Source organism: Pongo abelii, chromosome 15, assembly GCF_028885655.2.
Source record: "Pongo abelii isolate AG06213 chromosome 15, NHGRI_mPonAbe1-v2.0_pri, whole genome shotgun sequence".
Classification (NCBI taxonomy): Eukaryota; Metazoa; Chordata; class Mammalia; order Primates; family Hominidae; genus Pongo; species Pongo abelii.
Window position 1 is genome coordinate 30,694,295 of NC_072000.2, and position 72,089 is coordinate 30,766,383.

Below are 72,089 nucleotides of genomic sequence, written 5' to 3' on the forward strand. Positions count from 1 at the left end.
TGGTACCAGTTGTGTAGAGCTAGCTATTTCTATTTCTCTTTTCTATGACATGAGCTTTTATTTGTCAATAATTTAACCGAGATTTCTACTGTAAACTTCAACCTAAAATAAACTAGTTCACCGTCTGACAAAGTTGGTTAGAGCCACTTAAAATATAGTTCATTGACTTTATGCACAGAAGTTTTTATTGCTAAAGCAGAAATTACATAAGTAGAAAGCAAAATTATGAGACCCCATTACCTGTTACTATTCTAGATGTACCCAGTAATAACACTATCTTTGACCTATGAGAAATTATTGGTTTTCATTTCAAACCTAAATGCCCTTCATGTTCCCCTCTTTAACAGGTACAGCAATCATAATAGATACCAAATGGTTAAGCCTCAGCCCCACTCGTTCCTTTTTATGGGTGGTGATGTCTCCTTATCTTTATTCTTTATCTATAAGTGACCTTAAGTCTAGCTAATATTCGCTAGTTTCATTTATTAAAATAACCGTGGGCTGGGCACCATGGCTCACATCTGTAATCTGAGCACTTTGGGAGGCCGAGGCTGGTGGATCACTTGAGGTCAAGAATTTGAGACCAGCCTGGCCAATATGGTGAAAACCCATCTCTACTAAAAATACAGAAATTGGCTGGGCATGATGGTGGGTGCCTGTAATCCCAGCTGCTTGGGAGGCTGAGGCACAAGAATCACTTGAACCCAGGAGGTGGAGGTTGCAGTGAGCCAAGATGGTGTCACTGTACTCTGGCCTGGGTGACAGAGCAGGACTCCATCTCAAAAATAAATAAATACATAAATAATAAAATAAAATAAACATTATTGGACAATTACCTGTAACCCTTTACTGTTCATTTTACTCATTTAAAAAATTTCTTAACTATGTCTTTTAAAAAAGGACTTTATTTTTTGTCAAAACTATAAAAACTGCACCTTTCTTTGCTTTTTTTCTTTATCCTGGGAATATTTTTCAGCCTTTTGTGCAGAATTTCTTCTATCCCATTAGGATCTCTGCATACTTTATAATAAATCAGAAGATAGAATGTTGTCTTTTAAACATGTTTACCTCCCATATCAGAGCGACCAGCTTGTATTTATGGCAGACATCATTGATACCCGCCTCAGGCAGGAAAGACTTATGCAATAGATATCTTGAAGGTCAATGGAATAATAATCTCACCATTTCCCTGTGGGTGACATCACACTACAGTCCTCTGTGGCTTCCCCTGGAGGTCCCAGGAAACATTTTCCCCTAAATCTTGTCATAGCAACAACTTAATCACTTCAGCTGCTTACTGGAGGCTTTTTGGCATGCTGCTTTTACTCTACCCTGATCATTTTTCTTTCCCTTTCTACTAACTCTGCTATCCCTTTATGTTTTAGAAGTTTGCAGCCATTTGCCATTGCAGACTAATTATTAATCAGGGTTCTTCAACAGATACCAAAAACAAAAAGCATACAGTCACGTGCTGCATAATTAGTTTTGGTTAATAATGGACTATATATGTGATAGTGCTCTATAAGATTATAACCACTGTATTTTTCTGTACTTTTTCAATGTTTAGATGTCTAGAAACACAAATACTTGCCATTGTGTTACAATTGTCTACAACATTCAGTACAGTAACATACTGCACAAGTTTGTACCCTAGGAGCAATAGGATATACCAAATAGTCTAAATGTGTAGTAGGCTATGCCATTTAGGTTTATGTAAGTATGCTCTATGATGTTCACACGATGAAATCATTTAATAACACATTTCTCAGAACATACCCTTGTCATGAATAGCACATGACTGTATAGACTAAATTATAATTCTCTTTCTTTGTACAAAAATTTCTGGATTAAGGTCTTGTGTATGTTACTCTAGTCATGCCATTTACTATTTTTTTAGTCATGCCATTTCAACTTTTATTTTAGATTCAGGGGTAAATGTGCAGGCTTGCTACCTGGGTATACTGCGTAATGCTGAGGTTTGGAGTATAATTGATCCTGTCACCCAGGTACTAAGCATAGTACCTAATACTTAATTTTTCTAACCTTTCCCACCCCGCTGTCCCACGTTCTACCTCTAGTAGTCTCCTGTTTCTATTGTTGCCATCTTTATATCCATGAATACCCAATGTTTATCTTCAACCTATAATTGAGAACATATGGTACTTGTTTTTCTCTTTGTATGTTAATTCACTTAGGATAATGACCTCCAGCTGCATCCATGTTGCTGCAAAGGATATGATTTCATTCCTTTTTTATGGCTACATAGAATTTCATGGTGTATATGTACTACATTTTCTTCATTCAATTCACTGTTGATGGACACCTAGGTTGATTCCATGTCTTGCTAATGTGAGTAGTGCTGTGATGAGCATAGAAGTGCATGTGTCTTTTTGGCAGAACGATATATTTTCTTTTGGATATACCCAGTAATGGGATCGCTAGGTCAAATGGTGTAATTGTTCTCTTTCACTTTCTTTGATAAATCTCCAAATGGCTTTCCACAGTGGCTGAACTAATTTACGTTCACATCAACAGTAATCACATCAATCACAAAAGCATTCCCTTCTCTCTACAACCTAGCCAGCCTCTATTGTTTTTTGACTTTTTAATAATAACCATTATGACTAGTTTGAGATATCTCATTGTGGTTTTGATTTGCGTTTCTCTGATAATTAGTGATGTTGAATATTTTTTCATATGTGTTTTGGCTGCTTTTACATCTTCTTTTGAGAAGTATTGGTTTATGTTTTGCCCACATTTTAATGGGGTTATTTGTTTTTGCTTGTTCAATTGTTTGAGTGCCTTATAGATTCTGGGTATCAGACCTTTGTCAGAAACATAGTTTGTGAAAATTTTCTCCCATTCTGTAGGCTGGCTATTTACTCTAAGAGTTTCTTTTGTTGTGCAGAACCTCTTTAGTTGAATTAGGTCCCGTTGGTCAATTTTTGTTTTTGTTGCAGTTGCTTTTGGGAACTTACTTATAAATTCTTTTCCAAGGTTACCTAGCTTTTCTTCTAAATTTATATATTTTTAGCTCTTACATTTAAATCTTTAATCCATCTAGAATTAATTTTTGTATGTAGTGAAAAGTAGGGGTCCAATTGTATTCTTCTGTATATAGCTAGCCAGCTATTTCAACACCATTTATTGAATAGAGAGTCCTTTCCCTGTTGCTTATTTTTGTTGACTCTTTTGAAGATCACATGATCATAGGTATGTGGCTTTATTTCTGGGTTCTCTATTCTGTTCCATTGGTCTTTGTGTCTGTTTTTGTACCAGTACCATGCTATTTTGTTTACTGTAGCCTTATAGTATGTATAATTTGAACTCAAGTAATGTGATGCCTCTGGCTTTGTTCTTTTTTCTTAGGTTTGCTTTGACTATTCAGGCTCTTTTTTGGTTCCATGTTAATTTGAATAGATTTCTCTAGTTCTTTGAAAAACAACATTGGTAGTTTGATAGAAATAGCACTGAATCTGTATATATCTCTGGATGGTATGATCATTTTTATGATATTGATTCTTCTGATCCATGAGTATGGGATGTTTTTCCATTTGTTTGTGTCATCCATGTGTACTTTTAGCTGCATTTTGTAGCTCTTGCTGTAAAAATCTTTCACCTCCTTGGTTAGATGTATTTCTTATGGGGAAAAGAAAGAGAGATCAGACTGTTACTGTGTCTGTGTAGAAAGAAGTAGACATAAGAGACTCCATTTTGTTCTGTACTAAGAAAAATTCTTCTGCCTTGAGATGCTGTTAATCTGTAACCCTACCCCCAACCCTGTGCTCCCTGAAACACGTGCTGTGTCAACTCAGGGTTAAATGGATTAAAGGCTGTGCAGGATGTGCTTTGTTAAACAATTGCTTGAAGGCAGCATGCTTATTAAGAATCATCACCACTCCCTAATCTCAAGTACCCAGAGACACAATACACTGCGGAAGGCCGCAGGGACCTCTGCCTAGGAAAGCCAGGTATTGTCCAATGTTTCTCCCCATGTGATAGTATGAAGTATGGCCTCGTGGGAAGGGAAAGACCTGACCACCCCCCAGCCGGACACCCATAAAGGGTCTGTGCTGAGGAGGATTAGTAAAAGAGGAAGGAAGGCCTCTTTGCAGTTGAGATAAGAGGAAGGCATCTGTCTCCTGCTAGTCCCTGGGCAATGGAATGTCTCAGTGTAAAGCCCGATTGTATATTCCATCAACTGAGATGGAGTAAAACTGCTTTAGGGCTGGAGGTGGGAGATGCTGGCAGCAATACTGCTCTTTAAGGCTTTGAGATGTTTATGTATATGCACATCAAAAGCACAGCACTTTTTTCTTTACCTTGTTTATGATGCTGAGACATTTGTTCACACGTTTTCCTGCTGACCTTCTTTCCACTATTACTCTATTGTCCTGCCACATCCCCCTCTCTGAGAAACCCCCGATAATGATCAATAAATACTAAGGGAACTCAGAAGCCGCTGCCAGCACGGTTCCTCTGTATGCTGAACATCGGTCCCCCGAGCCCATTTTTCTTTATACTTTGTCTCTGTGTCTCTTTCTTTTCCAAGTCTCTCGTTCCACATGACGAGCAACACTCACAGGTGTGGAGAGGCAACCCACCCCTTCAATTTCTAGATATTTTATTTTGTGTGTGTGGCTATTGTTAATGGAATTGTGCTTTTGATATAGATCTCAGTTTGAATGTTATTGGTTTATAGAGATGCTACTAATTTTTGTACATTGATTTTGTCTCCTGAAACTACTGAAGTCATTCGTCAGTTCCAGGAGCCTTTTAGCAGAGTCTTTAGGGTTTTCAAGTATAGAATCAAATCATCCACAGGCAGAGATAGTTTGACTTCTTGTTTTCCTTTCTGGATGATTTTTATTTCTCTCTCTTGCCTGATTTCTCTAGCTTACACTCATAGTATTTTGTTGAATAAGGGTGGTTATGGTGGCATCCTTATCTTGTTTTAATTCTCAAGAGAAATGGTTCTAGTTTCTGTCCAGCCAGTATGATATTGGCTGTGGTTTTGTCACAGGTGGTGTGTTTAGAGTTTTTATCATAAAGGGATGTTGGGTTTTACTCAAAGATTTTTCTGCATCTATTGAGATGATCATATGGTTTTTGTTTTTAATTACATTTATGTTGTGAATCACATTTACTGATTTTAGTATGTGAACCAACCTTGCATCCAGGGAATAAAACCTACTTAATAATGGTGAGTTAACTTTTGGATGTGCTGCTGGATTTGACTTGCTAGTATTTGTTGGGGATAATTGCATCTATGTTAAAAAGAAATATTGGCCTGTAGTCTTCTTTTTTTCATTGTGTATCTGCCAGGTTTTAATATCAAGGTGATGCTGGCTTCATAGAATGATTAAGGGAAGAGTCCCTCCTCCTTAATTTTCTTGAATAGTTTCAATAGAACTAGTACAATGTCTTTTTGTGTATCTGTTAGAATTTGGCTATGAATGCATCTGGTCCAGATGCATTCTTTTTTGGTTGGTAGGACTTTTAACACTGGTTCAATTTCAGAACTCAATATTGGTCTGTTGGGGTTTCAGTTTCCTTCTGTTTCAGTCATGAGAGGTTTTGTGTTTCCAGGAATTTATTCATTTCCTCTAGATTTTCTAGTTTGTGTGCATAGAGGGGTTCATAATATTCTTCAAGGATCTTTTGTATTTCTGTGGGATTGGTTGTACTGTCACCTTTAACATTTCTGATTGTGCTTTTTTGGATCTTCTCTCTTTTTTATCTTTGTAAATCTAAATAGTTGTTTCAGGATCTCGTTTATCTTTTAAAATGACCAATTTTTTGCTTCTTTGACACTGTATAGATTTTTGGGTCTCAGTGTTGTTCAGTTCTTCTTTGATACTAGTTATTTCTTTTCTTCTACTAGTTTTGGAGTTAATTTGTTCTTTAATTTTTAGTCCCTGTAGGAGTAATGATGGATCATTAAGGTGAGATCTTTCTAACTTTTTGAAGGAAGCATTTAGTGCTATAATCTATACTCTTAACACTGCTTTTACTGCATCCTGGAGATTTTGGTATAGTGTGTCTCTGTTTTCATTTATTACAAATTTTTTTTTATTTCTGCCTTTATTTTGTTGTTTTCCCAAAAGTCATTCAGGAGTAAGTTGTTTAATTTTCATACAATTATGTGGCTTTGAAAGATCTTCTTTATGTTCATTTCTATTTTTATTCCACTGTGATCTGAGAGTAAGGTTGGGAAGATTTCAATTTTTTTGAATTTATTAAGGCTTGATTTATGGCCAAGCATGTGGTCAACCTTGGAGTATGTTCTATGTGTGAGTGAGAACAATGTGGATTCTGTGGTTGATGGGGTGAGTGTTCCGTAGATGGCTAATAAGTCAAATTGTTCAAGTGTCATATTTAGGTCCAGAATTTCTTCATGAGTTTTCCGACTGGATGATCTGTTTAATGCTGTCAGTGGGGTGTTGAAGTCTATTACTGTGTGTCTGTCTAAGTCTTTTCATAGGTCTGGAAGTACTTGTTTTATAAATCTGGGTTCACCAGTGTTTGGTGCATATATATTTAGGATAGTTCAGTCTTCTTGTTGAATTGAAACCTTTATCATTATATAATGGCCTTTTTTGTCCTTTTTACTGTTGTTGATTTAAAGTCTGTTTTATCTGATATAAGAATACCAACCCCTGCTCTTTTTTTTCCATTTTCATGGTAGAGCTTTCTCCAACCCTTTACTTTGAGCCTATAGGTGTTATTCCATGTGAGACGAGTGTCTTGAAGACAGCAGATGGATGAGTCTTATTTTTTTTTATCCAACTTGCCACTCTGTGTCTTTTAAGTGGGGCATTTAGACAATTTACATTCAAGATTAATATTGATATGTGAGGTTATGATACTAACAGGAAGTTGACAGCTGGTTGCTTTCCAGTTTCTGTTTGTGATTGCTTTATGGTGTCTTTGGACTATGTACTTAAGTATGTTTTTGTGGTATAAGGTATCATTGTTTCATTTTCATGTTTAGAACTCTCTTAAAGATCTCTTGTAAGACTGGTCTAGTGGTAATGAATTTCCTTAGTACTTGCTTGCTTGGAAAATATTTTATTTATTTTTTGTTTATGAAGCTTAGTTTGGTGTGCTATGAAATTGCTGGTTGGAATTTCTTTTTTTTTTTTCATTTTTCAGTTTTTGTGGGTACCTAGTCGGTATGTATGTATGGGGCATATGAGATGTTTTGATACAGGAATGCAATGCATAATAATCACATCATGGAGAATAGGTTATCTGTCCCCTCAAGCATTTATCCTTTGTGTTACAAATAATCCAACTGTACAATTTAAGTTATTTTAAAATGTAAAATTAGATTATTATTGACTATAGTCATCCTGTTGTGCTATCAAATAGTAGGTCTTATTTATTATTTCTAACTATTTTTTGTACCCATTAGCCAGCTCCACCTTCCCTTGATCTGCCACTACCCTTCCCAGTCTCTAGTAATCATCCTTTTACTCTCTTATCTCCATGGGTTTAATTGTTTTGATTTTTAGATCCTACAAATAAGTGAGAACATGCAATGGATGTCTTTCTATTCCTGGCTTATTTCACTTAATGTAGTGATCTCCAGTTCCATCCATGTTGTTGCAAATAACTAAATGTCACTCTTTTTACGGTTGAATAGTACTTGTTTGTGTTCATGTATCATATTTTCTTTATTTGATCATCTGATGATGGACGTTTAGGTTGTTTCAAAATCTTGGCTATTGTGAACAGTGCTTCAACAAACATGAGAGTGCAAATATCTCTTCAATACACAAATTCTCTTTATTTGGGGTATATATCCAGCAGTGGAATTGCTGGATCACATGGTAGCTCTATTTTTAGTTTTTGGAGAAACCTCCAAACTGTTCTCCATAGTGGTTGTAATAATTGACATTCCCACCAAAAGTGTAGGAGGGTTCTCCTTTCTCCACATCCTCACCAGCATTCGTTCTTACCTGCCTTTGGGCTATAAGCCATTTTAACTGGGATGAGATGATATCTCATTGTAGTTTAGATTTGCATTTCTCTGATAATCAATGATGTTGATGGCCTTTTCATATGCTTGTTTGCCATTTGTACAGCTTATTTTGAGAAATACCTATTCAAATATTTGCCTATTTTTGATTGGATTATTATATTTTTTTCCTATAGAGTTGTTTGAGATCCTTATGTATCCTAATTATTAATCCTTTGACAGATGGATAGCTTCGAAATATTTTCTGCCATTCTGTGGGTTGTCTCTCCACTTTGTTCATTGTTTCCTTTGCTATGCAGAAAGTTTTTAACTTAATGTGATTCCATTTGCACATTTTTGCTTTGGCTTTCTTGTTTGTGAGGTAGTATTTAAAAATATTTTGCCCAGAGCAATATCTTAGAGAGTTTCCTCGATGTCTTCGTACAGTAAGTACCTTCATAGTTTGAGGTCTTAGTTTTAAGCCTTTAATCCATTTTGATTTGATTTTGATTTGATTTTTGTATATGGCAAGAGATAGGAGTCTAGTTTCATTCTTCTGCATACAGATATCCAGTTTTCCCAGCACCATTTAGTGAAGAGTATGTTCTTGGCAACTTTGTTGAAAATGAGTTCACTGTAGGTGTGTGAATTTGTTTCTGAGTTCTCCATTCTGTTCCACTGGGCTTTGTGTTGTGTTTATATGCCAGTGCCGTACTGTTTGGGTTACTATAGCTGTGTAATTAATTTGAAGTCAGGTAATGTGATTCCTCTGATTTTGATATTTTTCCTTAGGATAGCTTTGGCCATTTTGGGTCTTTTGTGGTTCCATATACATTTTAGGTTTTTTTTCTATTTTTGTGAAAAATGTCTTCGGAATTTTTTTAGGGGTTGCATTGAAACTGTGGATTGCTTTGAAACTGTGGATTGCTTTGGGTAATATGGACATTTTGACAATATTGATTCATCCAATCCATTAACATGAAATATCTTTACAATTTTTGGTGTTCTCTTTAATTTCTTTCATCAGTATTTTATGGTTGGAATTTATTGTATCTAAGAATTCTGAAAACAGGCCGTTAATCTCTGGCTTGTAAGGTTTCCACTAAGAAGTCTGCTGTTAGCTTGATTACGTTCCCTTTGTGCATCATCTGACCTTTCTCTCTAGCTACCTAGAATATTTTTTCTTTAGCACTGACCTTGGATAATCTGGTGACTAAATGCTTTGGTGATGTTGTATAATATCTGGCAGAAACTGTCTGCATACGTCAGTCATTTTTTAAAATTCTTCTTGCTTTATTTTTGTCTAACTGAGTTAGCTTGAAAGACTGGACTTCAAGCTCGAAAATTCTTTCTTCTGCTTGGTCTAGTCTATTGACAAAGCATTCAATTGTACTTTTATTTTTTTTTATTTTTATTTTTTTGCCATCAAACATTTATTCTCATTCACTCTCTTTACATAAGAGTTAAAAAAAGGAAGGCCAGAACAAGAGACGGCTTCATGGGACTGGGAGAACTTGATCAATTTATGAATGACAAAGCAAGAATGGAGAAATGTCTCCCACCTTCAAGGTAGCTATGAAGGAGTACTTTCACAGGCTGTCAGATTTCCTCCCGAGACGGAACCCTGGGCTTACTGGAATATGGATCAGTCCCAAGGAGGGAAATCTTTCATCCTTACATTCCCTGGGCTCAATGAGGGAGAGAAACTTGATAGAAGACGGTGGTAACCTAGGTCTACAGACTCTGTGGTTCTCTCCGTAGAACTGGTGATAGATTCTCGTGATAAGGAGGTGTTTAGAATTGGAGGTGGACCTTTTTAGAGAACCCCAAGAGAAAGACACGTCTGACTTAGAAGATAGCCCAGTAATCTATTATACCAGAACTTCTCTAAATTTTTAAAGGCTGTATTATCTTTGCTTTCTTTTCTTTCATTTTTTAAATTGACAAATAATAATTACACATATTCATGGGGTGCACAGTGATGTTTCCATACAAATAATGTGTAGTGATCAGATCAGGGCAATTTGCATATCCATCATCTCAAATATTCATCTTTTTTTCTGTTGGGGATGTTCAATGTCTTTCTAGCTATTTTAAACTATATACTGTTAATTATAGTCACCCTATAGTGATATAGAGCCCTAGAACTTATCCTCCTATCTAGCTGTAATTTTGTATCCTTTAACAAATCTCTCCCTATCCCTCCTTCCCCTACCTTTCACAGCCACTAGTATCCTCTGTTCTAACTTTTTATTTCCATGAGATCATCTTTTTTCAGCTTTCACATATGACTGAGAACATGCAATCAGAACTTCTCAACTTTAATGTGCTTAAGAATCACCTGGGAGCTTGTTACAATGCGAATTCTGATCCAGCTGGGCTGGGGTGCCACCCCAGCCCAGCTGGATCAATTGTACTTTTAAATTCTTTAAATGAGTTTTTCAATTCCAGAAGCTCTGAGTTCTTTTTAAGATGTTTATCTCTTCCTTCACTTTCTGATGCTTTAGAAGTTTCTCTGCGTTGACTCCTTTCAACCTTGTCTTGGACCTTGTTGAGCTTCCTTTCAATTCATGCTTTGAATTCTTTACCTATCATTTCTGCATTTCCATTTTGGTTAGGGACCATTGCTGGAGAACGAAGGTGATCTTTTGGTGATATCACTACATTCAGATTTTTCATGGTGCCAAAATTCTTGCTCTGTTTCCTTGTCATCTGGAGACACCAGCACTTCTAATTTTTGTAAGTATTTTTGTGCAGACAGGTAGGAATTTTCCCCTTCCTTTTCTTGTATTTTTACTTTGGTATTTTTTTTTTGGTAAATTTGGTAAATTCGGTAATTTTATTTTGGTACTTTTACTTTCTCTTTCCCTTATACTCCCTTGCTAGGGGCTGAGATCATAAAGAATGGTAGGGCCTTTTGGCTTTGCTTCTATAGCTCTATGCACTCTGTCAGCAGGTTGTATTTTGGGCTATGCAGTTTGACCTACAAACCAGTAAATGGTGCTTATGGGTAAAAGCCAGCTGAGGCCAATGTGACTGGGTATATGCTAGATCCTTGATTACTGGAAGAAGCTCTCCATTGCCTCAGGCAATGAGCTGATTCCTGGAGTGCACAGTGGCCTGAGATCCCTCCTCCTCCCTTGGAGTAGGGGCCAAGATGGGTGGGGCCAGACTGCAAAGGACCACCTACAGATCCTTCAGTGGCAAGCACAAGCACCAGTACCAAGGGAGAATCCAGTGGGCAGCCACCAAGTGCCCACAGGTATGCCTAGGCATAGAGCTGGGAAACCTCGTCGGTTCCAAGTTATCTGCATGGAAATGAGAGTAGCTAACCTCGTAATCCAGGAGAGTATGTGCTCCAGATGCCCGAAGATCTCCCTGGATGTTGAGTGGAAACATCCCTGCACCCAGGTCTCTGCATATTAAGTGAGTGGGGAGCTCAGGCTGCTTTCCAGGTGAGCAGATGCTCTGAATGCCTGGATATCTAGCTAGGTGGGGAGCAAAGAGGGGACCCCCTGCATCAAAATCCCTATACAGGAAGGGTGAGGCAACTCAGGCTGCTGAACCAGGCAAGTAGGTACCCTGAATGCTTGGAGAGCTGCCTGGGTGCAGAGTGGAGAGAGCCTTGCTGTATCACAGTCTATGCCCAGATGGGTGGGTTGGCTCAGGCTGTTGATCCAGTTAGAGAAGGAGTGCTATGAACACCTGAATTTCTGCCTGGAGGTTGGGGAGATAGGACCCCAATTCACCACAGTCTCAGGGGAGCAGGATTGGACACCCAGAAATGGCACACAGAGACAAGTTTCAGGTCACTAAGCTGGCCCTGGTTGCTAGTCTTGGTGCACAGGAGAAACTGCAGCTGTAGCACCTCTTCTCTCATCCCAGGCCTGTGACAGGGGAGAACACAAATCCAGCACCTATTGTTGAGGTGCTTTCCACAATCACGCACTCCAATCTCTAGCCCAAGACTGAAGTGCCTACACAGCCACACGACTGGGTGGCCAAAGAATGGCTGAGTTGTATGTACCCGGATTAAAAATACTGACCTGCTCTTGGTCCTGGGTCTGGAAAAATGTCTGCAGGTTTTCCTAGTGTCTTTCCTTTACAGCATCTCAAGTCCCTCCCCAGATTAGCTCCATGGTTTGGGTGAAACAAAATACTCTACCTTGGCTAGAGTTGCTCGGCTCCTCAGTGGAAAGATGAATCACAGAAGGAGGCTCTCCACCTCCCTCACATACGGGGGCTTCACCCATTTTTATCAGTTAAATGCCATCGTGAGGGATGTTTTCCCACATTCTCCTCCCTGGTATCTGGAGTTTCCTTCATGATTCTGATAGATTATCTTCTTCTTTTTGAAGTGAAGCTCACAGACTTGATCTTTATGTAGCGTCTTGCTATTTCCAAGTGGCTGAGGCATGTTAAAAGTCTCTAATCTTCCATCTTGGGGAAAAAACCCAAACATTTACTGTTTCTAATTTTCTGTTTCTTTTCTGATAAAAAGTGTTAGTGAAACTATACAATTTCTAGGTATGTAGCATAAAGGAAGTGCAAATTTTTGGATCTATAAATATGTCTATCTGTATATAAAGCTTGATGCAATTTATAAATTTTTCAGTCATAAGAAACTTAATTGGCTTTTTTTCCATTTTAGGGATAGTAATACTTATGTCATAAGTAATTTAAAAATTAAGCTGGGTAATATTTTTAAAGTGTGTAGGACTGGCTCTAAGCATAAATTTAGAAAATATTAAATAGTATAATTCTCTTAATATCCCCTACGGCTCTGTATATTCCCAGATATTCACTCATTTGCTCATGTATTTGATATGCAACGATCTGCCAACCGCTGTGCCAAGTGTCATCACACAAATGCTTCCCATAAGAGGTCTATGTATATTTAAATAAGGTAATTGAATATATTGTGGTAAGTGCTGTAGCAGAGATATATAATGATCCATATGGAAGGATATACATTTTCTACTTAACAACACAGATTGACCATATTATTAGCTTCTAAATAAATATCGCTTGTTAATTCTGATTTGAGGGTAAACATCTTATGCTGAATCTCCACAGCCAAGTAATACTCTTTGCTTCTAACCATTTAGGATACCTTCAGACTTTCTTTTCTATGCAGTATATTTTGCTTAGTAATTATGAGCTAATATATCTAGTTTACTGATAGGAAGTATATATATTTTAGTTTATATTGTGCAAATAATCATATTTGCCTGAGTAATCTTGCTATAATCATCTATTCTTCAGTTAATGCCATAAATTTGATTAATACAATTGTTGCTTCAGCATTAATTTTTAGGCCTGACGTAAGTTGTTTGCTATCCAGTTAGACCTCACCACCTTTAGCCTAGTTAATGCTTCCTCTCCTTGTGTGGTTGTGATATAGCCCATCTATTCTTCATCCCATAGACCTAAATCCCAATACATCCCACAGCTTCCAACCATGATAAAACCTAAGGGTCAATACCAAAATCAAGTAAACACATTCCCCCTTTTCTGATGTTTTCTTTAAACTAGCCAATCCACAACCCCCAGGGGAAAACCTAAGAGGTAACGCCCATGGGCCTTAATGAAGAAACAGTTCCACAGACTCCCTGTCTCCCAGCTCAACCTGCCCAGAGATACCTCTGGCCTCCTGTTGGCACCCTTAACAGCACTGGGATCTGTAAGTAATACATTTCTTCTATTTTATACACATTCATTTCACCTCCTTATGTGTCTCACCTAATTCACACACTTGAATCTAACACTCCCCTGGTCAGAGCTCTCCTAGAAAGTGGCTCTCTTGGTTTATGGCCACTCTTCTCTTGACAGAGAGACCCTAGCACCAAATTAGAAAGAAACAACTAAAACAAAAACACAACAGTTAGTGATTAGTTTTCTTTAGATACTGTTTAGAGCTCATCCGAAATGAATAACCTTACCTGAATTACAATCCATGATTTTTTTTTTGCTTTTGTTTTCTCTCTATTTTGTAGTACAATTCATATTTTTAGTAGTAATCTGGAATTTTAAAAAATGTTCTACCTATGATTTTAGGACATGCCTCTATTTTAACATTTACGTTGAAATTTTTGTCACCTCTAACTGAATGTACCCAAAGCTAACCCTTTATATAATTATCTTACAAAAATTTCAATTTTTTCTGTGCCATCACTGTTAAAATAATGTATCATTAGAGTATTCTGCTTTACTTTATAAGAATATATGTACTTCATACTTTGTAGCAGTTTTTACTCACGAGAATGTTACAGAGATTTCTCATATATCCTTTTCTCCCACTGACACTTTACCACTATAAATATCCCACATTGAAAGCACACATTAAAAAAATCTGAGCTACATAGACTCACCATATTCACAAATGTCCATAGTTTACATTAGGCTTCACTCTTGGTGTACATTCTGTGAGTTTTCACAATTGTATAATGACATGTATCTTCCATTATAGTATTATACAGAGTAGTTTATCTGCCCTAAACATCCTGTGTGTTTTGTCTATTCATGCCTCCCACCTTACCTCTGGCAACTGCTAATCTTTTTACTAGTCCCATAGTTTTGCCTTTTCCAGAGCATCATGTTGGAATCATACAGTTATGCAGACTTTTCAGTGTGGCTTCTTGGCTTCTTTCACTAGTAATATGCATTTAAGTTTCCTTCTTGTCTGTTCTTGGCTTGATAGGTTTTTTAAGTGTTGAATATTATTTCACTGCCTAAACGTACCACAATCTATCTATTCATTTACCTAGTGAAGAACATCTTAGTTGTTCCCAAGTTTTGGCATTTATGATTAAAGCTTCTATAAACATTGGTGTGCAGATTTTTGTGGGAACATACATTTTCAGCTTATTTGGTTAAATATCAAGGAGTATGATTACTGGATTGTATAAGAAGAGTATATTTAGTTTTATAAGAAATTGTCAAACTGTCTTCCAAAGTGGCTGCACCATCGTGCATTCCCACCCCCAATGTATGAGTTTCTATTGGTCCACACCCTGGCCAGTGTTGTGTTGTCAGTGGTTTGGAATTTTGATATTCTAATAGATGTATGGTGGTATCTCATTGCTGATTTGATTTGCAATTCCTTAATGACATATGATTTAAACAACATTTTACGTATTCTTTTGCCACCTATATATCATCTTTTGTGAGGTGTCTGTTCAGATATTTTGCCATTTTGTAATTGTGTTTTTCATTTTCTTATTATTGAGTTTGAAGGATTCTTTATGTAGTTCTGATGGCAGTCCTTTCTCGAATATATCTTTTGAATATATTTTCCCCCAGTCAATGGCTTGTCTTCTCATTCTCTTTTCAGTGCCTTTCTCAGAGCAGAAGTTTTAAATTTTAGCAAAGTCCAACTTATTAGTAATTCCTTTTATGCATCATTCCTGTGATGTTGTATCTGAAAAGTAATTCCCAAACACAAGGCCATCTACATTTTCTCCTATGATATTTTCTAAACGTTTTATATAGCTTACATTAGGTGCCTAATATTTTTAGTTAACTTTTGTGAAGGGTGTAAGGTCTATGTGTACGCTCTCCTTTACAATATTATTTTTGCCCTTGATGTTCATTTTTTCTGCATCATTTGTTGAAAAGACTCTTTTCCTCATTGGTTTGCCTTTACTCTGTTGTCAAAGATCAGTGTCTTACTTTAATCTGTTTCTTTTTATTTATTCTCTATATCCCAAACACCACTATGTACTGTATATATATTTTATAATTTTAACTTAACAAACTTGCCACTGTAGTAGCAGTAACTATCCAAATAGCCAACAGTCTTGCTCTTTGTATTTATTTTATTCCAAATTCATTTAGTTTCATTAGGTTCAAAACAGCAGCCAACTAGTGAAAGAAGTGAATGGAAAAACCAGCCATGCCTAAAAGGAGAGAAGCCTTATTTTTAAATGAAGAGTCAAATATTGGTTACTATCTTGTAATCACTCTTAGTATTTCTGAATTAAAACTGTGTGCTATAATCTAGAATGAATGTAGTGTGTTAGAGAGTGAGGAGTAAACTGGAAACTGGAGGTTGCTGAATTTTCATACAATGGCATGGGAAGCCCCTTCCACTAGATGCATTTTAAAGTGGCAGTGAGAAACCAAACAAATTTTCATTTGATATCATCCAAAAGAAAATCATTTTTCAGTGTTACAAAAGGAAACTAAATGTGGTAATTTTGTCACAATTAACTTAAAGCCAGATAAGGTATCAGGAACAGATAATGTAACTGAGATGGAATGCATGTCCAAGATTGTTAAAAATAAGACATGTAAGTAGTGAAAGTAGTGAAATGTGATGTGGAAAAGGAGTGGTCTGGGAGTCAGTAAACCTAAGATCTAGAACCAATTATCTGTCACTTAGAGTCATCTCTCATTTATGTTATGTTTCCTCAACCATTAAATAGAGGATAAATAAGTAATAATTTTTTTAGTCTTCTTCAATTCTAAAGCTCAAAGCTACTAGAACAAGCAAAGTCAAACACAGTTTTGAGTTAATCTGGTTCAACTAGGTGTCTTAAGTGAATAAATTAAACACGTTTACTTATAATTAAATACATTCTAATAAAATTATGTATAAGAAATGTAAATCTGAAGTGGACGATAGAAGCAGACTTTTCCCACTGATTAATTTTTTTTAAGTCAGTGGTAAACACACATGCAAGAGATTGCAAAGATTTGAATGTTTTCTTCTTATACAAATTCATTATTTTATATTCTGCCTTTATTTTTGAACTGTAACTCAATAACTTAAAATTATAGGATTTTAAAGTTAATAGAGGCTTTTTAAGTTCCATGTCATCCCAACCTCAATTTAGGAAAGAGTAAACTAAGGTCCAGAAAAAAAAAATGATTTGTACAGGATCACATAGTTAATTTACGGCAGGGCTAGAAGAACAAGCTGGATTTCCTGAACTTCGGCCCAGTGACTCTTCCACAATAAGTTTTAAGTTCTCAGTAATTCATATATTTGAGTAAACCATTGATAAAATATTTTGTTTTATTTTGTAGAAATAAGTTTTGACACCTATTAATTCATTTTATCCTATTAACATTTTTGCAAAGTTATTAATATTATTATCTTTATTACACACACACACTAGAACAGATTAAGTAATATGCCCAAAATCATATAATTAAAAAAGAGTGAAGTGTGAATTTAGCTTCACTTTTGCCTGACTCCAGATTCTAACTTATTTCAAGACATTATGTTAACTTCTTGAAGTTTCCATTGAACATTAGAATGATAACATTCTGAAGGACACCTTACTTACATCTTTGATATAGTCTTTATCAAGATGTGGTATAAAGACCATCAAAATTTATTGTTCTTTTTTGTACAGCTTCATCATGAGGCTTATGCTAGGATATATACCACACTAAATGTTTGAGATGCATATAAATGATTGACTAAGCTTTGTATGGTTGATTACTTCAGAAGTTATTCACTCAATTTTTCATACTCTGAAATTTTTTTTATTTTTTATTTTTTGTATTTGTGTGTGTGCACACGTATCAGAATTGTACTGATTTCCTTTTTACCCTATCAACAATGTCTTAAATGCCAATCCAAGGCCCAATGTATAACTTTTACCGGACTCTTACCATCAACTTTCAGAATCAAAATTGTCACTAGAAGTTTCTCAATGCCTGTCTACCGCATTTCTAAATTAACAACAAATGCAGATTTGTCTGTGATGGCTCTTTTACTGCTGCATGCAGCTGGAGAAAAACCAACTGCCAAGGGAACTCAATTTTCTTTATCATCAACTTGACATTTGTTAACAGATGGCTTCTGGATACCACGGTAGTCTTCTTAATTTGTCTCTTTATATAGTGCTGCAAACACCCTTGGTTAATTGCCTGATTATTACATTTAATTCTTTGTCAACAATATACATCCTTGTTTTGGAACATATCCTAGGAGATAAGTTATGAAAGGCAGGGATTTGAGGGTAGAACTGCTACCAGCCTTTTGAAACATAAAGTGGCACACCTGAGGGTAAGCAAATATGCTAAAATATCCCCTGACTTAAAATCCAGTAGGCTTTCTCTGAAGTACATCGTTTATCCAGAATACAGTGGATTAGCCTGAGCTAATGTTATACAAAAGAATAGTAGAAAAAATGTCAGCAAATAGGTGAATAAATAAATAAAGAAATGGTTAAAACACTCTAAGGTAAAACATCTTTCCAATTGAACATAAACCTAAAGCTAACAGCAACTGAAGTCTCTTTTTTTTTTCTTTTTAAATATCTAAGTAAGCAGGATTTAAATATGACACTTGGGAGAGTGAAAATTTCTCCAGTGTTTCCAAGGGGATGCAAAAATAGGCTTATAATTGATTGACTCTGTCAGCATTCTTTTAAGTGCAAATATACACCTTCCTTTTCTTTGCTTTGGAAATCCAAAGAAATGAGCAAACTTAAAATCTGTATAGATCGAGAGCTCTGATTCAATTAGAAAACAAAATACATAATATTATATATAGGACTGTGCACATATACATGCTTTTATATACACAAGATGTAAAATTCAATGTACAATAAGTGAGTGCATTTATCAATATAAAATCACCTAATCTTGTCAATCCTAAGAGTAGCATATTGACCACACAAACATATCAATTAAAACCACTATTAATTTTGATTTTTAATCTTAATTCTTTTTTTTTTTGTATGTTATATTTATTATATACTATATCTTTATAATAAAGTAAGCTAGAGAGAAGAAAACGTTAAGAAAATCATAAAGATGAGAAAACATATTTACTATTCATTAAGTGGAAGAGGATTATCATAAAGGTCTTCATCCTCATCGTCTTCACTTTGAGTAGGCTGAGGAGGAGGAATAGGAGGAGGAGGAGGAAGGAAAAGCATGGGTCTTGCTGTCAGAGGGGTGGCAGAGGTGGAAGAAAATCTGCTTATAAGTGGACCCATGCAGTTCAAACCCATGTTGTTCAAGGGTTGCCTGTAGTCTACACCTGCAGTTCTCCACTTGCCCAGCATTTACTCAAACCTCAGTCCACAGCAAACTGGTCAACTGGAGTTGCTCATAACTGCTCTGAATGTAATGACCCTGATTGACAAATCCAATGAGTATTTCTCAATGCTTAGCTGCTGGTTCTCACTTTTAATTTTAAAAAGTATTGAATGCTTCTCTTCTGGAACGCTCGTCTCTGTGGCCTGTGACAGCAGGCTCTTTAGGCTCACCTGAGGTCTCTTGCTGTCTTCCCTGTCTCCTTCAAGGGCTCTGTGGTAGCCAGTTTCCAAGATGGTCCCCAAAGACGCCCACCTCCTGGAGTTCACCTTGCATAGCCACCTCCCCCATTGTACCAGTTGGACAATGTGACCAATAGAATCTGACTGAAGTAATGGTATGTCATGTCCAAGATTAGCTTATAAAAGACAGTGTGGTTTGCACTTGGTCTTTCTCTCATTCTGTCTCATGGATTACTTACTCTGGGAGAAGCCAGCTGCCGTACATTGAGGACACTCAGGATTTCAAGTGTCTCGAGAGGCCCACTTGGAACGGAACTGAGTCTTCCAGCCAACAGCCAGTGAGGAACGAAGGACTCCAACTAGCAGCCATATGAGTGAGCCCTCTTGGAAGTGGAGCCTCCCCCAGTTGAGATGACTGCAGCCCTGCCCATCAGCTTGACTGCAGCCTCACAAGAGAGCTTGAGTCAGAACCATCCAGCTAAGCTGTGCCCAGATTCCTAAACCTCAGAAATGGTGACGAAATAAATGCTTATTGCTTTAAACTACTAACGTTTTGGGGCAACTTGTTACTAGGAACTAGTAAGACTGCCTTTTCTGTATGTGAAGTTCCATGAATGTTGGTGAAATATTGTCATACGATCTAATTTCTGCCAATGGGACCTGAGGAGTAGGCTGCCAGGTGTTACTGATTTTTGTTGTTGTTGTTGTTGTTGCTGTCAATAAGTTTATTGTCTTTATCTGAAAAGTTCTCATAGAAAATTGGGTTAGCTCTCAGCAGCCCGCTCTTGAGCTCTGAAAAAGCTTGCCTTCTTTTGAGCTACCCGATCTTTCTTCTGAGCAAGGGACATTTTGGGGCAACACCACCTCTTCTTTTTAACTTCTTTCTTGGGCTTCTTCTCCCAGGCTGGATTCAAAAAAAAAAAAAAAAAAAAAAAAAAAAAAAAAAAAAAAAAAAAAAAAAATTCTTTATTTTCATTCCTAAGTGGTATGGCTGTCTTGAAAAATAATGTGAAATTATAGTCCTATTCTTTCAATAAAATAAATTACTCATGACTGTCCTACATTAAGAGTTTTAAATAGATTCAAAAGATGGACTCAGTGGAATCGGAAAACCCTCAGAATAGTACTTTTGCTGTTATTATAGAAGAAGATCTGAGCTAATATTGCTAGTAATGAATATTCTATTGAAGTTTGTGCTGCCACCTATGGGGAATGAAAATTCTTAGTAATTAATCTAAAATGTAGAAATTACTGTTGCCAATTATGAATGAAAATTGAAACATCTAAGTGAATTTTATTACTATTTGACTGTCAAAGGAAAACCTATTTGGAGAAAGCTGTAAGTTCTTTTATTGTTCCTTTTAAAACCCAAATGTGATATGTGCCCATGGAAATTTATCTACATAATCAAAAAGGGTCATTTCTAAAGCATAACTTAAGTGTCTAAATTCAGTATTTGCAATCAAGTAATTAAAAGTAATATAAACTGAATTAACTGTATTTATTGTGAAAACTTATGTGAGTTGATTTAAAATCTCTGTCCATTTTTTTATATTCTTTTCATTTTTGCCTCTTTTAACATGTACTGTCTTGTTCAAACTGGGGAGTAAATGAAACTAGTTTGTAACACCCAGTCTGTTGTAACCCCCAGTAATATAGTAAAATGAAAGAGAAAAACATTTGGATTAAGGAAGGTCATTGGTTGAAATTCACACCCTATAATTTGCTATTTATATCACACAAGAAAGTATAATTGAGTCCGAGTTTTCATCAGAAAGTGGAACTTGTACTACCCATTTTGTAGAAATGCTATAAGAAACATGAGTTTCTTCTAGTGCTGACCAAAATGCCTGACACAAAATGATTATTAAAAAAAAAATTTGTATTCTTTTCTTCCAAAATACAGTATCTGCTGTATCATGAAGATCCAGAAAACTGAGTCATAACTCACCTGGTAAGATATAGGGTAAACCGGAGTGTAAGACATCTGGGTGAGTAGGATGAAAAGTAGGAACGATCTTGTTGAACTGTGTCAGTGAGTGCGGCAAACAGACTCAAAGGTGGCCCACCCATGGTTCCCATGCACATCTTTGTGTGATCCCCTCCCTTTGAGTACAAAATGGGACCTATGACTTTCTTCTAATCAATAGAATAGGATAAAGGTGATGAAATGTGATGTTTGTCATTATGTTATATAATACACCCTTTCTGGCTTTGGAGAAGTACGTAGCCATTTTGGGAGAACCAGATGGCAAGGAACCAAGGGACACTTGTAGGAGCTGAAGGCAACTTCCAACCAACCTCCAGCAAGAAGTCAGGCTTTCAGTCATACAGTCACAAGGAAATGAATTGTTCCATCAACCTGAGTGAGTCTAAAAGGTGACTCTTCCCTAGTTGACCCACCAGATGAGAATCCATCTTTGGTCAATACAGTAATTTCATCCTTACAACAGACCTAGTTAAGATGTACCTGGTTTCCTGACCCACAGACACTATAAGATGATAAATGTATTCATTTTAACTTTCTAAACTTATGCTACAGATTAGCAATAGAAAAGTGAATCTACTGGGTTTTCTTGAATAAGTTAGATTTTCATTCCTTTATTATTCTGTACACCTTTAAAATTGTAAAAATCTAATTAATAGTCTGAATTTTTGAAAAAATAAAATTACAAAACTTTACACAATGTAAAGGAAATATTCCTCCTACTCTACAAACCTATATTATGCTCCCTCAGAGGCAATTGCTATGTTCCATATCATGTTTTCACCCCAGGCGAAATGATTTTCCAAACTCATAAGTAAACACGAAGATTTAAAAGTGATTTAATTTTATGTCTTTTCTAATATTTATAATATACAAAAGTGAAATATTGATTAATTGGCCCTTAAGTTTGAAGAGATTTCAGAGCTAATTTAACAAACTGTATTATATTATGTAACATTAAATCTTACATTTTATGGTCTATCTGTGGAAACTGAAGGAAAAGGAAAGCATGAGCTCAGCCAATAGAAGACTATTTTTAGTAAATCTAGGTAATTTTGCAATATTGCTACTACCTGGCCATGTATCTTCACTCAAACCACTTTCTCTGTTTAGACTCTTAATTTACACATTGCAGATTTCAAGTTATGTGTTTTTAGGCACCTGTATGTTATCCTTTGTGTGTGTTTTGCCTTTCACAATGTTGACTAGTAATTTATAAACCTGACTGATCATAAAATCATACTCCAAGTTTGTTAGTATTATTATGATTTGTATTATTAATGCAGATAACTGGTCATCATGCCTAGGTATTCTTCTTCAGTGAACTTGGGATATGGTTATGGAATTTGTATGTCAAGGTATTTTCACAGGTACTTCTCACTACCTTGATTGGAAAAAAATAATTTTGATATATGTATGTTATCTAAACTATAAATATAAACATAAAATATCTAAATTATAAAATATATCTTTCAGTGTTATTTTATCAACATACATTAACATATGTATAACACTGTTTGAAGGAGAGTGATCTGAAATTTACCATAAGCAACATGACAAGGACAGTAACCACTGCATCTATGAACTATATTAAGAGGCAATTACAAAGGAGCACAGTGTAGGAAGTCTTAATTTAATTTTGACACCCATTTTCCATTTGCCTTGTATTTTATTTGTTCTTGGTCTTGGTATCCTTAACAAAGCACATCTTTTCTTTGTATCATATCCATAAGTCTTTCTGGTTCACTTGAAATGCCTGGTACTGGGAAGATATGAGAGTTCTTTGGAATTGTTTAGAGCATACAGTCTTCCTTGTCTTTGGCTGCTTTTTCCCTTGGTGGGTCAAACCTGGGAGCTGACAGCTTCATCTGGTACCCTAATGCAATCAAGTTCTTTAGCAGTATTTTTTGCTCAAAAGCTGTTTTTTGACTCATACATCGTTAATGTATGTTAATTTTATTTCACAAATACATTCTTCAGGCAAAGTAAGAGTGCCTCCACTTTGTCATTAATATGCATTTTTTTGACCGTACATGACCAAGGAATGAAGGAGGGAATGGGCTTCTCCATAGTTACAGAGGCCAAAGCAATGATAGGAGCATCTCACCTGGAATGTAAGAGGCTATAGCTGCCTTTCTCACATCTTCCTGAACCTAATTCCTTTAGTTAGATAGGTAGCTAGCTATCTAGCTAGATAAATATAATGTGAAAACTACAAAATTCTCTTTTAAGTGTAAAACTTTTTGATTTTTTAGTATACTCACAGAGCTGTGTAATTATCACCACTCTAATTTTAGAACATTTTTACAACTCCAAAATGAAACTCCATATCCATTTGTACTGTCTCCAAGTCTCTCCCCCAGCCTCTGGCAACCACTAATATATACACTGTCTCTATAGGTTTACTTATTCTGTAAATTCCATATAAATGAAATCACACAGTATGTGGTCTTTCGTTAACGCCTTATTTCACTTAAGATGTTTTCAAGGTTTATCCATAGTGTAGCATATACTGGCACTTTACTGCTTTTTATGGAAAAATAATACTGCACATCATGGGTATATCACATTTTATTTATCCATTCATTAGTTAATAGGCTTTGGGTTGTTGCCACGTTTTTACCATTATAAATAATGTCATGATGACTAGTCATCTGCAAGGTTTTGTATGGACATACGTCTTTATGTTTCTTGAATATATACCCAGGAATGGAATTGCTTGTATATATGGTAACTCCATGTCCAACATTTAAGAGAAATGCCAAACTGTTTTCCAAAGTAGCTGTACTATTTTACATTCATAGAAGCAATGTACCAGAATTGTAATTTTTTCACACCCTGTCAATGCTTATTGACTTTTAATATTAACCATTTTAGTGAGTGAAATTGGTATCACATTGTGGTTTGTATTTGCAATTATCTAATGACTAATGATATTTAAAATCTTTGCACATGGCCATTGATCATTTGTTTGATCTTTTTTGGAACTTATGGTGATATTTTTCTTCTTTGGAAAAACATCTATTTGAAATATTTGTCCTTTTTAAATTGTATTGTATTTTTATTGTTAATTTATAAGAGTTCTTTATATAATCTGGATATGATTCTCTTGTCTTTTCTCATCTTCAATGGTTCATTTGAATTAAAAAATTTCAATTTTGATGGAATTCAATTTATTTGCCTTTTCTTGCATTACTTGTGCTTTTGGCATCATATCTAAAAATTCTTTGGCTAATCTCAAATCATAAAACTTACAGTTAGGGTTTCTTCTCAGAGGTTTATAGTTTTAGCTCTTTCATTGAGGCCTGTGATCCATTTGGACTTAATATTTCATATGATATGAGGTAGAGGGTACAGGTTGATTCTTTGGCATGTTTATGTGCAGGTCTCCCAGGACAATTTATTGAAGAGATTATGCTTTCATGATTGAATTGTCTCAGAATCCACGTGGACAGTCAATTGCTTATAAATTGATATTTATGTTAGCCTTTCTATATTTACCACGTGTATGTTCCTTTATATATGTACCAAATTTTCTTGATTACTAGCTTTGTAGTAAGTCTTATAGTTGAAAAGTGTGAGTCTTCAAACTGATAGACGCAGGCAAGGGTGAGTACCTTGTGAAACTCCACCTTCAAGCCAAAAAGTCTGAAACCCTTGGCCCAACATGAGAACTTCTATCCCTGTTTGCCTGCTCTCTACCAATTAGTTCTTTCTGAATAATGTCTTTTTATGAATCAAATGTTGCCTTTTCTAAAACTACCTATAGCCTGCCCCGCCCCCCATCCTATGCCTATGAAAGACCACAGACTCTGTTTAGAAGAGAGAAGCAGCTTGAGTGGAGAGAGGCGACTTGACTTCACAGGTATGGCTTGACTTTAGAGGAGAAAGGGCTTAACTTCGGAGAAGAGCTACCTGGAGATAGCCGAACTGCAGGAAAGATTACCTGCCCATCCCATCTCCTCTCCAGCTCCTCTCTTCCCTGAGAGCCATTTCCACTGCTAAATAAATCATCCTTCTCCACCATCCTTCAAGTGTCCACACAACCTCATTCCTTTTGGATGCTGGACAAGAGCTCAGGACCCACCAAGTGCAGGTACTCAAAAAAGGCTGCTGTCACATGAGCCCTTTATCCTTGCTGGTAGAGCACAGCTGCCCCATGTGATGAGGCAAGGGACCCACTAAGCTGATAACACACTACTGTCCATGGACAGTGGAGATAAGAGAACATTGTAACACAACATCTGAGGCTGCAGTGGTCACAGGCACCCCCACCTGCATGCTGCCACATGGCCCACATGGAGCCTGCTCCTGCAGGCACCCAAAGCAGCCAGCCAGATCCCGCACTTGCTCGCTGAAGCACTCCCTCCTGCAGCACTCCTTGAGTGCTGCGGGTCGAGTAAACTGAGGACCCCATTGAAAGACGGATGAAAAGACTGAGAAAAAATCCTGCATCAAAACTTTGTTCTTCTTTATCAAGGTGGTTTTGGCTATACTGGGAACACTTGAATCGCCATATAAATTTTAGGTTAAGTTTTTCAATTTCAATTAAAAATGCAGCTGAGATTTTGAAAAGGATAGCTTTGAATGTATAGATTAATTTGGGAAGAATTGGCCTTATTTATCAATATTGAATTGTTCAATCCCTGAAGATGGATTGTAGTTTTTATTTAGATATTCTTGACTTCTTTCTTCAGCATCTTATAGATTTTTTTGCATACAGATACTGTGCATATTTTGTTAGATGTGAAAGCAAGAGTTTGTATGTGGACTTTGTATCCTGAGACCTGCCAATACTCAATAATTAGTTTCCAAGTTATTTGCACATTTATTTGGAATTTTCTGCAAAGAAAATCATATCATCTGCAAATAAAGGCTTTTATTTTTTGCTTTTCAATATGCATATTGTTCATTTCTTTTTATTGTCTATTACCCTAGTTAGGATTTCCAGTACAATATTGAATAGGAATGGTGAAAGAAGAGACCATTATATTGTTGTCAGCTTAGGTGGACAGTGTTCAGTTTTATATTAAGTATGATATTAACTGTAGGTTTGCTGTTGATGTTATAATGAATTTAATATACTGCTAAATTTGGTTTGCTAGTATTTTATTGACAATTTTTGAATCTATGCTCACAGGAGAATTGGTGTGTAGCCTTCTTTTCTGTGATGTCTTTGTCTGGTTTTGTTATTAGGATAATATTAGCCTAAGAGAATGACTTGAGACATGTTCCTAGTGCTTCTACTATTTGAAAAAAATGATTAGAAAAGTTGGTAATAATTCTTCTTCAAATGTTTAGTAGGAGTCACCAATGAAGACATCTTGGACTAGGGTTTCTCTCTGGAAAGCTTTTAAATTACAAATTTAACCTCTTGTAGTTTTATTCAGATTTTGTTTTTCTTCTTGAGAGTGTTTCCGTTGTTCATTCCTTTCTAGGAAACTTTCTATTTGACTTTGTTGGCATATAATTGATCATGGTATTCGTGTAATTATTTGCTATTTCTATAAAGTCAGTAATAGTGGCTTCTCCTTAATTCCTGATTTCAGTAATTTGATTATTTTCTTGGCAAATCTAATAAAAAATTAGTAAACCAACCTTTGATTCTGCAGATTCCTCTTTTTCCTCTTTTTTTCTGTTAATTATTTAATTCATATCTATCATAATCTTTATTATTATCTTCTTTGTCCTTGCTTTGGGTTCACTTTACTCTTTTTTTTCTCATTTCTTAATGTGGAAAGTTAAATTAATTTGACATCTTTCTTTTAATTTAGATGCATGCATAAATATAAATTTTTCTCTAAGCACTATTTTAACTGAATTTCTTAAGTTCTGGGATGTTGTTTATTCATCTTCATACATCTCCAACTATTTTGTAAACTCCCTTTTGTTTAATCTATTGGGAATTTGAGTGCATTGTTTAATCTCCACATATTGTTTAAATTATCAAATTTGTTTCTTATTTCAATTTGTTGTGGGGATAGAACATACTTTTTGTGATTTCTCTTATGTTAATTTGTATGATTTCTATCATTTTAAATTTATTAAGATTTTGTTTTATGGCCTAATATATGTTTTTTCTTAAAGAATGTTCTTGGTGTACTTCAGAAGAACGTGTTTTTCTCTGTTGTTAGGTGGAGGGTTTTAAAGATGTTTGTTGGGTATTCTTGGTTTATAGTGTTGTTGAATCTTATATTTCCTTGTCAGTCTTCTGCCTAATAGTCCTATTCATTATTTCAAATGATGTATTATAGTTTCCAACTATTGTTGTAGAATTGTTTATTAACTTCTTCACTTACGTTAGTTTTTGATTTCTGTATTTTGGGGGATCCATTACTAAGTCTATATATGCTACTTCTTAGTCCATTTGTGCTTCCATAGCAAAATATCTAAAACGGAGTAATTTATAGAGAACATGAATTTATTTCTTACAATTGTGGAGGCTATGAAGTCCAGGATCAAGGTGCCAACATTGCTGCCTGATGAGAGCTGCTCTCTGCTTCCAAAATGGTGTCTTGTTGCTACGTCCTCACATGGCTGAGGAAGAAAGGCAAAAGAGCATCCCTGAACATTGAGCTATTTTATAAAGGTGCTAACCTCATCCATGATGGTGGAGTCCCTATGATTTATTCACCTCCAAAAGGCCACATCTCTTAATACTGTTACATTGAGGACTAAGTTTCAACATAAATTTTGGAGGGGACACGATTATTTAAACCATAGCATCTTATAATTTTTATGTCTTCCCAATGAATTATTCATTTTTTATTATAAAATGTTATTCTAGTAAAAGTTTTGTCTCAAAGTCTATTGAACCTTGTATTAGTCCATTTGCACGTTGATGATAAAGACATACTCAAGACTAGGCAATTTACAAAAGGAAGAGGTTTATTGGACTTACAGTTCCACATGGCTGGGGAGGCCTCACAATCATGGTGGAAGATGAATGGCAAGGAGCAGCAAGTCACGTATTACATGGATGGTGACAGTCAAAGAAAGAGCTTGTGCAGGGAAACTCCCTTTTTTTTTTTTTTTTTTTTTGAGATGGAGTCATGCTCTGTCGCCGAGGCTGGAGTGCAGTGGCACAGTGGCACGTGATCTCAGCTCACTGCAAGCTCCGCCTCTCGGGTTCATGCCATTCTCCTGCCTCAGCTTCCCAAGTAGCTAGGACTACAGGCACCCACCACCATGCCCGGCTAATTTTTTGTATTTTTAGTAGAGACGGGGTTTCACTGTGTTAGCCAGGATGGTCTTGATCTCCTGACCTCATGATTCACATGCCTCGGCCTCCCAAAATGCTGAGATTACAGGCGTGAGCCACCATGCCCGGCCAGGAAACTCCGATTTTTAAAACCATCAAATCTCATGAGATTCATTCACTATCATGAGAACAACACAGAAAAAAACCCACCCCTCCATAATTCAATAACCTCCCACCTGGTTTCTCCCACAACATATGGGAACTGTGGGAGTTACAATTCAAGATGAGATTTGGGTGGGGACAGAGCCAACCCATATCATTCCTCCCCTGACCTCTCCCAAATCTCATGCCCTCACATTTCAAAACCAATCATGCCTTCCCAACAGTCCCCCAAAGACTTAACTCATTTCAGCATTAACTCAAAAGTCCACAGTCCAACCTCTCATTTGAGACAAGGCAAGTCCTTTCTGCCTATGAGCCTGTAAAATCAAAAGGAAGTTATTTACTTCCTACTTACAATGGGGATACAGTCATTTCAAATGGGAGAAATTGGCCAAAACACAGGGACTACATGCCCCAGCTAAGTCTGGAATCCAGCAGGGCAGTCAAATATTAAAGCCCCAAGATGATCTCCTTTGACTCCATATCTTGCATCTGGGTCATGCTGATGCAAGAGGTGGGTTCCCAGGGTCTTGGGCAGCACCACCCCTGTGGCTTTGCAGGGTACAGCCTCTCTCCCAGCTGCTTTTACAGGCTGGTGTTCAGTGTCTGCAGTTTTTCCAGGCACACAGTGCAAGCTGTCAGTGGATCTACCAATCTGGGGTCTGGAGGATGATGGCTCTCTTCTCACAGCTCCACTAGGTGGTGCTCCAGTAACGATTCTGTATGGGAGCCCTAAGCCCACATTTCCCTTCTGCCCTGCCCTAGCAGAGGTTCTCCATGAGGGCCTCGCCCCTGCAGCAAACATCTGCCTGGACATCTAGGCATTTCCATACGTCCTCTGAAATCTACAGGGAGGTTCCCAAACCTAAATTCTTGACTTCTGTGCACCCACAGTCTCAACACCACATGGAAACTACCAAGACTTGGGGCTTGCATCCTCTGAAGCCAAAGCTTGATCTTTACCTTGGCACCTTTTAGTCATGGCTGGAGGAGCTAGGATGCAGGGTACCAAGTCCCTAGAATGCACACAGCACAGAGACCCTGGGTCTGGCCCACAAAACTATGTTTACCTCCTAGGCTGCTGTGCGTGTGAGGGGAGGGGGTCTGTGAAGATCTCTGACATGCCCTTTAGACATATTTCCTATTGTTTTGGGGAATAACATTTGGCTCCTCATTAATTATGCAAATTTCTGCAGCCAGCTTGAATTTTTCCTCAGAAAATGGGATTTTCTTTTCTATCCAATTGTCAGGCTGCAAATTTTCTGAATTTTTATGTTCTGCTTCTCTTATAAAGCTGAATGCCTTTAACAGGACCCAAGTCACCTCTCGAATGCTTTGCTGCTTAGAAATTTCTCCCACCAGATACCCGGAATCATCTCTCTCAAGTTTGAAGTTTCACAAATCTCTAGGATGGGACAAAATGCTGCCAGTCTCTTTGCTGAAACATAACAAAATTCATCATTGCTTCAATCCCCAACAAGTTCCTCATCTTTCATCTGAGACCACCTCAGCCTAGACCTTATTGTTAATATCACTATCAGCATTTTTGTTAAAGCCATTCAACAGGTCTCTAGGAAGTTCCAAACTTTCCATCATTTTCCTGTCTTCTTCTGAGCCCTCCAAACTATTCCAACCTCTACTTGTTACCCAGTTCCAAACTCGCTTCTTTGTTTTTGGGCATCTTTTCAGCAATGCCCCACTCTACTGGTACCAATTTACTATATTAGCCCCTTTTTATGTTGCTGATAAACACATACCCGAGATGGGGCAATTTACAAAAGAAAGAGGTTTATTGGGCTTACCATTCCATGTGGCTCAGGAGGCCTCACAATCATGGTGGAAGGTGAAAGGCAAGGAGGAGCAAGTCACATTTTAAATGGATGGCAACAGGCAAAGAGAGAGCTTGTGTAGGGAAACTCCTATTTTTCAAACCATCAGATCTCATGAGACTCATTTACTAACAGGAGAACAGTGCAGAAAAGACTCACCCCCATGATTCAATGACTTCCCGCAGGGATCCTCCCACGACATGTAGGAATTGCGGAAGTTACAATTCAAGGTGAGATTTGGGTAGGGACACAGCCAAATCATATTAAACCTGATATTAATATAACCATTCAGCTCTCTTTTGGTTAATGTTTGCATTGTATACAGTTTTTCTTGCTTTTTCTTTCAATCTCTTTGTATGTTTGATTATAAAACATGTCTCTTGTAGATAGGAATTGGTACTTTATTTTTTCAAATTTATTCTGTCAATTTCTGCCTGTGATGGAAGTGCCTAATCCACTTATGCTTAATATTAATTCCCTTGTTGTTTATTTTATTGTACTTTGGGTTATTTTTTAATTGTTGCCCTGGGGATTATAAGCAGCATATTAACTTTCACTAGTCATGTTTGATTAACATCAAGTTAATTTTAATAAAATACAAAAACTGTGGATCTAAATGCTGGATGTAGAATTCTTATATGTTCATTTTAAAAATTTTAAAATATGTTTGTTGGTATATAGTAGGCATATGTATTTATGGGGTACATGTGATGTTTTGATACAGGCATGCAGTGTCAAATAAGCACATTATGAAGAATGGAGAATCCATCCCCTCAAGTATTTATCCTTTGAGATACAAACAATTCAATTATTGACTCTTAGTTGAGAGTCTCTTTTTATCCAGTAATTGAATATATCATCCCATTGCCTACTGACTTCCATTACTACTAATGCAAAGTCAGCACTTAATCTTATTGATGATCGCTTATGTGTGATGAGATATTTTCTTCTTTTTGATTTCTCTCTGTCTTTGACCCTTGTCAATTTGACTATAATGTGTCTGAGTGTGGATGTCTTTGAGTTTATTACTTGGATTCGTTGAGCTTCTTAAATGTATAGATTAATGTTCTTTATCAATTTTGGAAAATTTCAGCTATTATTCTTTATAATATTCTTTTTTCCTTTTTCTCTTTTTTCTCCTTCTTGACTACCATTATGTATAGGTTGGTACATTTGATGGCGTCACACAGTTTTCTGACACTTGCTTAATTATATACATTTCTTTTTCCTGTCCATTCCTCAGAAATAATTGAGAAATCTCAGTTGACCTATGTTCAAGTTCGTTGTTTCTTTCTCCTGTCAGCTCAGATCAGCTGTTGAGCACTTCTAATGAATTTGCATTTAGTAATCTTGCTTTTCAACTAAATAATTTATACTTGATTCTTTTTATTGTGTCTCTTGATTGATATTATCTATGTGGTGAGGCATAGTTCTCATACTTTCATTTAATTCTTCAGATATGGCTTCCTTTAGTTTTTATTTTTTTGAGTATATTTATAATAGCAGAATTAAATATTTGTTTAATAAGTCCAACATCTGATTTTTCTCAGGGACAGTTTCTATTAACTCCTTTGTTTTTTCTTTCTTGTGTATAGGTAATATTTTTTGTTTCTCTACATTTCTTGTGTGTGTGTGTGTGTGTAAAAATGAACATTTGCAATAATCTAATATGAAACTTTGGAAAAGAGATTCCTGTTTCTCTCCAGGCTTTGTTGTTGCTGTTTGTTTGTTTAGTGACTTTCCTGGACTAATTCTTTAAAGTCTATATTTTTTCATTGCATGTGGCCATTGAAGTCTCTGTTCCAGTTAACTTAGTGGTCAACAAAGAGTGTACAGAAACTTTCTTAAATTCCTTGAATCAGTAAATCTCACAACCTTTGTAGAAGGGATCTGTGTGTATATTGGGGGGTGACTTTAGCTCTTCAGGAGTTTACAATTATGCCTTATCCTTCATTTCCAATTTGTGCGGATCCTTGAGGTCAACTAGAGGTGACAGAGCAGGGCACTTTCAGGTGTTTCTTGGCATAGAAATAAACACAGCATACTTGGGAGCTTATCAAAATCCCATATGCATGTCTCATTACACATATTTTCTTTTTAGGTTTGTTGACTACTCTCTTCTTTGGCCCACCTGGTATGCCTGCCTCAGGCAACTTCAGTGTTAAATAATTTGTGCTGATTGTTTTTCAAAAACACTCTAGCGTAGAGCTGTCTTCACAGAGCAAGCTGCTAGTCAGGTCAATGAAAAGCCTTCCAAGTGTCTCTTTTCCTGAGATCTTTCAGGCAGGTCAAATAGTGGCAGTTCTTTGGGAAAGGGGCTTTATGTAGACTGCACATCCACTCTGCTTCAACCGTGGCCGTTCAGCTTTTGGGTTTTGAGGCTTTGCCAGTGATGCCAAGAGGAAAATATGATGGGGTAAGTTAAAACACCATAAAGTTCACTTTTCTTACTGAGATTTACCATTTTTCTCCCTAAACAAATGTTTCGTGGATTGTTCAGTCTCTTTGTTAACTTCCAGAGTTCTGAAAAAGTTGATTTTGACAATTTTTCTAGTGCTTTTATTAATTTTCACCAAGGAGTAATTTTTTTCAGAGCTCTTTAGTCTTTCATTCCAGAGGTGCTTTTCTCTTCCTAACTTGTTTCTAAGGTAATAAATAATAAATCTCTCCTTACATGTAGGAATTTGAAATTATTGATTTCAAATTATTTTCAAATAATTATTTGAAATTATTGACCCCAAATTGTATTAATAGGAAAGAACTTGGTAGATGATTCAGAGTAAGCCTTAATCACAAAACTGAGCAGCAAAGCAAACCGCTTCATTTACTAGGCTAGTCCGGGAACACTACCAGTGCTCTGGGACTCACAACTCCATGGAGCAAAGATTACAATAAACATAATTGGGTATTCAAAGTTTATATATGGTAGCTCTGGTTTTGTTGGTATGAGTTTTCAGGCCCATCATTTTACTGCTTAAAATATGCACCTTGCTTATTTAAATGAACTGCATATATCTGTATTTTATTCTCATTACTAATTAGTTAGATTAGTTCTCAGTACGAATAAGCCCCTCCATTAGACTGTATTTTCTTCCAGAGTTGGACCCCCAATTTTTTTTTTTTTTTTTTTTGACGGAGTCTCGCTTTGTCACCCAGGCTAGAGTGCAGTGGCACAATCTTAGCTCACTGCAAGCTCCGCCTTCCCGGTTCATGCCATTCTCCTGCCTCAGCCTCCCGAGTAGCTGGGACTACAGGCACCGGCCATGCCACCATGCCCAGCTAATTTTTTTTGTATTTTTTTTTAGAAGAGACGGGGTTTCCCCGTGTTAACCAGGACGGTCTCCATCTTCTGACCTCGTGATCCGCCTGCTGCGGCCTCCCAAAGTACTGGGATTACAGGCCTGAGCCACTGCATCAATGTACTTTATTTTTAATGCTTCATGCCTTGTAGAGTGCCTGGTACTCATTCTTAATTAGCCAATTCAGGAAATATACCAAGGACTTAGTACATACTAGTCACTATGAATTATTCCAGGGACATAAGATGGAAAGTCTACTTTTGATGACCTTGTGTCCCTTAGAATTTTAATGAATATTTTTCATTTATGTCATTAACACATTATATTACTGCATGAGGTGTTTCATTTTTCTGCATCCAACTGGCTCCCAGTGGTGGCCAGAAAGACAAAGTGAGAGACCATGACAGAGCATTGAATGTCCAGAATCACTGTCTAAGAAAGTATTAGAGTTAATCAAGGTTTGCTTAATGTGTACATTAATGAAAATTTATTCATTGCTCAGAAATCCATAGAAAGACGTGTTCTAGGTATTGAAATTATTACTACATTAAACTGAAATACATCAGTTAATTGCAGATACATCTGTAATAATAGTTTGACTCTTAAAATAATGAGCATATAAGTATGAATAAACAAAATAACATGGTAAGGAAATTAGATATACATTAATAGTTATTAGATATCAATTAATAAAAATATTTTTGGTGTCCTACACAAAGTTTTGTCATTAAAAATGTCTACCTTACACGTAAATGACTATATTCTGCAATTAAAAGAGACAGAAAACATTACAGCATTTCGTACTGTTATTTTTTCTTTAAGAGCAGAGTCAAGAATATGGTATTAGAGTTAGTATTTCCTAATAATTGTCATATTTCAAATCATCTTCCCATGGTATTATAGGGTAGTATAATTGTGTACATGAAGTGGATGTACAGCATAAGCTGCTATAACAAAAAACCGTGGATTGAGTGGCTTAAACAACAGACATTTCTCGTAGTTCTGGAGGCTAGGATATTCAGTATCAACGTGGTAATAAATTTGGTTCTAGGTGATGGCCCTCTTTCTGATTCGCATACATACATGTTACCTTCTCATTTTATCCTCACATGGGGAGAGAGGAAGGGAGCTCTGGCCTCTTTCTCTCCTCATAAAGACTCTAATTTCATTCTGATGGCTCCATGCTCATGACCTCATCCAAACCTGATTGGCTCCCAAAAACTATGCCTCTATCACATTTCAGGTTAGAGTTTCAACATACGGATGTAGGGGGTGGCAAACTCAAACATTCAGTCTATAACAAAGCACAAGGGAAATAAACATCTAGAGGATTTTTCTTGAATATCAATATTTTGTAAGACATTGACAGAAGCAGATAATAATCAGATAACCAAGTAAATGAAAGGCACCAGCTTGGTCCTTGAATTTAGTGTTCAATGTAAAGTTGAGATGGAAAGATGGCAGAATCAATCACAAAACACAGTATTATAAACCACAATATTAATAGTGTGATGCTTAGGATGTGGATATACTAGGACCCATCTTGGAGTTTACCATTATTATGTTGCAGGAATCCCTTCTAACTTTCCCCTTCTCTTCTTTTCCCTCCCCCACATATCTCCTCTTAAAAACAAATTTCTCGGTCTACAGGAGACCATATCTAAAATGAATTAGTAAATATTTTTCAAATATTAAAGACAAAGTGTTTGTTTGCAGTCTTGTTTTGCATAAGTTTGCTAAAATGTTTTATAACTTTACAGACTGCTTAATTTGACTTTTTATTACTATAATATTTTCACATTATCTGAATAATGTGATGAAATACAAAACTATATTCACGTATTAATTAAATGTATTTCTCTTTCAGCTTATTATTTAATATATGCTTTATTATAGATTTCTAATCATATTTTCCCTGTATTTACATTTACAAAACTTTAACATAAACAGAGTTTCTATGAGGACATTTGGAATATAGACTCTTGGCAAAATTCCTCCTTCACTAACTCCCTTTTGAGTCAATAGGAAAATACCTAACGAAGGTAAAGCAGTTTAAAACCTCACATTTTGTACATACTAGGATTTTCTGTGATGTGATACATCTACATTTGATTTTTTATGTAAATGAATATAATCCAGGTATTGAAAGTATACCTGTGGGTTTTCATGATGCAAATTCATGTAATTTTTGAGATCTTTAAGAACATACCTATTGTTTACCTAATTATTGGGTACATCTTTTGAAATTATTAGCTGTGAAATTTACAGGTGTTTCTAAACACCATCTTTCAACACTGAGGAATATCTGGGACATGCTGTGAGAAACTTCATTTCACATGATTGCTTTGAAATGAACACTACAGGCATTTATTAAATATAAAATATGGAAAGAGAACTTTCAAAAATGATAGTTGAAGGAAATAATGGAATTTAGTACACTTAACTGCTCTAGGTGATGAGTGTGAAACTTAATTTGTGCTAATCAATGTGAGGTGAAAAGAGCACAAATTAATTTGACATGCAGATTTTGTACTTCAGTAATGATGCTGAAAATATTTGGGGCCTAAACAAAGACAGCATATTCATCTCATGAGTCAGTGGAATATACTCTATGTCCTGCCTGTAGCAACATTGTACACATCTTCATTGAGGCTGAATGAAGTAAAATCTCTAATCTAGTCCTTTTGATATTTTTGATAATAAACTGATAAGGAAAAAATGATGTCTTGCCTCCCAAAGCACATCACACCACAGTGTGGGATGGAGGGAATGACACACTGAATCCTGAGAAGCTACTGAAACAGCTGCACCTTGTTGAGCAGTTGTCCTTAAATTAAACAAAACCTTGAGTCTTTTGTCACTACTTCCTGACTTTTTAGTGAAAGCAAAGATATCCTTGACTTCTATAAATCTGATATCTGCAAATATGATGTTTGACAAAACTTATTTTTCCATAATGAACAGACCATTACATTAGTAATTGTATGTGTGTTTATGTTATTAAAAGTTACTGTGTGCTATCTTCAGAGTACCTTACAAAATATTGCAAATATTTTATTAATGCTTCTGTTTTTGCTTTCAAAAATATATTGAGTTAATAAACTGGGGTGAAAACAGAGCTACCTAACATAATGCCTGTCCAGTTAAAAACTATTTACTGTAGTAGTTCTTGAAAATTTGTATTAATTTTTGACAATGTCTCCTTTTGTTCCAGTATGATGACTTTTTCAGTTAAAGGCACAATAAATTAATATTCTATAAAAAGTGATACTTTGACATTTTAATTTCAGGCAAAGATACACTCAATAATTTACATGACAAAACAGTTCTTAGAAAAATTATGGAAAAATTTGAATTATGTTCCATGTTTGGATGAACCCAACTGTTTTGCTTTAGTATGCATGCCAAGTAAAAAGGATGAAAATAGAGCATCTTATTTGACTTTGCATTTCTTGTGCACATGAGCTATTTCTATGTGTTTCAATGTGCTCTTGTGATTTATTAGCTTTTATTTTTCTCTAAATGTATTAAGTGGAGTTTGAGTGCAGAGTAACCCCAAAACCTAGGAAGCGTGACAAATTGCAAATGAAAATGGTGCAGTAAAATAATGCACCATCAAAATAATGATTGCTCCTCATATCTTTCCCATCACTATTGAGTCTTTTCCTTCTTAAGATTAATAAACCTATTTGTTTGCTCCTTATATAAACATGTCTTCTTGTCATTTGACACATTTTTATACCTATGGATTTTTTTTTATAGGTATGAACTTTTCACGTAGCTGTGGGGTTTCCAGCGATGAATTAAGGCTATTAAAGGAATGAGTTAATTCCAATGCTCACACTGGAAAGATTTTTAAATTCCTTTTTATCTTGAATCAGGCTCTGATTCAGTCTGAATGAGCCCTTATGAAGAATTTGCCAATATATGTCCATGCTTTTTTGGCATGAAATTATTGAGATATATACATCATTTTTGATTAGCCAAACAGAAGGAAGAATAGAACTTAAATATGTTTTAGTTGATGCTTTACATCCTTTTGCTTTTTAAAGTCAGGATGGCTTACAAGTAGTTAAAGCGGAAGCTTAAAATAAAAATTTGAATTGAGGCATCAAAGTTTTTATGCTTACATTTTTCCTCTCCAGACTAGCACTTGTTCTCTCAATGCAGCAGCACTTACAGGAGGTAGTTTCAACTTTCAGGACACTGTCTCTTTGCTTCTAATGGCTGAGATAATTTTGGAAAAGCCAATGGCACTATACCATGTTCCATAGGTGATGAGGTACATCAGAGCTAAAAGACACACAGTTATTTCTTCAAAAGTGTTTTGTGAAGTTGTGGTATAAAGATTGACATAGACAGTGTTATGGCTTTACAATGTGAAATTTATCTATATGTACAATGTACAATTAGTTGTGCTTATCCATTTCATTGCCACAAACATTTTCTCCTTGATTAAAGATTAAGTGATACATTATGAATCTTCAGTAGGTGCAATTATTTGACTTTAAGAGTTAGCAAATTATGAAACTTAAACTTACTTGGGATCTTTAATGTCTTGGTAAAGTAATGTTATTGCATAAAAAGGGGATAGATTCTATCACAGTAATTTGGGGAGCATTAAAAAGTACCAAACATATAATGAACAGTCATATATTTCAGACACAAGCAGATGTGCATTATTATCTAATTATGTCCTTGCAAAAATATTATGATAGAAATGTTATGCCCTTTCTATAAATGAGAAAATGGAGGCTCACAATGATTAAGTTTATTGTATAGTCTCCTACAGCTAATGTATTGTGGTGACATAGCCAAATTAATTGCTTAAAATTTACTCTAGAGGCCTGATAACCGCACACCGTATTGTGTCTTTTAAGACTTGATCCGACTCTGCCATTAATGTTTCTTATGTAATTCTCTCAGGTGAAGGCTTCTTATTTTTGTAAAACTGCTCATCTAGTTATCACCCACACAAAGGACCAAACCATCTATGAGATCAGATATTCAAAAATAACGATTAAACAGTCATCATGCGGAAGCAACCATGCGATGTGGTAGGGTGGGAGGGATACATCAATAAATGAGACAAACAAGTTACCAGTCCAAGAAAATGCCAAGTATTAACTCTGTGTAGGAAGCTGATTTTTAATCATAGCCTCCTGTTTTTGTACCTTTCTCACTCCTTTATTGGATCACTTTGACTGCATTAGGATTTTCATTTCCTTGATATATTCATTTTCACATGATCTAGCCATACACTCTTTATCTAGTTTCACATTTCTTATCCAGTACAATTTCTATAATTTGACATGTCAACCACTGTCTACTTAACTTCTGCATTTCTCCTATTCTTTCCTTCTTTTTCTTTGTTCTTTCCCTACTCATATCTAATCTTGGGCTAAAACAAACACCTGCTTTCTAGAGAAGTATTATATGATGATGTTTAAGTTATGAAAATCTATCATTTCTACTCTCATTTGGGCCTTTAGCATTCCTCAGTCATTTTTGTATTTCATATTTGTCTCTGATCAGCTCTTTCTTCCATGTTCCCATATAGCTATCGAAAACATTATTGCTTTTCTCATAATCTCTTCTACTCCTCAAAATAATTAATTATTTCCCTACTTGGCTTTCAGAAAACACAACAAATACAATGTATAAATTTCTCAACAATGTGCTCCAACATCAATGACATTTTTTATTTTTTTCATTTCCTATTTTCTTCCTGCTCTGCAAATTTTAGAGGAAGCACTGTCCTTCTTTCAATCTGCTTATGCTAAAACTCTATGATCTTTCTGTCCATTGGACTTTACCCATCCATTATGTAACTTTTTTCTCCTAAACCAGTACACGAGCCTGTGCTACTCTCAAAAAAATAAATAATAATAATAATGAAATCCTCAACAATTATTCCCATCTCATTTTGGTCTTTTTTTCCTTCATCTTTCCCTGAAATTAAATGTAACTGGGAAGGAGTATTGGTTGAGTGACCTTAGTGCCTGAGGCTATGGAGTGCTGCAAGCCAGATGCTTCTTTTTTTTTTTTTTTTTTTTTTTTTTGTTTTGTTTTGTTTTGTTTTTATTTTTTTTTTATTATTATTATTATACTTTAGGTTTTATGGTACATGTGCGCAATGTGCAGGTAAGTTACATATGTATACATGTGCCATGCTGGTGCGCTGCACCCACCAACTCGTCATCTAGCATTAGGTATATCTCCCAATGCTATCCCTCCCCCCTCCCCCCACCCCACAACAGTCCCCAGAGTGTGATGTTCCCCTTCCTGTGTCCATGTGTTCTCATTGTTCAATTCCCACCTATGAGTGAGAATATGCGGTGTTTGGTTTTTTGTTCTTGCGATAGTTTACTGAGAATGATGATTTCCAATTTCATCCATGTCCCTACAAAGGACGTGAACTCATCATTTTTTATGGCTGCATAGTATTCCATGGTGTATATGTGCCACATTTTCTTAATCCAGTCTATCATTGTTGGACATTTGGGTTGGTTCCAAGTCTTTGCTATTGTGAATAATGCCGCAATAAACATACGTGTGCATGTGTCTTTATAGCAGCATGATTTATAGTCCTTTGGGTATATACCCAGTAATGGGATGGCTGGGTCGAATGGAATTTCTAGTTCTAGATCCCTGAGGAATCGCCACACTGACTTCCACAAGGGTTGAACTAGTTTACAGTCCCACCAACAGTGTAAAAGTGTTCCTATTTCTCCACATCCTCTCCAGCACCTGTTGTTTCCTGACTTTTTAATGATTGCCATTCTAACTGGTGTGAGATGGTATCTCATTGTGGTTTTGATTTGCATTTCTCTGATGGCCAGTGATGGTGAGCATTTTTTCATGTGTTTTTTGGCTGCATAAATGTCTTCTTTTGAGAAGTGTCTGTTCATGTCCTTCGCCCACTTTTTGATGGGGTTGTTTGTTTTTTTCTTGTAAATTTGTTGGAGTTCATTGTAGATTCTGGATATTAGCCCTTTGTCAGATGAGTAGGTTGCGAAAATTTTCTCCCATTTTGTAGGTTGCCTGTTCACTCTGATGGTGGTTTCTTTTGCTGTGCAGAAGCTCTTGAGTTTAATTAGATCCCATTTGTCAATTTTGGCTTTTGTTGCCATTGCTTTTGGTGTTTTAGACATGAAGTCCTTGCCCATGCCTATGTCCTGAATGGTAATGCCTAGGTTTTCTTCTAGGGTTTTTATGGTTTTAGGTCTAACATTTAAGTCTTTAATCCATCTTGAATTGATTTTTGTATAAGGTGTAAGGAAGGGATCCAGTTTCAGCTTTCTACATATGGCTAGCCAGTTTTCCCAGCACCATTTATTAAATAGGGAATCCTTTCCCCATTTCTTGTTTTTGTCAGGTTTGTCAAAGATCAGATACTTGTAGATATGTGGCATTATTTCTGACGGCTCTGTTCTGTTCCATTGATCTATATCTCTGTTTTGGTACCAGTACCATGCTGTTTTGGTTACTGTAGCCTTGTAGTATAGTTTGAAGTCAGGTAGTGTGATGCCTCCAGCTTTGTTCTTTTGGCTTAGGATTGACTTGGCGATGCGGGCTCTTTTTTGGTTCCATATGAACTTTAAAGTAGTTTTTTCCAATTCTGAGAAGAAAGTCATTGGTAGCTTGATGGGGATGGCATTGAATCTGTAAATTACCTTGGGAAGGATGGCCATTTTCATGATATTGATTCTTCCTACCCATGAGCATGGAATGTTCTTCCATTTGTTTGTATCCTCTTTTATTTCCTTGAGCAGTGGTTTGTAGTTCTCCTTGAAGAGGTCTTTCACATCCCTTGTAAGTTGGATTCCTAGGTATTTTATTCTCTTTGAAGCAATTGTGAATGGGAGTTCACTCATGATTTGGCTCTCTGTTTGTCTGTTATTGATGTATAAGAATGCTTGTGATTTTTGCACGTTGATTTTGTATCCTGAGACTTTGCTGAAGTTGCTTATCAGCTTAAGGAGATTTTGGGCTGAGACAATGGGGTTTTCTAGATATACTATCATGTCATCTGCCTGCCTCTGTAGGCTCCACCTCTGGGGGCAGGGCACAGACAAACAAAAAGACAGCAGTAACCTCTGCAGACTTAAATGTCCCTGTCTGACAGCTGTGAGGAGAGCAGTGGTTCTCCCAGGACGCAGCTGGAGATCTGAGAACGGGCTGACTGCCTCCTCAAGTGGGTCCCTGACCCCTGACCCCCGAGCAGCCTAACTGGGAGGCACCCCCCAGCAGGGGCAGACTGACACCTCACACGGCCGGCCAGGTACTCCAACAGACCTGCAGCTGAGGGTTCTGTCTGTTAGAAGGAAAACTAACAGAAAGGACATCCACACCAAAAACCCATCTGTACATCACCATCATCAAAGACCAAAAGTAGATAAAACCACAAAGATGGGGAAAAAACAGAGCAGAAAAACTGGAAACTCTAAAAACCAGAGTACCTCTCCTCCTCCAAAGGAACGCAGTTCCTCACCAGCAACGGAACAAAGCTGGACAGAGAATGACTTTGACGAGCTGAGAGAAGAAGGCTTCAGACGATCAAATTACTCCGAGCTACGGGAGGATATTCAAACCAAAGGCAAAGAAGTTGAAAACTTTGAAAAAAATTTAGAAGAATGTATAACTAGAATAACCAATACAGAGAAGTGCTTAAAGGAGCTGATGGAGCTGAAAACCAAGGCTCGAGAACTACGTGAAGAATGCAGAAGCCTCAGGAGCCGATGCGATCAAATGGAAGAAAGGGTATCAGCCCTGGAAGATGAAATGAATGAAATGAAGCGAGAAGGGAAGTTTAGAGAAAAAAGAATAAAAAGAAACGAGCAAAGCCTCCAAGAAATGTGGGACTATGTGAAAAGACCAAATCTACGTCTGATTGGTGTACCTGAAAGTGACGGGGAGAATGGAAACAAGTTGGAAAACACTCTGCAGGATATTATCCAGGAGAACTTCCCCAATCTAGCAAGGCAGGCCAACATTCAGATTCAGGAAATACAGAGAACGCCACAAAGATACTCCTCGAGAAGAGCAACTCCAAGACACATAATTGTCAGATTCACCAAAGTTGAAATGAAGGAAAAAATGTTAAGGGCAGCCAGAGAGAAAGGTCGGGTTACCATCAAAGGGAAGCCCATCAGACTAACAGCAGATCTCTCGGCAGAAACCCTACAAGCCAGAAGAGAGTGGGGGCCAATATTCAACATTCTTAAAGAAAAGAATTTTCAACCCAGAATTTCATATCCTGCCAAACTAAGCTTCATAAGTGAAGGAGAAATAAAATACTTTACAGACAAGCAAATGCTGAGAGATTTTGTCACCACCAGGCCTGCCCTAAAAGAGCTCCTGAAGGAAGCGCTAAACATGGAAAGGCACAACCGGTACCAGCCACTGCAAAATCATACCGAAATGTAAAGAACATCGAGACTAGGAAGAGACTGCATCAACTAACGAGCAAAATATCCAGCTAACATCATAATGACAGGATCAAATTCACACATAACAATATTAACTTTAAATGTAAATGGACTAAATGCTCCAATTAAAAGACACAGACTGGCAAACTGGATAAAGACTCAAGACCCATCAGTGTGCTGTATTCAGGAAACCCATCTCACGTGCAGAGACACACATAGGCTCAAAATAAAAGGATGGAGGAAGATCTACCAAGCAAATGGAAAACAAAAAAAGGCAGGGGTTGCAATCCTAGTCTCTGATAAAACAGACTTTAAACCAACAAAGATCAAAAGAGACAAAGAAGGCCATTACATAATGGTAAAGGGATTAATTCAACAAGAAGAGCTAACTATCCTAAATATATATGCACCCAATACAGGAGCACCCAGATTCATAAAGCAAGTCCTGAGTGACCTACAAAGAGACTTAGACTCCCACACATTAATAATGGGAGACTTTAACACCCCACTATCAACATTAGACAGATCAACGAGACAGAAAGTCAACAAGGATACCCAGGAATTGAACTCAGCTCTGCACCAAGCGGACCTAATAGACATCTACAGAACTCTCCACCCCAAATCAACAGACTATACATTTTTTTCAGCACCACACCACACCTATTCCAAAATTGACCATATACTTGGAAGTAAAGCTCTCCTCAATAAATGTAAAAGAACAGAAATTGTAACAAACTGTCTCTCAGATCACAGTGCAATCAAGCTAGAACTCAGGATTAAGAATCTCACTCAAAACCGCTCAACTACGTGGAAACTGAACAACCTGCTCCTGAATGACTACTGGGTACATAACGAAATGAAGGCAGAAGTAAAGATGTTCTTTGAAACCAACGAGAACCAAGACACAACATACCAGAATCTCTGGGATGCATTCAAAGCAGTGTGTAGAGGGAAATTTATAGCACTAAATGCCCACAAGAGAAAGCAGGAAAGATCCAAAATTGACACCCTAACATCACAATTAAAAGAACTAGAAAAGCAAGAGCAAACACATTCAAAAGCTAGCAGAAGGCAAGAAATAACTAAAATCAGAGCAGAACTGAAGGAAATAGAGACACAAAAAACCCTTCAAAAAATCAATGAATCCAGGAGCTGGTTTTTTGAAAGGATCAACAAAATTGATAGACCGCTAGCAAGATTAATAAAGAAAAAAAGAGAGAAGAATCAAATAGATGCAATAAAAAATGATAAAGGGGATATCACCACCGATCCCACAGAAATACAAACTACCATCAGAGAATATTACAAACACCTCTATGCAAATAAACTAGAAAATCTAGAAGAAATGGATAAATTCCTCGACACATACACCCTCCCAAGACTAAACCAGGAAGAAGTTGAATCTCTGAATAGACCAATAACAGGAGCTGAAATTGTGGCAATAATCAATAGCTTACCAACCAAAAAAAGTCCAGGTCCAGATGGATTCACAGCCGAATTCTACCAGAGGTACAAGGAGGAGCTGGTACCATTCCTTCTGAAACTATTCCAATCAATAGAAAAAGAGGGAATCCTCCCTAACTCATTTTATGAGGCCAGCATCATCCTGATACCAAAGCCTGGCAGAGACACAACAAAAAAAGAGAATTTTAGACCAATATCCTTGATGAACATTGATGCAAAAATCCTCAATAAAATACTGGCAAACAGAATCCAGCAGCACATCAAAAAGCTTATCCACCATGATCAAGTGGGCTTCATCCCCGGGATGCAAGGCTGGTTCAATATACGCAAATCAATAAATGTAATCCAGCATATAAACAGAACGAAAGACAAAAACCACATGATTATCTCAATAGATGCAGAAAAGGCCTTTGACAAAATTCAACAACCCTTCATGCTAAAAACTCTCAATAAATTAGGAATTGATGGGACGTATCTCAAAATAATAAGAGCTATTTATGACAAACCCACAGCCAATATCATACTGAATGGGCAAAAACTGGAAGCATTCCCTTTGAAAACTGGCACAAGACAGGGATGCCCTCTCTCACCACTTCTATTCAACATAGTGTTGGAAGTTCTGGCCAGGGCAATTAGGCAGGAGAAGGAAATCAAGGGTATTCAATTAGGAAAAGAGGAAATCAAATTGTCCCTGTTTGCAGATGCTTCTGTTGTCACTGCAGGGTGGAGGCTGTTAGGTTAAGCAGAAACTTGTGTCTGCTGGCTGGCGCCCACCTCCCCTGGGCATTACTGGAGAAAAACACAGCAACGCTTGCTTTTTGGCTGACCTTTTAATAACCACACTCTTTCCTCACAGAACACACCCCTATATAGTTTCAAACTTCACTACACTAACTTAGATAATATTCCTAAATGTCTAGGCTCATGTATTTATAGATCATCGACTTATTTGCATTGACACATCACTATTCTTCTGTATAAAAACTATTTTCATTCATATTGGTACTGATAGTTCTAGATTATTCATTCTTACAGCTATCGACTGTGAGATTACTTGTACATACAAATATTTATTTACCAAATTTCCTGACAGATGTTTCAGATATTTAAGATCACAATCTCTCTCTCATAAGCTATCCAATTGTGAAGATTCTTATTAATGAACTCTTGTATTAAACATCAACTTTCACTGTAGATTTCTATTTGTAGATACTCTCTTCTCTCTTCAGCTACTCTGAGTCTGCCAGTATGGTAATACTAGCCTAGATGTATATTCTGTTTACCTGTGTGTGTTTCAAATCTAGTATTTTATGTTTTTATTCAATTATGCAAAATTTCCAGTCATTATTTCTATAAATAATTCTTTTTCTCAGCTTTTCTTTTCTCCTTAGAACCCTAAAAGCCTTTCTTTAGATCTTCTCATTATTTTCTCAATGTTTTTTGACGTCTTTTAAAATTTGTTGATTCTAAATTTTAGAAAATGCTTCAGATTTATTCTAGTTGTTATTTTCAGTTGTATCTATTCTACTGTTAGATAGCTTTTCAACTTAGAATGTTTAAAACAATATCTTTTCATGTCTAGATTTATATTTGGCTTCTCTTGGAAGTTTGAAAATTGAAAGCCTCTATCTTTCTGTCTTCTTTCTCAATGATGAGGATTTTTATTTTAAAAAACATTATATCTAAAAAATTCTGATATACCTTTGATTATATTAGCCCTTTTCATTCTCTCTGCATCATGGATGACAGATAGGATTTCTAGACCTATTCTCTGTAAATCTTGACTTTTCTTTTTCATTATGTTTATCACTGACTTTTTCCATCTCGTTTTTCAGAAACTGCCATTTGAATTTTCTAAGTTACTAATTCTATTCAGCTGCATCTATTGTTTTTCTATTAAAATGACTTTATATTTTTATTTTCAAAGTTCATAATCATTTATTTTATAGCTACAATTTTATAAATGCAATGTTCTTTTTTAAGCCATTAGTTATATTATATACAGTTTTTAAAAAATTGTATTATTGTTCTAAAGAGTTTTTCCTCTGTTAGCACTTCTGACTTTTGATTTTCATGTAACTCTAATAATAATACTCCTAGAATTTTGGTTGTATAGTCATCTTGTTTTTTAAGCTCTCCACTGTCAGTTCTCTGAAGCCATACTAGTTGCTTGAAACCTGTCTCAAAGGGTCATGGAGAACAGTGAGAGATGCTGCCAGATGCTAGAACTCTGAATCCTGAGCTTAAAACCTCATTGCTCTTCCCAACTCTTGCTAGTAGCCTGTCTCTGCAGCAATGCTAAAACCATTGCTTCATCCTCAACCTAAGGATTTCTGTTTCCAGTCCCTAAGAAACATGCTTAAAAGGGGTTGACCTACCCTGCTCATCTGACATTCTCACCCTCTAGTTTGCTGATATTACTTTGTCTGCTTATTTGTATTTCAGGTTTATTACAGATTTATTTTATATATATATATATATATATATATATATATATATATATATATACACACACACATACACACACACACACACAGTTTTGAAGCTATAGACTAAGAGTGGGAGTTACTCATTTGTATTCATTTCACCATTTTAATCTGCTCTTTGTGTGTTTTCAAGATACTGCTAAGGATACTTAAACAGTCATTTGCTGCTATAAAATCATTTATTTTGTTGCTACTAAGACCACTTAAAATGTCTCTTAATTTCTAAAGGTTCTTTAACCCACGGTTCTTTACTTTGACCCTTATGACTTGTGGATTCTTGTACCTCAATTATGTTTTAGTTAGTTTGTTTTACTTCTAACTCTCTTGTGTCATTTATTTCTTTTTTCCTCAGAAATTTTTCTCAACATTTTTCTCTATGTTAATAAATAATAAAAGTTCTCGGAATTTAATTCTTCAATTAGTCATCATTATTTTTTTCATGCTCAATAATCACCTTTGATTATCTCCTCCATAGATATGAATTACCACCTTAATGTAGATCTTATTGTCTAGTACAGCTTAAACTCAATATATTACAGTACTCTATATTATTATTCATTAATTCTGAAAATCAATTTTAATTTAATTGTATAATTACATAACAACTTTCCAATTCCTAAACTTGTGTTCATATTATAGACACTGAGATTGTGAGAATTTCTCTATATAACAGCATATCCACAAAAAGATAAAAGTATGGTGTTATAGCAGCTAGTATCTGAGGAGTTTATGAGAACAAAGTTTTGTTTGGGGACGAATACTGACTTACCTACAGACTGGGAAATTGCCAAATATTTCTGTTCTTCAGTTTCCATAATGGAAATGGCTCTTACAATATTTCCGGCAAAAATATCTACAACAACCATGGTTATCAGTAATAAATATCATTTTAAATAGCAAAATCCAGGCCTTATTTTGATCTAACTGAACTTCACTAGAAGGAAACATTAATTTGAAGACACAGGTGTAATACAGGTAATGCATTGCTACACATATTTGTGTATGACAGATGCCTCCTTGATGGTATTGTTCTCTTATCCAAAACACCATCAAAGGCATTCTTCACAATGGCCCTGTATTCCTTGTATACAATCCGTGCAACTGAGCAAAATACTTTGGGTAGGATTTTCAGGGACAGAGCATTGGTATTCTTTTTATGAGGGACACTCTCCTTTCCTTTCTGAGTCTCTGTTTTTCTCTTCTCTCTCATCATAAGCTGTTAGCAATTTCTTTGGGCAGTGAGCCATTCTGATGTGGTGTATAATTTGTTTTGTTCAGTGGTTTCTTATTATGCATAGATGAAGTGCCTTTTTTTAATCACTCATTTAAATTATTGTTTTCCTCTGGTGATGGATTTTTGCAGCTTCTGTGTTTACTTTATTACTTGTGACTAAGGCATGCTTTCCTATTGGGAGCCCAGCAGAGGTTTGTGTTTAGTATTACTTCATCATCATTCAGCACTACACTCCCAGCAACATCACTAGGCAAAGAAAGAGACAAGTAGTCTATAGGTTAAATAGCTTCTGCAAAATAGCTCCTACTTTCCTTATAGCCTCAGCCTGCATTACAAATGATTTTAGACCTTTACAACCTATATTAACATAGCTAATTTACTTCCTATGTCAAATATTTCATGTGGTTATGCTTTTGCTTTGAACAAAAAGAGGGAAGCAATAAAATGACATGAGCATTTTCTTCCCATTCTTTCTTTCCGATTTCAAATATGGATGTAAAATATTTATGGAACGTAAAATTCATCCCTGAAGACTTAAGTGAGTGAATAAGCTATAGCCAGACCTTGGAAATTTCTGTAAATTGACTGAATCACTTGCGTCACTCACAAAAATAACAATAACAATATTTTTTTTAAAGGCAGAAAGAAAGAGAAAGAAGATAAAAAAGAAAAAAAATTGCTGGCTTATGTTTTTGTAGCTGTAATTCCTCTCAAATTTCTTCTTAGTTAATTCCAGTAGGCCCAAATTTTATTCCTCACTCACAAAATTAAAGAATTATAAATTAGTTTTAAGTGGTTTTGAATTTCATTCCTGTTCTTCGGATAGAACCACTTGGAAATTCTCATGGAACATAAAAAGGTATTCTGCTTGCTCAGAAACTCCGAGGGAAAAATGCTACTTCTCTTCTTAGTAACCATTTTACATCTATTACCTCTTACTAACTATATTTTCTAAGGCATAAGTAAAGTCCTGCTAATAATTTAGGTCTATTTATTTTGTTCATTCAAAAGCAAATATAACACAATTCTTTTCAGCAAGTCACATTTGAGTCAGACACTGATCTTGTCAACATAAAATATTTTAGCCCTCTAAGAAAGATAAACTAACTAATTAAACAACTGTGGAAAGTAACCCATGGCAAACAATACACACAAAGTTGTCTCCTTGTTCAGAGAAAATGTTCAATTTTGTTCAATCAGAGGGAAAAGAACAGATTTTGGAGATGAACTAAAGCTGAAGAAACATCAGTGCTGCAAACTTACATAAAATTCAGGGCACTGGAAGACATTGTTTAAGATTTTACATGCCAGAAGAAAAAACTTGAAGTTTATTCTCAAATTAGAAGAGCCAAAGCTTGTTTGAATCCAAGTTCTTGTTAATCTAAAGAAATCTAAGTCTCAGTTTCTCATCTATAAAATAATGATAACAACATGTAGATTTCAACATCCATGTGAGGGTAAAGTGAGACAGAATGTACAAAGTGTTCCCCATATCTCGGCACACATAAAATGCTCAGTAAAATAAAGCTGATATCAATGATGGTAATTATAATAATGTGTTATGCTGGCAATAGAAAGTCATCAAGAAATTTTGAGCAGTGAAGTATGACTATAGCTACATTTCAAAAATTCTAATCCAGGGATAGGGTGTAAATGTAATTAATTAATGGAGACATGAGAAGTAAGATTAGTTTTATGAACAATAATATTTATTTAAATAAATATAAATAATAAATATTAAAACATGGTTAAAACATTTGTTTAAATAAGCATAAATAATAAATAAATAAATATTAAAACTATTAACTCAACCAAGGATCTCCACAATGGCAAAGAATGGATGTGGAGAAGATTATGGAGACAATATTAGGTCATAGAAAAAATTTATTATTGTAAGCGTAGTGATATTTTATATAATTAGTTTTTGATGCAATTTTTAAAATCCAGTTCTTTTGTTTAATGCTCATTCTAACTCAATATTTGATCATTCTTGTAAACTCTTGCTGTGTTTCTCTTGTGTTATGCATTGGAGTATTTAAAACGTTCATCTCAATTTCCATAAGACTTTTTGTAGATTGGCAGATGGTAAGTAATAATTGAGTAGCTGAGTTTCACAAAATTTAATTAATTTAGGACACATATTACTATTAAGCAGATGACAATACATTATAATTTCAGTTTGGTTCCATTCTTTCAATAAATAGATATTTCTAGTATCTGCATGGCAAGGAGAATCCATCCTGGAAAATTCTTCTACAAATGAGTATATTAAACTTTGGGGATTTTGGTAAATGTATTTCATAGCAGTTGAGAATTTGTATTCTGGAGTCAAATGGACCTATCTTCAATTTAGAGACTGCCATTTACTGTATATATAACCATGGATCAATTACCTTGTCATCTAAGTCTTAGTTTATTAATCTTTAAATTAGAGGAAATGGAAGTACTGAACTTATAAGATTGGTGTGAGCATAAAATAATATACAATTTTATCATATTGCCTGTTAAACAAGTATACAATATTATAATTATCATGAACACTAAGCTTCAAATGATAGTAGCTAATCTCCTTATGTTGTATCTGAATTGCTCATGGTCTTATTTCCCCCTATTTACTTCATTCTTCACCACTAATTTACAAAGGATGAGAAACAAATTAAGTTTTGTGTTGTCAAGATTTTTTTGTAAAAAACTCAACTAGAAGAGCATATGTTATGTGTTGTCAAGATCCAGGATTGTTGAAGAATTGTTCAGCTATCCAGAGTTCATCAGTCAAATTTCTTCCATATTAGTGGCTAGGGAAGGAGTTAGCTTCCAAGTAATCTTGGATTCAACAGTAAAGAAGTGATATTTTCAGACATGAACTCAGCTAACTTTGAATTCAACTCTTATTCTGTGTCCTGAGGACAAAGTATGAAATCATTGTTATTGTTTTGAAATTTGTTGCTTTTCTTTCTCCTCTGACTGTTCAAGTATCATTACCAGTTTGGCTTCTAGTTAATCTCCTCCCAAGAAATCTTGTGCCGATTGTTGTATGCAAATCATTAGAGAGATATAAGGTGGGAGGGACCTATGAACAGATCTGTACCTAAACAACATCAGGCACATGGTAGCAACTTCATTATGACCTTTGGTGGTCACATCTTGTAAACTCTTTTACAAGGTTTTCTTTTGTACTCATTTTCCCTTGTCATCTGGGAGTTATGTCTAGCCTTGATCTCTCTAGCTGCTCTTTAAGCTAATTTGATCTTATTATTTCCATTGTAGAGGTCAAGAACATCTGGTTATCATACCCTGCTTACTAACCCTTTACACGTTTGAAGACTATTAATACATTACCACTAGATTTTCTTTACTACAAGCTGAATTATTTCAAATCCTTCAGTCTTACTGTTACTCCAATAAACTATTTAGCAACTTCTTAATTATTTTTGTGCCTCGGGCATAGCCTCTTGTTTATTTCTCCAAACTCATTTAAAATTAGAAACTTTAAAAATATGTCGTTTTCTAAACATGATAGTCATCACTGATGAACACGTAGAGAAATTAGCTTATACTCCAGAAAAATTTTAAACTGTGACCTAGAATATGCTGTATCAACTCCGGCATAATTCTTCTCAGTATGTGATTTGAAAAAATTTCCTACTTCTATTATTTCTTCAGTTCCTAATTCCATAAGCTTCAATCTGTACAGAGACTTAACAAATGGCACATTTGAAGAAAAGAAATATTTAGCTGAAAATCTTAAATGTTCATACTAATGTATAAATTTTATCATATGCAATCCTAGACAATGGAATAGAAAAACTATGCACACTAATTAGAGGTTCGGGTTAAAAAAGATACTTGTATTAAATATAAAAGCATTTATGAGCAAATCTCACTTTGCTTTTCTGCTCACTCCAAGTCTTACCTTTGAGATTGTTCACAGAATCCTGTACTTTATAGAATTTAGAACAGTTTGGAATTTTGTATTTCTTTGTGTAGTTAACATTTAATCTCCCACCAAACTTTAAGTTTTATGAGGGTAAGAAGGAACCTTGTGCATTTTTCTTAGAATTAATATCTGGTATATAGTAGATACTCTAGAAATGTTTATTAATTGTGTAAATGAATAATACGTAATTTGTGATTATACCCGAATAAATGTGCAACTGCTACCTTCCTAAGTCTGAAAACCCATTTTATTTATTTGATTAAAAATATGATTAAAACGAAAATACTACCTAGAGACAGGATATATTAAATCGTTATTGAAATTACATGTATTAGCTCAAATTTATTGACATATTGTCAAGAAAAAAACAAAGACCTTAGAATTGGGACATAGCAGAGGTCTGTTTTGATGAATATGTGGTTGGAACAGAGGTTTGGGAAGATGGGAAGTCAGTGATCCTTTACTATGTTAGATTCTGTAGCAGGAAAATATAGCTAGCTAGCCAGATACCTCATCTGCGAAATGCCTTCTCTCTTTGGAGTAAATGGGTCTGGAGGGCTTTAGAGATGGGGTGAGCACTATAGAGATGGTGAATACAGGTAAAACTTTAGTACAAAAATATTGTAAGTGTGAATGGCTTTTTGTCAAACAGTCAACACCAAGACTTTAAAAATAATTATTCTATAACAATGTATCTGCTTATAGTAACTTTTCTATGACAAGTATCCAAATGAAAAGTTCAAAATCTGTATCAGTAGAGAGTAATTTTCTTCACTTTCTAATCTTTTACAAGAATTCTACACATCTTTTCTTTCTACAGGCTATATATGCAATTTCCAGTAACGTCCTTATAGTAACAAAAGTATGCTGTAAAAATTTTGTAACATACGACATATTAATAAAAACAACTAAACGTATTAGACCCTAGCTTCCTAATCTTTATGCACTGCAATAAATGGGAATATTCTTAATGTATAAAATATGCATTCTTATTAAAATATGCATGCAAAGATTTATATGCAAATAGTTTAGTCAAAGCTGTCACTGATGCTTTGTGACCTTGAACACATCTCTGACTTTTCCTGTGTTTTAGTTTTCTAATCAGAAAACTGGTTTTAGAAATATTGTTTTAAAACTTTACAGGTTGGAACATGCATGGTCTTTGCTTCTCCCTGTCGTTTAACACCTATGTAAAATGGCATTGTGTTCACTAGCTACTTCCATGGGAATATCTCCACTACTGTTTCTATGTTTCTATTATCAGCACACAAGAATAGGTTCTTACATTATACATAAGACTGCAGCATTGTTGCCGGTCATTCTCCTCCCTCCTTCCATGATTGCCTTTCTCTATTCATATCCACTGCTGCCAACTCAGTTTTATGACCCATTACTTCTCTTCCAAATTGCCTTGTTAAGGAACTTGTAATAGTCCATTACTACTATCACATTGCATCTATTTTTTTTTTGTATTGAAACTTCTTTTGGAAGCAAATACTGCAAGTTACTTTTGCAATATACACTTTTCCTTTATTCCTTCTTCTGTGATGTATAAGTCTGCCAATGTAGTCAGTTGAAAGTAAAATAAAACAGAACATGATTTCCCAGGTCCCTTGCATGAGAAAGGGGCCACGTGACATGATTTTGGCTAGTGAGAGACAGATGAGTTTATTGCACGGAGCTTTCAGGAAATGTAGGTTTCTCTTTGCCCTTCATCTACTTGGAGCAAAGATACTCTGCTTGCAGTGCAGGAACTTGGCTGTAACCAACAGTGCTGAAGATGTAAGAAGACTGGCAGAGCAGAAAGAGGGAAGGACACAGGATCTCAAGCTGCTTTAAAAAGCTGTCATGGCATCCCTGAGTTGTCTACTTTCAGAATCCTTGATTTGTGAGAAAAACAATATATTCTTTAGTTAAGCCACTTCAGTTGAGTCTCTGTTACATGCATCTGAACATAATAACAAGCTGATACATGCTCCACTAATTCAGCCTCATTTTCCACTAGCTCCACTTATTTATCTTTCAGTTACAACACTGGAATTCCCTTGTGTCCATTTCTGAGTTTGGGCTTATGTGCTTTCACCCTCACTGCCCAGTCTGAAGAAAGTTTCTTGCTCTTGATATCAGCCTTTCTGTATGTTAAACATTCTTCTAGCCAATTCAAGCCTCATCTTCTCTGTGAAGCCTCCTCTTCCAACCAAATAATTTTTGAGTTTCTACAGCAAATATCCTTTCCACTACACTGAATTAAACTGTTATTTTCCTGTAACTTTATAAGCTTTTGTTAAATTTAATACTCTGATTAGTTTATAAATTCTTTAAAAACTGATATTATTTCTAAATTTATGGGAATATACATTCTTGAAAGTCAGAGGCAAGTTTTACATATTGCACCATTCACTGTTTCTTCCTCAAGCACCTCTATTCATCACACAGGTTAAGGTCTGAATGTTGGTGTAGCTCCAAAATCCATATGTTAAAATCTGAATCCCCAAGTTGATAATATTAAGAGGTGATGCCTTTGGGTGATGATTACGCCATTAGGCCGGGCATGGTGGCTCACGCCTGTAATCCCAGCACTTTGGGAGGCTAAGGCAGGCGGATCAACTGAGGTCGGGAGTTTGAGACCTGCCTGACCGACAGGGAGAAACCCTGTCTCTACTAAAAATACAAAATTAGCTGGGCATGGTGGCACATGCCTGTAATCCCAGCTTCCCAGGAGGCGGGGGTGGCATTGAGCTCAGATTGCACCATTGCACTCCAGGCTGAGCAACAAGAGCGAAACTCCATTTCAAACAAACAAAAAACACCCTTGGGGTGGAACTCTATGGTAGGGATAGTAACATTATAAAGGAGGCCCCAGAGAGCTAGCTGGTCCCTTCCATCACGTGAAGACAGCAAGAAGATGCCATCCTTGAACCAGGAAGTAAGTCCTCCCCAGACACCTAATCTGCCAGCAGCTTGATCTTGGACTTCCCAAGCCCAGAACTATGAGAAATAAGTTTCTCTTGCTTATAATCTACCAAATTTATGGGATGTTGTTATAGGAGGCTGAAAGGACTAGGACAACAAGTTCTCAAAAACGTACTTTGGGTATGTGTGCATCTACATTTCTCCAGTAGCATCCTTTATTTAGGATGTTTTCACTCTGAAATATTTTGCATGTGATTAAAAACAAACAAAAAATAAACCTGTGTGTTCTCTTTCCTCTTCTCCCACCTACTATACTGGAATTTTGTGAGGGACTATTTATGAGGCTGAAAAAATTAGCATTTGTATCTAGTTACTGGCCAAACTCAGGAAAAACATAATGAAAAATAATTAATTATGTGTTTCTTTACGAATCTATCAATAAATTGCATTTGCATAAAAAGATGCATTGAATATAAAGCTTTGGAGAGTAAAACGGCTGCAACTTAAAGATTTCCTGACAATCTTAAATCTTTCTAATAAAAAATCTTCTATATTATTTTAAAACTCTAATCACTGTCTCTCGTAGGTTTGGGTGAACTGAATGTGTCAGTATTAAAATCACAGCAGTCATTCTAACATAAAAATTACCAAGGGAAAAATGAAGATATGAATGCAATAGGATTTTTTTTCACACTCTATAAAGTTTTCCTCTTGTTAAGCTTTAAAGATTTTCTAGTGTTTGCCCATATTAGCACTATTTCTAACATACCTGACAGTTGTTAGACTGCCTACAATAAATGAAGTAGTGTTGAAAATAAAAGATGTGCCTACGTTAGCCATTTGAAATGAAATACTTTGGGCAAAGTGGAATTAAAATCTATATGGGCACCTATCTCATGTGCTTTGTATTATGCAAGTTTAGAATATGTTCCTTCTATTTAGTTCTCTTGTTTTAAGCACACTCTGGCTCATTTTGGGGGAGACATCAGTATGGAGTTCATGGTTAATATAAACCTACATCTCTCTACGTGGTCCTTACCTGGCTTCTCGGCTAATCACATGTGAACGCCGACTCACTTTTCTTTCCCTACACCCACTGTCTTCTTTATCTTGCTTTTCGTATTTGCTCTAGGTTTAAGTCCACACAACAAAGCTTTTACTGTTGCATTTTTAGCTTGACATTAATCTGTATCTTTCTAGAAAAGTGTCTTTCTGGCCCCACAGGTGAGTAGTAGTGCACCAGGAAAATCCATGAAGTTTTCCCTAGAATAATATACAAAGGGATATACAAAATGTTGAACCTTCTCTCCTACAGCTGGCAATCATGGCACTTCTGTGGCTCCATGGATTCATGTTCTCCGTGGAAATCACGAGATAGAACTGTCCAGATGGACTTTATCAATTTTTATAGCAGCTCTGACAGACTGAATCTTCTTAAGTGCCTTTGCTTCGAAAACTGAAACAAAGCGTTATCTGTTACTTCGACTTTAAACTGTACCCCCTTTTAAAGCAATCTACCTCTCCATAAAGTTAGAAAAGAAAAGCTTGCATTGATAGTGTAAAAGCATGAGTTTAGGTAATAATCTTTGCTTAGTTAAATTTCTTACATTTAAAATGCTCAAAATCCATATGATCTTGTTTTTCACCTTGGCTATTGGTGATAAGCAAATAAGAGGCCATTAAGAATCTCATAGCACAATGAGATATCATCTTACCCCAGTCAGAATGGCTACTACTAAACACACACACACACACACAACAGATTTTGGTGAGAATGTGGAGAAAAGGGAACTCGTATACTGTCAGTAGGAATATGAACTAGTACAGCCACTGTAGAAAACAGCATGGAGATTTCCAGAAAACCTAAAAATAGTATTACTACTTGATCCAGTAATCTCACTTTTCTTATCTATCCAAAAGAAAATAAATCAATATATCAAAGGGATACCTGCCCTTGCATGGTTATTGCAGCACAATTCACAATAACAATGATATGAAATCAACCTAAGTGGCCATAAATGGAGGATAAAGAAAATGTGGTATATATGCACAATAGGATACTATTCAACCATTAAAAAAAAAGAAGTCATGTTATTTGCAGCAACATGGATGGAGCTAGAGGTCATTAAGTGGAAAAAGTCAGACACAAAAAGAATAATATTGTAGGTTCTCGCTTATATGTAGGAGGTAAAACAATTTATCACATGGAGACAGTGGAAAAATAGATAACAGACTGAGCAGGGTGAGTGGTGGGTGAGAGAATGGAGACAACTGCAATAAATGGTACAAATATACAGTAAGATAGAAGGAATACATTGTGTTTGATAGCAGAGTAGAGTGACTATAGTTAATAAAAATGTATTATGTTTGGGTAATAAGCACCTAAATACCCTAGCTTGATCACTACACATCATATACATGTAACAAAATGTCACATGTACCTCACAAATTGTTAAACATTTTTAAAAGTTTCATGGCAAGTGGTAAAGATTAAGAATATTTAGGAATACCAAGTTTTGGCCACAGAACTGGGATTTAGATGCAAGACTCCGATACTTAAATGACCTTGTTCAAAGGACAAACACTCAGTTCCAGAAGGAATTGGTATAGTATTTGGTAGGTTAAGTCAGATATTCAGGCACAAGATCTTGAGACGCCAGAAGGATATTTTTTCAGTTACTGTGTTCCCAGAGCATAAATTCAGGGCCAGATTAGCAGCAAGGAGACTTCAATTTTGAAATAGAGCTAAAATTCCCTCCATATATAAACGTGACTACTTTGTGAGTATATATTAGGGATCAAGATGATGAGAGATTCAGTGGCTAACACTAGGTGTGTATGTGTGTGTGTGTTTATGTCCGTATATGTACATGTTACACATGCTTTGGCTTTTGAGTGCTTATATTCCCCACCAAATAAGCAACTGGGATAATCAAAGTATTATACTAATAAATATACATTTTTTCATAATCTTTACAAGATAATATTATATTTTAAAACAACCTTAATTTTCTGAGAATACAAACTATTTGTGTGAAACTCACAAGTTTTTTCTGATTTTTAATTACATATAAATAAATCATTTTTATTATCTCTAAAAGGTGATTCTTAAGGTCAAGTTCTGCCAGCAGAACAGCAACAGAGATAGAGTGCATGGTTAGTATGGTTGCAATCCTAAAGCTGCACATATCTTTAATGCTTTTCTTTTGCACTCTTTCTTGGAGACTAATATTAAGGAAAAGTGATTGTTTTCTTTCATCAGTTGCTATTTGTGTGGTAAACTTTGCTTTCTTATCTTTCCTGATTTACTAGCCACAATGAGTTAGCTTACTTGGGGATGATTGCACAATTTTCTTACTTTTAATAATGCCATCTATGATAACAGGAATAATCCTGAAGATCTTAAAGTGCTTTCTGTAATTTGAAAACAAAAACAAATCCTTAGTTTCCCTGTTAATTTAGGGCTTTGCAACTCATCAAACTTTCTCCTAATTTACTTCTTCCATATCTACATACTCTATTCAATGTCATCCAGAGTGATTTAAATTTTTTTAAGTTTATGTTTTACATATGAGGCTTGCTTTCTTCATTAAATTGTAAATATCTCAAGGGTAAATAACGATATTTATGGTACGGGAGGGGTAGGAAATATCGAAATCTACATACATTGGTGTTTTAAGATCTAAATCTACTACTCTTAAAGAGTAGTAAATGGGAAAGAATTCCTGCAATAGAAAAGGCCAAATGAACTGTTGCTTTTGTTTTTCACCAGTTTTGTAATCACACCATCTTTTGTTGAAATGTCATTCAAAAATCCTATCCTCAGGACAAATCCCATTGTCTTCTTTTCTGTATTTATACATAGAACCTGTACCTATAAATTGAGATTCACATATCACCTGTTGAGAATACATAATATTAATGATTTCTCGGAAATCTAAATAAAAGTAATGATTAGTTGTCACTTTTGTTTCTCTAACAAATAGACAAAAATAAAAGTTTATTAATCAAAATGTTCATTAAAGAACAATTTAATGATGTTTATTTGTAAAGGTGTCAAAAGAAAAAGCTATTCCAATATTGATTTGGTAAGCATATACAGAGAGACAATATTTTAAAAGGCAATTTTTAATCTATAAGAATGTTCAAACTTTATGACTAACAATACTAACAAACTATTCTATAAAATTGATAGTACAAAAATAAAATACAGAAATATATGTATATTTCACAACATCATTGCAGTATTGCTTTAAATACAAATTAGAACTTGCTTAAATTATGGTTGAACAAAACGTGGTGCACCCATGCAATGTACTATTCTCATTAAAAGAAATGAATCTACGTGTACATACTAATTTAGAAGATGTGCACAAAAAGTTTTTATTTTTAAAAAACACTAAGAAATATATATGGTTTGAGTGTTTGAGTCTATTATATTAAAAAACATTGAGGCAGAGTATGTTCAGGGCAACTTAAACCTATGCTCCTGGCTTGCAATCCTCAAATGTGGCCCAAATAAACACTCTATTTATAAAAATAAATAAATAAAAACTCTATTTTAAAAATGCTTTGAAAAAGCATACGTGTATATATGCAAATATATACCTATGTACATTTATTTACAAATACACAAGAATTATAAATTCTGCAAACCTAGAGAGAGAAATGTGGAGTAAGATAAAACTCAGAAATTTTTTTTTGATGAAGAAATGCAAAACAAATTTTATTTACTTCTTCTATTTACAGTGGGTAGTGTTTACTCTTGGAAGCATTTGAATGTGTGAGGGGCGACTTTTCAAGTAATAATAATAATAAATGCTATCATCTTTGTTCCCTATAAAAATAGTATTTGTTTGAGTAAAATAAGTTATGTATGTAAAATGCATTGTATATATTTGACTTTCTAATCAACAAACTGCATTATTCTTGGGCTGTTTTCAATTATTATTCGTATGAGAACTATCTTATAATCAGTTTTCTGTTCAAACAATTCACAGTCATTCTCAAGTACCCACAGTACAAAATTATTTTGCAATTCTTAAGATGATTATTAGAATTCTTCCTCATTTTTTCTCGGAATTTTAGGAATTTTTAAAATCTATGGTTCTTGAGAGTGTGTGTTGAGCACATACAGAAGCATAATAATGTATCTTTTCTGTTCCTTTGACCTTCTAGTTTCCACTAGCAACGTTAATATATGATTCCAAGACTGTCTATTAACTATCACAAGTTAAATTGACTTTAGCAATATCCAGTTTGCAAGAATTGCTTAGTGAAATTCCAACTCTGTTTGTCTTGAACTTCATGTCTCAAAGAACTCGTGTGATCACCAAATGCTCATTTTGTTCATTCAGTTGTACATAGAATCATTCATGTTTTTCATATCTTTATTCCTTCGCTGATGAAAGATAAGGTATAAGTGCAAATGTAAACTAAGTAGAGGATGACAATAGAAAAAAACATAATTCAAAGAAGAGGAATCAAGGTAAAGAAAAACTGAAAGAGTAAACTCAACATATGTAACCTATTTCTATATAAAAGTCACATTTTCTTAGTGTTAATTCTTTTGAGATCTAGTATTTCATCTTAGATAGAAATAGTTCAGTAACATTAAAAAAATTGTTTTAACTGCTCTGTCAAACCCATAAACAGATTTAGTCACCGTGATCAAACAGTCAATGTAAGTAGTTTTTGATAGAGATGACTGAGAGAAGTTTCTTTGTTTATTCTGATTCTTTCTTTCCTAATGTATTCTATACCTGTAGATCCAAAATAGCACTTGTCTGCCAAAATTATTAATAAAATATTATACAATACTTAGTTTCACCATATGTACATGAAATTTTTAAGTTCTTTAAACAATTGTTGATGGATGAAGTTTAACACGCTAGCGACCTTAAGGATCAGTGTCAACTGAATGAGATTCCTCTTCCTGAGTGAGCTCCAAGTCACCATCCAGCTACAGGTTTGGAATATTGTGGAACTTGACTATCTCCTGAGGTAGCCCTTCTCATCCTTGGAGTGAACATACTGTGTTCATTTCTTGGTACCACACTTTAAGTTGCATGCTGATAAGCTGAAATATGTGTAGGGAAACTTAACCAAGATGGTGAAGAATAAGAGCAAGAGCTGAAGATTTTATATATATTTATATATATAATATATATGTAAAATCTATATATATGATATATAAATATATATAACATATAAAATCTATATTATATATAAAATCTGTATAATATGTAAAATCTAGACATATAACATATATATAAAATCTATATATAGAGAGAGATGTATCTTATGTGTACTTATGTGTATATTACACATATATACCCTGCACATATTCACGCACATATATGTATGAAGATATATATCTTCAAATATACACAATATATGCATATACACACTTCATATATATACACACACACGTGTGTGTATGCATAATACATCGGAAGAGAGTGAATATGGATATACCTCTCTTCAAATGTTTGAAGGGATGTAACATAAAAGAAATGTTGGAAGTATTCTTTATAGCTTCAAAGGATCCAAAGTGGACCAAATATAAAAGTTACACAAAAGTAGATAATAGGTTAGTCTCTTGATAAAAAAAATAAAATTCTTTCTTTCTAATAATGCTCTATTTTCCTTCCAGATATCATAGATGCTCTACCAATTATGTCTATATCATCATCTATGTTTCTTTCTTAATCCTGTAGACAGGGGGACAGAGTTCTATAGCACATTGCTGGAGATAACTTCTTGGTATTATTATTAATTGACAATTACATATCTATATATCCTTACTGTTCCCTAAGACATAGTTCCCCCAGGTATGCACAAGGATGCCATCACAGGAGTTTGAATGTGGAAATATTTGGAAATTGTCCTTGGCAATTTTACAACATCATTAAGATAGGAAAATAGTTAAATCTGGCAACACTTATTATATGAACATATGCTACTTATAGTAATTAGTTTTTCTTGTACATAAAATATAATGTATTCAGAAATGAATTCCATTATGTTTGCTGAGATCCATGTTCCATGTATTCATTTTTACTTTTCACACTTGAATATATTTTTATTTGTCAATACAGTTTTTTTTTTAACCTTTCATTTTCTGACTACTTACCAGTTTTCAGCCTTATGACCATTGCACAAAAAGATTGCTAGGACAGAATAATTCTAGAGAAACAATATTTCAGGCTTAGCAAGTATTTTTGTTGTCTTTTTTCTCTTTTTCCCTTTCTTTTCTCCCTTTCTCCTTCCTTACTCCCTTCTTTCCTTTCTTTCTTTCTCCATCCCACACTCATTCTTTCCTCCCTCCCTCCCTTCCTTCTTTCCTTTCGTTCCTTTTGTTATTTTCTTCTTTCTTTTACTTTTCTTCCTGTCAGCTCATAATATGGCAGGGTCCATCTTGAGCTTGAGATCTCAGCTTAGAGATCATTTCCTGAGAAACGCTTCCCTAACCCTAAGCAAAGCATCTGATTAGCCCACCACTTCCATTTATTGCTTTTACTAAACTTATTGAAACTTGTGACTTTTGGGTCATTTCAAAATGTATCTGCATATAATTTTCCGTCTTTACTAGAATATAATTTCCACAACACCAAAGACAATGTATATATATTTTTCTTTGTTCTTTCCCTTTTTTTTTTTTTTTTTCTTAAGATGGAGTCTTGCTCTGTTACCCAGGCTGGAGTGCAATGGCGTGATCCCAGCTCACTGCAACCTCTGCCTCCCAGATTCAAGCAATTCTTATGCCTCAGCCTTCTGAGTAACTGGGACTGCAGGTGTGAATCATCACACCTGACCAATATTTTTATTTTTAGTAGTGATGGGGTTTCACTATGTTGGCCAGGCTGGTCTCAAACTCCTGGCCTTAAGTGATCTGCATGCCTCAGCCTCTCAAAGTGCTGGGATTACAGGCATGAGCCACTGGGTCTGGCCAACAATGTGTATCTTGTTTTCTCTGCATTTAGCATAGTTACTAAGGTATATACAGTTATATATTTGAGTGTGTGCAGGTATTTGAATAAATAGTGCATGAACACTTTAAAAATTAATTAGCCTTTTTATTTATTCATTAAACTTATGTTTGCTGAGAAGCCTTTTTCACCTGTCCTTGTTTTTGGTGCTGAAGATTCAAAATCTGTACTAGATCTAACTAAATTGGCCAGCTAAATGTGGGTGAAAATTTGAGTTTTTGATAGGTTATACCAAAGTTTAAACCAAATATTTTGCTAACTGATCCAACCCATTAATTCCCCCCCAAATATTTGAGGTATCTATTTTTAATTTTCAGCCTGATATTTAGTCTAGAAATATCTAAAACCTAAGTTGTAATTTTTCTTTCATTTTTTGTTTTATTGCTCATGTATATTATTTAGAAAATAGTGATACACTGTTAAATGCCCTGCTTAAAGGAAAGAGAAACATGTATGAAATATTTTTAAGTAGTACATATCCCTTTTTTAATCCAATAAATTTTTATATAATCCTCAAATCAGTTAATTACCTGTCTCGAATGCTTGTTTTAATTTAAAGCTTCAAAATATGAAAGAAGGTATCTGTTAGAAGGTAACTGACATACCGATAACTTTTCTTGTTTCTAAGATTTTTTTTTCTTTTTAAATAACAGGTGTGGGGGACTGTCTTTTGCTATAATTAGAAAAAAACTGACTTCTGTCTCTATTAGAGTAAATTAAGTAGATTAAAAAGAAACCCACCTAATCTCACAAATATTCTGGGCACATATCTTACATGGCCTGAAATTTTCTTTTCTTCCGAAAGATCCTGAATTGAAAGGGAAATAGATGCCTACTGACTAATGCAGGAAGAGAACCTTAGGCATACATTTCATGTGATAATTGCTTTTCTTTTGCATTTAGGAACTACAGGCAAAATGAGAGAAATAGAGCTGGTTTTATTACCCAGAGGAAAAGCAATCACTGTGCTTGTCAGGTTATGAGCATTTCTCCCATCCTGGGAAATCTTTGAAAAATAAAATTATGTTGGTGGCTATCTTGCAGTGCATTCAATTAAAGTTAAGTTGTTAGATTTTTCCCTAAGAAGTGTCAGCTACTGCCATTACCAAGTATCTGACCAGGTCACGTGGAAAATAAACGTGTTCACACTATACTATCTGCATTTGTCAGAGGCAGAGCTAAAAAGAAAGACTGAGGAGCATCTCATGGCTATTCATTCTAGTTTCACTTGGGGCAAATTATATTCACCCTGCAAACTCTTTGACCACAAACTATTCTTTTTTGCTGCTTCATTTCCCTCTGAAATTTAGCACAGTAGAGAATTTTATAATTTAAAAGTGTAGATCAAATGCAACTGGTTTGTACATAGGCTAGATGGAAATTTGAAGAAGTCTGCCTCATAAAACATGAATAGAGAATGGATACAATTAGTAACTGGCTGGTCTTTGAGACTATAACAAAACCTCTGATTTTAGTGACTATAAAGAAGAGAGTGGTAAAAAGAGTGAAAGAATGAATGAATATGATGGTAATTGGGCTTCTCATATTCTTCTATTTGGAAAATGTCACATTTCAGAGAATTTGCTGCCTTTCTTTTCAGGACAGAAGGTTAGATTCAAGAAGGTTTTTGTGGATATAGAAAGGGCAAATTGCCTCATCAGTCATACACACCATCTTCAACTCCTCTAGTAACTCTCATTCCAACACTCAGCTGAGGCCCAGACCCAAGGCCAAAGTCTACTCCTGAGATATATGAGGAGGAACATATATATTTTAGACCGAAGAACTCAAAAAAAAAACCTAAACAAAAACAGCTTTTCTAGCACAGTCTATGATTTCAGAATGAGATTATCATGATGCATTCTTAATCCTAATCTGTTCACCAATGTTTGTCCTTTGTGACTACGTTATCTCCCATTTCAGCTATTGTATATTACATTATTTCTAGTTATTTCAAATAACTATGAGCATCGTTCACAGTCATCTGTCGCATTAACTATGTAACTTTGTCTGCCCTGCCTCTAATTTTTAATTTAAGGGTGGTGACAACACCTGAAAATGGCTTCAATTCCAGTACTTTTAAATTTAGATTTTTACTAAAGATGCCTCCTTAATTCCTAGAGAGGTGCAACTATGATTAGTTCTGTAAAGGCTTAGTGAAGATTTGTTATTATACTTGTACATTCCTAAGAATTTATCTCCTAAGGAGTAATAATTCTATTACTATTTTGTCCATTCATGTATTCATAGGACTCCCAGCTCAAGGAATATCCAACATAATTAGTTTTATAGTTATTCTGGCTCTATTTGATTTTTATACTATTTTAAGTTATTCTGACTATGTTTTCTGGTTTTACAATATTTTGCTTATCATAGATTTTTATTGATATGAAAGACACAAAGTAGTCTGCACAAATTGACATCCTTTACAAATCTGATTATGTTAAATTCACTTAACAGAGGAAGCAGTAGTGACCAACACAATGCAGGAGGAAAAAAAGAAAAACTTCATTATTTTCTTATTTTCTCTTAAATGAGTTAGCTTATTTGTATTAATTTGATTTATCACTTGAGATTTTTAGAGCACCATCTATGAATTCGTTTTATATGGAGCCACTTATCTCATTGTGATTGAAAAAAATAACAAGGCAACATTGTATTGATGCCAAGACAATATGAAAACATAGACTATTCAAGAAGAAACTAGCTTGGCAAAGGAGTCTTATAATAATAAATGCGTGTATATGAATTATTTAGCCAAACATACAACTTGTTTAGCTCAGAATGTTCTCTATTGGAAAGCTTGAATATAAATCAATACAAGTATTTGTGGGAAGAAAGTGAGGCTCTGGACTACAAATAATTAGTGGAATCATTGCTTAGTAAAGTCCAATTTCTTAACAGTAATGGTTGAAATTAATAATATGGAGTAAGCAGTTAAAATGTCCAATTATGAACTACATCTGAAACTTTACTTGCAAAAGATTAACAAAAAATGAAATAGTGATTCTAGGTTTTTATTATTACTCTTTGCTTATCTTTTTTTTCCTTTTTAAAAAATACACAATCAAAGAATTATGGAAAGTTAAAGCGGAAATTGTACTAAGATATCAAATCCAATGTGTTCATTCTAGAGGCAAACACACTGAAACTTCACCTATGTTTACTTTAGTTCTACAAATGTCAAATCTGATTTCAGACACTCTTCAAATATATATTTATTTGCCCTTTGAATATGCATAATTCTGTTTCAAACTTACATTGCCCATATCTTTGAACAATGTACAGTGTTTAGTAATTTGTTTAATCCTAAAGGTGATCTTCAAATATTTCCATTTCCCTTGTTAAATAAGGGCATGAATTACATACGGGGAAATAGAGGGACGGAATGAGTAAGTGACTGTCCTTGAAGATAGGTAAATGCTAACTAACTTCCATATCTTACACTGAGGCTATATTCCTCTTCAGTTAATAAATAGTAGTATGCATTAGTATTGGTACATTATATATAACTATGGTATCATATATAATATTAGTATGGTATATCAAACAATTTGTCTTATAGTATAACCACAGAAGCTAAGATGGAAACCTGTTTAGATAACTGTCTATGCAAGCTGCCAGCTTGATGTAAGGCCATTGTGGTAACTGACTATAGGGAAGCAGTAAGAGCTGGGGATAAAACTTTATATTCTCACACAGGATTTAATTGTGGGTGGAGTTTTGCGAAGGGCAAAGCAAAAGAAGTTGGTGAACAAAAGCATAAAAAGTGCTTCAGATTGGAATAAGTTTTGTAACTTTTCCAAGTCTTTTTTTATTTCAGGCTACATCATAAAAAGATTGATCTGTATTTCATACCTGTATTGCATATACTAGGTAAAAAGTCTGTGCTGTGTAATACGATGTGCCTATGGTTGAAAAATTATATGGTTGAGAAGTCCCCCTTTTACTCTAATACCTTATCATGGAGTTTCCCCTGAAGGTTGATATTTACAGTGAATGAGGTTTCTCCTTGTGAAAGGCCATGAAAAGCAGATTTTAATTCTATAAATATATACTTACACCCAAGCCCCTCCCCAGACACCTCTAAAGGTGTTGGCAATCAGCACAGGTTTCTGCCATCTGGATTGTAAGAATCTCTTTCTTCAACCAGATTGCTGCTTCTTTCCAACTACATACTTTCCAGTACTATCAAATATTTCACTGACCTGTTCTATCTTTTCATATCCTAGTCTACAGAAATTTCTAGTTTCTTCCCTGTGAAAATTATATTGGTACACAAATATTCAATGGCATGAATCAAGATAGAAGGGCTTACCCTTCTATCTTAGCTTATCCTGGTATTTTTTTCCCTTAGTACCTGGCTTCTGTCCCTAAGAACAAGTGGTTAGGCAGATTTATTTTGAATAATATTGCATAGCCCTAGAATTCAATATTTTAAAAAAAAAGTGAGTCACCACTGGTGATTCGGAATGTTAGGTAGGAATTGAGCAAGTTCGTAATCATTGAGGAAGCTGAATGCCAGTTTAAATACCTTTCATTCCAGTGGGCCTGGAAACATACTCTTTAATTAGAAGAATATGAACTTACCTATCCCCAGAATATTGGTTTTAAATGAAAGCAAGTTTATTAAAAACCTTGTTACATTCCTGTTTCTGTATGTTTCTGTGTATGCAGAGAACAAATAACAAAGAACTACCAGCAGAAACACCAGTTTTTAGGGATTCTGAAATACCAGAATGTTTTTGTCTCTAATCTCTACTACTATGGAGGATAACTGCCTCTATGTTTTTTAAAAAATAAATTGACGTGGTAACTTAGTATAAAGAAATGCATAATAAAAGACTTAAGCCAACCTCATGCATCTAAGTCTTTTTTAATCCATGTAAAGACTGACATTTCCCCCTTTACTTTTAAGAAGGTTAATTTATGGAAATCTGTATAGGATACTTTCAAACCTGCAGTTCTGGGAAAAGAACGACTTGTAGTCCTTTAAATACTAGAGCTGTGCAAGAATGTCCATAAATAATTCTTATTCTCCTACAAGCAAGAGTGCTAGGAAATGTGCAGACATTGCAGATTTTTACTGTTTTCTCTGCTTGCATTTGTATAACAACAAATGAGAACAGATTTCTAATATCCATTTCTATTACATGCATTAGCTGAAGCTGTGGGGGTAAAATGAAATATTTCCTATGCTTTGAGACAGCGGGGAAACTCACATGCCTACATGTGGGCAGAACATTGAGTATTTCTGTTTTGTTTTGTTTTGTTTTTTTCCAGAGTAGCTTAAAATGTTCTAGGGATTGCTGAATGTTACAGAGCATTTAAGCACCATTTCCACTAATATTTTTGGAAGGATAAATCCGTTTCACTAAAAAAAGCCTTATTGAGGGAAAAGTTACATCAAACTAACATGGACATGAACAGGGTTAGAGTGTACACTTCTCGTCACTCTTTTCTTACCAATGTATAATTAACATGAAAACAGCACTGTAAAACTGAATTATAGCAAAGGTGTTATTTCCTCAGCCACTAGATATTAAAATTAAGCTGATATTTAGGACAATATAGTCTGTTTTCTAAGTGTTGATTTGCCTGTTTCTGAGTTGATTTCTTTACTTTGGGGCTTAAGATGTAATTTCCCATAACATATTCTTTTTAATACAGTGTACACCTGTATACCCAGTCTTTGGCAATACACATTACAGATACTGGCCAAAAAGGAATTAGAAAATCTATGTCAAAGTTGGATTGTGGTCCCTGAAGACTTAGATTGATGGAATTCTGTTAGAAACATAAAAGTTGTTTCCCTGCTGTTCACATCTGTTGCATCCTGGGAAAAAAACAAAAAGGAAAATGTTATGTGAAGAGCTGATGCTTGCATTGCTGACTCTCCCTGATTTGTGCTGATGATAGCTGAAGCTGCAGTCTTGGCATCTTCTACTGCACATTGTCATCAGCAAGGCAGGGACACATCCCTGAATTAAATTAGAATTCAATGAGAAAATGAGATTTATTTGACAGAAATTCACTTCTAGTCTAATCTGCAAAAATGCAACTGTTATAAAAGTTACAACAACAATATTTGAAAATATTACTAAAGGTAATCTATCTATAAAGAAAGTGACTTTAGAAAATCTTTATTCAAAGAGAAGGAAATTATAAATATCATGTGAGGAACTAAGGCCACTGTCAAGGTGAGGAGAGAAAGCTTCATAAAGTGACATAAGCAAATGTCCTGCAGACCCTCAGTTTACAAGCAATTCTAACTCATACTCATAGTTTTCCTTCTTCGTATTCCTCTTTTTCATTTTACAAATGAAAAATCTTTGCTAGTCATCTAACTTTTATGAATAAAATTAGTGACAAGAAATGTGCTAAGAAATTTTACATGTATTATTAACACTTTATTCTAGGACTTAGACACTACTGTTACCTCCATTTTACAGATAAGGAAACTGAGACTTAAACAGATTAAATAATTTGGTTAAAGGTTCCTTCTAATTGGTGTAGAGCTGAAATACCAATTACAAGTCTTTCTCATGACTGACCCTACATCATCTGTTGTAGAAATGGAAAAGAGTGGATATAGAGAAAAGACAAGATTAAGTATTGATAGGATGTATTAACCCTGTAATGAGGCATGTGAGAAAGAGTGAACAGACTAGAATGACTCTCAGATCCAGGGGTCTCTGTAACAGGAGAGAGAACACAGAAACATGGTGATATGGTTTGGCTGTGTCCCCACCCAAATCTCATCTTGAATTGAATCTCCCAGAATCCCCACAAGTTGTGGGAAGGACCCAGGAGAAGATAATTGAATCATGGGGGCAGATCTCTCCTGTGCTCTACTCATGATAGTGAGCAAGTCTCATGATATCTGATGGGTTTATCAGGGGTTTCTGCTTTTGCTTCTTTCTCATTTTTCTCTTGCCACTGCCAGGTAAGAAGTGCCTTTTGCCTCCTGCCATGATTCTGAAGCCTCCCTCCCCAGCCATGTGGAACTATAAGTCCAATTAAACCTCTTTTTGTTCCCAGTATTTCCCACTTCTTTATCAGCAGTGTGAAAATGAACTAATACAGAAAAGAAGATTGAGTAAAATGATGAATGAGAATAAAGAGTCTGTGTGACAGCCAAATCACCTGGAAGTCATAGGAGAGTCTTGATCTTGAGATACAAAGGTATAAATAAAATGTAGGTTGTAGTTACAACTGTGAAAATAGGTGGGATTATTTCATGAAAGATAAAGGTTAATGTAAACTGAGTAAAGAAGAAAAATAACCAGCAATAATACTGAGAATACATAACCATGGTGGCAGGAAAATAATCAGTTTCTCAAATTATGCAGTGTAATGCTTACCAGTGTTAAAAGCTGTAGAGAGGTTAAGCCAGGAACAGGTTAGTGTTGAAAAGTGGCTATAAGATTTGGACATAAACAGCTGACTAGATAATTATTAGGGAACAAAGTGAGTCAGAATAAGATTTTTTGGGGAAAGAAAAATAAATATTAATTGAGCAATTTAAAAGAGTGAGAAGAGATTCAGGATATTTGGACAGAGAGATGTAAACGTGAGGTTAATTGACTGTTAGAAACTCTTAATATATCATGCATGTAACTTTCAGAGAAAGACCATAGATAGACAGAGGATTTGAAATCTTGAACCCCAGGAAATATGTTCACCAAGCTATTAATTTCAATGTATTGAAAGATACTTGCTATGTTTTTATTACTCCTTATTATTGCTTATCATTATCAATTAGGTGACTTTGGAGGGAAGTGTGTCTCCATAGAAAACAAATTTAAAGTGTTACAAGTAAAGTTTCTAGAATGGATACATAAAATAATTCAGGATGAAAACTAGAAGGAATGTTATCCTAAAAATGTGCATGATAATCCTTAGCAGCATAACAGATGGAAATTTTGAGAAAGTATAAAGACAATAGCGTCAAAGAGTGGTATAGATTATTCATCACAAGCCATGGGAAGATTCCAGAATTAAAAACAAAGAAACAAAAAAAACTAGCACCTCAAGTTCTGATAGAACAATAACAAAGTTTGTAATCATAAGAAAGCTGGAAGAATTATGTTGTTAATCTCAGGAGAAAAGATAACTAGTGGTCTTGGTTCCAAAGAAAAAGGATACAGACACTTTCTGGGGGAGGGGCAGGGGTAAAAGTTGTAGGTGTGTGCAAACAAGGCCATTCATCAACCCTCTTTTATTTCATTATTAGCTTTTATTTTTATCAGACATGTCTAATATTTCTACAGGTTTATTTTGAAACATAGCACCCCACTGTAATTCTTTCTCAATGACAATTGCTTCTATTTCTTCTAACTGATTATTTTCAGAATCAACTCAAGTTTCGAGATAATCGCCTCCTATTATTAGTTCTTGTTATTTTAGTGTTGAAATACTATCTTTAGAGTTACAACTATAAAAAATAAGAGCATAGGTCTTTTTCCTTTCCTGCTTTCTATTCCATTTTTCTTTTGGAGTTTATTTTGCTTTCTTGTTTGTGTACGTCTAATTTAATCCTAAACTTCTGCCTACTGCTTATGTTATTTCTCAAGGCATTCTGGTGCATCAGGTATTCTGCCAATCCCATCTCTATGAAAAAGTGTTTTTAGGATTCTCTCACTTACTACAATCTAGGTGGTCTGCTGCCTGTACCTGAGCACAGCTATCACACTGGAATCTCTCCTCTGCATCATCCTGATCATCTTTTAATCCCTCTCCTGTCTTGTCTTTCACTCATTCATCCATTATTTATTTTATCTAGTCATATTTATTGTCTCTGTGTGTATATGTCAGTGCCATTCCTGATGCTAGCTATTAATATATATCAGAGGGAGAAAAGAAACAGCTAAACTCATCAATCTCATTGGCCTTAAATTCTTCCGATAGTTAGACAAATAGCTTCAATAATCTTTTCCACTTCTACATAGA